This window comes from Salvia hispanica, chromosome 6 (genome assembly GCF_023119035.1).
Source record: "Salvia hispanica cultivar TCC Black 2014 chromosome 6, UniMelb_Shisp_WGS_1.0, whole genome shotgun sequence".
Lineage (NCBI taxonomy): Eukaryota > Viridiplantae > Streptophyta > Magnoliopsida > Lamiales > Lamiaceae > Salvia > Salvia hispanica.
The window spans coordinates 19305616-19372704 of record NC_062970.1 but is presented as its reverse complement, the minus strand read 5'-3'; the positions used below and the strand labels follow the sequence as shown (position 1 = coordinate 19372704).

Genomic DNA, 67089 nt, shown 5'->3' with positions numbered 1-67089 from the left:
CGGGTGAGAGATGAATAACAATTTTGATTGATTTTTGAAGATTTGAATTGTATAAGAGTAATTGAAGATTTGCATAATTGTATAAGAGTAATTGAAGATTTGCATAATTGTATAAGAGTAATTGGAAACGTTCGAGAGGGTATTGAAGATAATTTAAACATTTTAGAACCGAAATGACAAAAATACCCCTTGTTGACATAACTGCATGCTATTGACATTGTGCAAAATTGTGAATGAGTAGGTCAGTGATTGCATCTCAATTCTCAATTAGCCTAAAAATCTCAACCTACAGACCTATATATATGTATATATATATATATATATATATATAATTTTATATTACTATCAAGATGTCTTCATCTTGTGAAGCTCGTGTTGATAAGGGAAAAAGAAAATCCAAGACTAAGAGGCCAAGCCGGAAATCCGTGATTGATGAAATTTTCCAAATGAACGTGACTACGTAGGGTTAATATTTACTATTTACTAATTATATTAAATTATTGCTCAAATTTTTTATATTTATACTACAAACATTGCTTGCTTTGTAGATTCGAGGAAGAACAAGATATGGCTAATCTATAGCTCTTTCCCGCTCCCAATCCCAAGACGGACGTGGATATGGTGGTGGTGAGACTTATGTTGGTGATGGTAAATGCTCCGGCGACTATTATGAACAATCAATTCCAACCCGATGAATCTTGATGATGATGAAGAGGAGGAGGATAAGGAGGAGGAGGAAGATGAACAATAACAAGAAATGATGCCGCCACCACCACCAGGGGTCATTGTGGTGGTCGTGGTCGAGAACAACCTCCTAAATCCACTGAAAGGACTTTAACCTCAATCATCATGACCAAACATTTCACGAAGGTACGAGATCCTAAAGACCCACCGCTTTTAATGTCTATGCAACTATTGCGACAATGTGTACATATTACAAAGGGAGGGGGATACATATACTGCACATGGAGAAAGCCCCATCGGTCAGAGTTTGGTATCACTCCAACCCAAACTCTACTCAACTTTTGACCGGAGGGAGTGGGACGGTTCATCCCAAACATCGGTTCGTGTAGCTCTTCTCTTTTAAAATATGATCACCAAAATGGTCTTAATGTGGTGTCTAGGTTTCTGGATGAAACATTTTCCTTTAAATGCTTTTGATAATTATGAGTTTGAATTGAGTATGCGACAAGTTTATAATATTCGCAAAAAATGAGTCGAACTCGTGACTCGGCCGTTGTTCGACAATCCTTAGAAAAAAGGTGCAATAAGGTACCTATATTATTAACTTGGGACATAAAGTTTCAATTTTCTCATGATGTGGACTGATTGTTTTGCAAAAATTCATATATGGGCATCACTGTGCACTTGTTGATAGTTAGAGTATGAACTAATATTTGATTGCATTCAGTGGAATTTCCTACACCACACACTGCAAAGCAATTGCCTAATTGAACATTCAAGTTTTTAATGAATTTCAATTGATCAGTTGGTTTTGATAATGCAAGTGCTAACATTGCAAGTATAGATGAACTAATATTGATGGATAATATTTTATGTGATGTATTGCTCATATTTTAATTTATGTGTTCAAGATTCCATCGAGTTGTGGCAAAAATGTTGACCCTTTTGGGGCCGCGTTGTTAATTCATAAAATCCCTTTTGGGAAAGTTTGGAAGAAATATTTTCTGCTTATTAAGCCCAATTTTTTGGATGTTTATTCTTTGGAACTGGGCTCGTTTGTTGGGTTTGATTTTAAACCCAAATTGATCTTATGTGAATTTTTTAGAATTTTTCCCACTCTCCCCATTTGCGTACCGCTTTTGGAAACAAAGCATGGATTTGTTTGTTTTTCCCAATTTTCAAAAATGCTACTTTGATTATCTTGTGTTTTTATCCTCTTGTATGGGGGTTTTTGGAACATTGCAAGTATATTTTTTGCTTAAGACGGTTTGAAAAATCAAAACATGGATTTTAAAGGCTATTTTATTTTATATGATCGAAAAATGGCTAAAGTATTTAAAAGTATCGAATGTGTTTTTGATTCAAAATCTTGGATAAAAGTTGAAGTTATATGGTGTTCATAAAGTTTTGGACATGTTTTATGGTTGTTTGGGAATTTTGGGTTTTTTCGAACTTGAATTGATTTAAAGGGACAAAAAACCTTTTAACCCAAATATTTGATTGTTGAAGAAATGTAAGGTTAGATGTCCCGTTTTCCCCGGGGAATATGAAATGGGATAACACCCTCCTTTGGGCACCTCCTCATCTTCACTTTGATTTTTGGGGGGGAACTATAGCAACAACATGATTGATCTAGCGTAGTATCACAATTGAAATCTATCTCTCAACCAATGGGTAGATAGTAGTGAGTTGGACTATACTTGGAATCCCCTCTATTTTAAAAATGCGGGCCCCCTTCAACAAATCTATGTCCTTGATTGGTGGTAAAACGATAAAGTTTAAAAACTTTTTCCGGGAATGGCCAAGGGGATTTTTCCGTCCCCCCCTTACCCTCGCCCTTGAGCATGCTTTTAGTGTCGGCGGGGTGTCCTGGAAAAACCAAAAAGGGAAAAACCTCTCAAAAAACATGGGAAACCCTTTTGTTACTTGATGATTGGGCAAAACGAAAGGGACACAAGACCCCTTTAACTTCCGTGTGAAAATGATGGTGAAGATTTTTCCACCGTGAAGATCGGGCAGATGGCCAAAAAAATCATGGGGGCGGCGATGAGCACGGGCCCACCAAGAAGGTAAACGAGGTAAAGAACTATGAGGGGTTTTATTTCCTTTATAAATTGTGGATATGGGAAAACAAATTTGAAAAGGTGGCTTTGAAAGTTTAAGTTGGCTCCCCTTTCAATTTTTCTTTTTTTTTCCCCTTTCATGTATCTATTTGTTTATGTTTAGATGGTAAAATTGTAAATTATATCACTTTGTAATTGTTTTTAAATTATATCACATTGTAATCTTGTGAATTTTGTCACTTGTAATTTGTATATGTAAAATTTTAAATTTGATATCATTTTTACCTTTTTTGCTTAATTAAATTTAAACTATCCTTTCCTTATTCAAATTTTTTTTATACTATATATTTTAAACTACATGGCAAAAAAAAAAATTTAAAAAAATAGGAAACCCAACCTAAACCCAAACCATAAAACCTCTAAAATTTTTGACTAATATTGTAGTAAAATGTTTAGTAACTAATAAATTTTAAATTATGTGGGTATAAAGCAATAATTGCTCTTAATATTATATAGCACATATTGTAATCCATGTTAACAATCATAATATTAATTACTACTATTATTAGATCATATCAAACCTTATAGTTGGAAAATATATTACTTTTTAAAAATATTATGTATAATGTTATATTTGATACTGACATTTATTTTTTATTTATATTAGTATAAGGGATGTGTTATATTGCTAATCCATATTTAAATTGCTAACTAAAACTAAATAATATGTATTAGAATTTAGATCTTTAAATCAAATGCCAAGATTATAAGTGGAATATCAATACATTATTACAAAAACCATCAACAATGTTATTAATGATTAATATCAAATTAGTTATAACTAACTTTTAAAAAATATCACAACATTTTAAATGCATATAACTATCTCAATTTAAATTATTTTTGCACACAATATATGTCAAATTAAAGATAATTTTATAAGGATTCTAACAAGATCTCACTGCATATGTTCTCATATCAAAATTTGAAAAAAAAAATCTTCAATTTTTGTATTTTTTACATCCGATTTTATATCAATGTAGCTATCATAGTATGTCAACATAATCAATTCAAAATTGTGTTTACATATTCAAGACATCATATTGATATGCATAATATTGATATTCTAATCCAAAACCATAGAGGTCCCATTTATGGGAGGCATGCATTTTAAGAAATGTTAAGAAAAGTGGATGTAATAAAGTTAGTGGAATAGAGGTCCCACTTGTATATATTAGTTCTAAATAAAATGTGAGTGGAATTAGTTAGTGGAAGGTGGGATCCTATTATCATTTATGATAAAAGTAAATCGAACTCCTATTCGAGACGGACAAAAATGAAAAAACGAGACTTTTATTCGTGACAGAGATAATAGGATTATATGCTATACATTAATATACTAATGGGACTCCTATCAGCAATTGATAATATCTCTAATAGTATATTATATGCTATACATTAATATACTAATGCAATGAGAAATTTCATGTTTTTTTCAAAAAAATTATTCTATTTGAAGATTTTAATCTATAATTATTATAATAAAATTTAAGTTGGAAACTAATTATCATACGGTGTTTAAAATAATTATGTAAACGCTACTATAATATTCAAAACAATAATTAGTAGTATAATGATGTATGAAACTATATTAAAATACACTCTATATTTTTAATATAATCGAAGGTATTATAATATAAATAATTTTATAGACTATATGATAGTATTAAAACTTATAAATTATTGATTTCAACTTTAGTAGAATTGATTATAGAATATAATATGATAATATATAGTATTACAACTTATAAATTATTATTGACTTCAACTTTAGTATCATATTACATTAAACATTTTTTTCAAAAAAATAAAATTTTAATCATAAATTATAAAACCAGATAAAATAATTTTGAAAAATTAATCTAGAAAAGAAATGATACAATCTGGTTAGAGAAGTTAAATTAAAGAAAATAACAACAATTGAAAAGAAAGGGTAATAGTGTAAGGTTATTAGAGCATTAAATGAGATATTTGAATTATTAATATCTATTACCTAAATTTACTAAAATGCCGTTTATGGCCACCATGATGTGGTTGCGTAGTATTACCCTTCGGAAATTGCTTTCTTGTTGCTTTAGCTGCTCGCTTAACTTCTTCCCCCTCTATTCCTCTTTTCTCCATTTCCTTTACTCTTCTCTTTTCGACCTCTCTTTTTGTAAACTTAAAAATCAAACCTCCATTTGCATAGATTTAGAGGTATTGATGCCTTCTTCTCTTCTCAGCTTCTCACAAATTTTCCTCCTCCTTCCGTTGTGTGCTGTCTTCATACAGTTTTCTGCAAAAGGCATAATATATATAAATGGAGTAGATTTGTTATATAATTTGAGTAATATATGGAGTATCTAATACTATTATGCGATATCATAAATCATAAATACAAAACATAGAGAAAGACATAAACTTAAAAAACAATGAATCACATAAATTGTGATAAATGGAAGTGATCAAATGCTAACTCATCATTTAATTGCTACTACAATTAATTTAAGACCATATGATTTTAGAAAACTTGTGGTCTATAATTTCATGTGTAATTTTTGTTTTTATTAATTAAATCGAAAATAAAAAAAAACTACCAAATTAGGGTTTTGGATGAAAATGTTAATATAATGTTTGAAAATATTAACACAAGCTTGATAATGTCAACACAATGCTTTGAGAATGATAATACATTGCTTACATTAACATTCTACATGTATTATATTGACATATTTTATATACTATGTTGACATTTGTTGTTGTACGAAAAAATTGAAAATTTTTGAATTTTTTTTTAAAATTTTAACATCGGAACTTATGCAAGTGAGATCTCGATAGAATCTTTACGAAATTATCTTTAATTTGACATATGTTTGAAAAAATAATTTAAATCAAGAAAGTTATATGCGTTTTAAAGTTATGAGATATTTTTCAAAAGTTAGTTCACTAATTTGTTGTAAATTGACCTTAATACACTTATTAACGTTTTTGTTGATCTTAATGACATTCGAGAGCGATGATCTAGGCCCTTAGAGCATCCGCTGCGGTGAGAAGGACGGTGCTCGTCCGTCCGTCGCTGAGCTCGTCCGTCCGTGCGTGGCACCTACGTGGCACGCTGATTGGCAATGCATAGCGTTGGCAAATTCATTTTTTAAAAAAAAATTCGAAATTTATTTAAAAAAATGTTTTTAAATAAAAAAATATGTTTCCACTTTCCAAAAAATTATATCCGTTTTCTACCCACTTTTAATTTATTTTTCAAATTTTTTCCCCCAAAATTCACATTTTCATTTATAAATACCTCACTTCAACACAAAAAAATCACATTCTCATCTATTCTATCATCATTCATCTACATTCTCTCATCTTTTTCCTCATACTCTCTCATCTAAATTCCCACCACACTAAGCAATGTCCGACTCCGGCGATCACCCTCCGAATCGCGGTTGGAACCACGATTGTTCGACTCCGAGGCCGGATATAGTCCGGAAACCCAATTTACGGCCCCTCCTCAAACCCAAGGTTCGCAAGCTCCGGTGGCTACCGTCCTTACCCGTGCATGACCTAACGCCTCGGGTTCGGGTGGGCACCCGAACTCGGATCAGAGGGAGCAGCCTCTACTACTACTCTACTTGTCCTACCCTACTCTTCCTGTTCGTGGCACCCGCACCCATACACTTCGGGTGAGATGATGGCGATGTTCAAGCATACTTGGCGTCTCCGAAGATCCGGACGTCGGCACGAACCAAACCGAGGATACATATTGGTGGCGCATCACTCGTCTCTACAATGAAACTTGGAAGCGGGAACCATCTATCGCAATGATAGTATGGTTCGCAATTGCGTCTCGATGCAAGGCATCGGGAAGTTCCGGGGGATTTACCTCCGGGAAGAGCGGTCGGCGGGGAGCGGCATGAACGAGCTCGACATCATCATTGCCGCCTTGGCGGCATACCAACGGGAGGAGTTCAAACCGTTCAAGTACCTCGATTGTTGCGGAGGGGCGCCTACATCCGAAGTATAGGGCGGCATAGTAGCATCCTCCTCCAGCTCCTCCGACAAACGGTCCAGGTCGGTGGCCTATCCGATGGCGCCTCCGATGATATGGCTACCCGCTTGCCGGAGCTACCTTGGTAGCCCGACCGGCCCGGTTCCCGCCCGCAAGGAAGGAAGAAGGGCGGCAACCGCCCGCCCCTCGCCTCGACTCCATCCGCCCCCGCTCCCTTTGTGCCTCCTCCACCCCCGAACAACACGTTGTGGGCCATCTTGAGTCAACTCTATATGGACGATACATCTCGGATGACTCAGATCAACTTGCAACATATGAGCAAATGATCCGGGGTCTCAAGAGCATGGGGTTAGAGGACTAGTCTTCCACGTGTGTAAAATTTTTAATTTGTAGGATTTTAATTATGTATTTTTTTATTTTTTAGGATTTTAATTATGTAATTTTTATTTTTTAATGTATTTTTATAATGTAGAAATGTTTTTAATAATTGGAGTATTTAAATTGAATAATAGAATGGTGGGACCCTTGAGCTTGTCCTTAGCTAAGAGCACGGATGTAGGTGTTGTGCTCTTAGCTACGGATAAGGAGTAAAAGTGGGTCCGGACCCACCTTCGTGCTCTTAACTAAGAGCACGAATGGGGATACTCTTAATTTGAATATCTAATGGCTATTATTTAATTGTACTTAGCAATTAAGTATTGAGTTAGTAATATAACACTCCCGAACATAGAACTCTAAAGCATATATACAAAAAATAGTAGAGAAGACATTTATAGACAAAAGCTAGGAAATTACTCTAGGAAATGCCATTATAAATTTATCTAAACTTGACAGTACAGAGAAATTACTCTAGGAAATGCCATTATACATGTATTTATAGATGATCAATTCTTCTCATGGAATCAATCTATCCTTGAACATAGAACTCTAAAGCATATATACAAAAATAGTAGAGAAGACATTTATAGACAAAAGCCATTCTAGGAAATTACTCTAGGAAATGCCATTATAAATTTATCTAAACTTGACAGTACAGAGAAATTACTCTAGGAAATGCCATTATAAATTTATCGCGGAACTCTTCCTCCGATTCTCGTTGTACACCTCTCGAATGAGAATGGAATCACTCCTTTGCAACACTGGACATTAGTCAAACACGATGTGGGCTCTCTGAATAATTTGATTCTTGATATGCCAGAACATCCCAACCAAAAATAAATAAAAAAATTTTCCTAAAAACTAATCGGAGTTAAACAATTGATAAGGAAAGTTACCTCGCTATTCGATGAAACGCAGAAATTTAGCGGACGAATTTGAATAGGGACGCGGTAAAGAACGAAGAGGAAGAGAGAAAGAGATGGATGCGTGAAAAGAAACAGAGAGGGAGAGAGAAAAAGAGAGACGACTCGGAAGGGATGCAAATTTAAAATTAAGTATATTTTTATTCCATAATTTTTATGATTTATGTATTATACTCCTAGTTGTTTTAGCAAGCAATATATTTAATTTTAATATTTTTACTCATATGTTAAAATTTAAGATCTGTAGCCGATAATCATCACCACAATAATGACTATCCACATGGAAAAGATTGATGCCCATAGCTAGTGAAAATAATTTTGAAGCTTGTTTTCTTATTAGCAATTTTTGGGCACAGTATAGTTGAAGTTGAATTTCTAGGTACACACACATTATGTACTATAATATTGGATATTTTTATGTACACTTTGTTATTTTTAAGTGTGCTATAATTAAACAGATTTCACTTGAAAACTATGAGTGATGTCAATGACACTTACAAAGTCTAAGCCTTTATCGCATTATGCTTATTCTTATCATAGTGGTGTTCATGAGCTTGAGGTCCTTCGATCAAAACTCTATGGATAAATGCTGCATGCAGATTAGGTGTAGCTCTATAGCTCGAGATGTTAGTAGACCGGTTGTGGCGTCGTTCACTTTAAGGTAACACGGTCGTTCGAACAAAGAAAAAGAATAATTTCACAACCTAGATAGGCTTAGACTACCTATCGTGAAATGTTGCAATGCCAGTTCAATTATTTCTAAGCCTTACTGAAATAAGATGACGTTGGTGTGGTATAGCACGAATTGGATCTAACGAGACATGTCTTTATGCTTTATCTTGAAAGACGAGGTCTCTAAATTATTGTTTCTTAATCAATGTACGTTAGCATTGAGCATATGGTATTGATTATGCACTACTTTGACTTACCAAATGGGACGAGTTTTCGCAACCCAATAAGCCGGTATATTGGGTAGTGGTAATCAATATCTAGCGGTGCTAGGATTGCTATTATGTTGAATCATGCGCGAGTGAGTCTCGTTTGATAACATCCTCAAGAGGAGCTTGAAATAAGGTTTTATTATTCGAACCTAGCTAGTTGGAGTTTGATTACTCTATGAATAATCAATAAGAATTTCTTCTCGAGTCCACTCTTGTAATTAATAAGATATTAATTAATTAAGTCCATAGCAGACAATAATTAATTAATGGATGTTTCTATCTTAAGCGGAAAATAAATATCAAGCAATGGAAACCCGGATTACTTATAATTTCGATTTGGATGGGGAGTGCAATATTATCGTAGTGGTTCTTCGTAATATTCCAATTATAATCTTATATTAAATTGGGGATCAATTTAATTACTAAAAAGCTAATTGGAGGAGCCCATATCCAAAATCTTCCATAGATCCTCTGGCCCAATATGTGACTTAATATAAATAAGAGAATAAAGGAGCATGAAAAGACACTTATTTTCTTCCAAATATTTTCGTCCCTCTCTCTCTGGAAGAACGATTTTTCCTCTCCTCCGTGGGGAAGGTTTTCCGTCTTCTTTATTTAAGTCCTAGTATCTCGATGAGATCAGCCCACCCGATATCGTTCGATCCAGAACCAAACGAAGATCCATGGTTTAGTACTCAAGATCTTCACGTAAAAAGAGCTAGCTATCTTCGATTCTTTGGAGAATCATCAAGGTACAATAGCTAATCCGTAGAAAAGCATGTTTTAGGTTTTAATTAATTTAAAGCATGATTTATTTGAGTTATGAGCATGATACATGTGATAATTGGCGAATAGAATCTGTCTAAATAATATGATAAATAGATCGGGATTATTATGTAATCGATTTATGTGAACGCTTCGCTGCCAACCCCTTCACGAGATCCCTCCATTGGGACTTTGCCCGCTTTTTTACCAAAAAAAAAAAATTTTAAACGTATAAAGAAAAAAACTATAAATCACTATTTAATGTTTCACTACACAATATACATCACATTTTCGATGCAGTCCTGATAAATGTGAATTAGAGGAAGTATAATTTTACCCATATAGAACTCCTTGTGTCTTTAACGTTTTCTTCAAATTGACGTTGGAAAAAAATTCAAAAAGAGAAGCAAGTTATTGGAATAAATAGAGTGAATTATGCAAATGGTCCTGAATTATGCGTTTTCATCAGACGATCTGAACTTTAAAAATATCATGAGTAGTCTCTAACTAAGGTATAATCACATTTATGTTACCTTTCACTATCCATCACAATTTTACACAAAAATGCCCCCAAGGCATTGAGCGCATTTTTGGACTTTCATATCTAGGTAGATATGGTATTTTCTCTATTCTCTTGAGTATTGGATATGATATTTTCTTATAGTTTGAGTACTGAAATGATATTTTCATTTCACTTTGTTCAGATCCTCTTTCTCTTTCTTTCTATAAAAATTTAGAAAGTAAAAAATTAAAATAAAAAATACCATTACAAAATTCCTAAATAAATTAATTATAAAATTTTATTATTTTAAAATTTTTTGTAGCTAAATTTAATTTTGATTGTGGTTCAATTATTTTTTAATATTACAAATTAAAAGTTAAAAAATTTAATTTTTATTATAAAAAAAATAATCAAATCACAATAAATATTAAATTTAGTTACAAATTATTTTGATGTTAAATTTGCAATTTTAATATTTATAATAATATATTTAAAAATTTTGTAGTATTTTCTATTTAATTTTTGTTTTATAATAGTTAAGAGAAAGAGAAAGAGGATTTAACATAAAGTGATTGAAAAAGCAAAGTGAAAAATATCATTGTAGGTATTCAAACTATAAGAAAAAAATCATAACTAATCCGAGAGATAGAGAAATATATATTCGACCTAAATATGGATGTCCAAAAATGTCCTTCATGCCTTGGTGAGCATTTTGTGCAAAATTGCGATGAATAGTGAAAAGTACGTAAATGTGATTACACTCGGAACGTCCATGATATTTTTAAAATTCATGTACCGTTTACGTGCAAAAGCATAATTTAGGGATCATTTGCGTAGTTCACTGAAAAATAAAATTATAGTACTTGTCAGTATTAAGAAGATACAAACCAAGATGCAATAACTTTATTGTACAAAGAATAGCGGATGTTGTATTGGAGATCTGCAGAGATAAATGTACAACATATTGGTAAATAAAACCAAAAAAATAGTGGGGATTCGAAAATATAAATAAAATAAAATCTAAGGGATTCGAAAATATAAATAAAATAAAATCTAAAACACTGTTACGGTATAAATAGATAAGGAGAAAAGAACCGTTGTCAATTTACTAAACAAAAATAACTAGAAATTAGGAATATGGGTGATATGGAAAGTAGTCGCCCACAAGTCGCGTAAATAAGGTTTGCAGCTGTTCATCTCTCAATTAAATGAATATCAAAAAGTTGCACTTTACGATATTCGAACACCTAGTCAATTGAATGTATGGCTAATGATGTACTCCATGTATTCCATAAAAATAGATTAATTGAGAATGACACGGGTTTCCATTTAAGCATAAATCATAAATCGATTTGAGAGAGACTAATCTGCTGGTTAAATTGCTAAAAACAAAGATCATGATTACGTCTAGTAGATTCAAAGTGATAACCTAATCTGCTAGTTAAATTGCTAAAAAAGAGATCGTAATTACGTATAGAAGATTCAAAGTAATAACCTAATCTGCAATGTATGAATCCAGTTGGAGCAGGAAATCAACAATTACACATAATGAATTTTACCATTGAGTACTCGAAGGAAAGGGTATCAGCATCAAAGCCTTGTTCGAAGTAGTTCTAGTAGAAATGGTCGGAGCATCAACGTGAGTACTGGCGTGAAGCGGCAAATTCAACTTAGAGATATTGAAGTCGGATTGGAGCCGTTCCCCATACTCTGAGTAAGCTGTCAAAATGGATATCGGATATTGGATACCCAATATCCAAACCCGAAAAATCGGGTAATTGGATACCCGATATCCGATTTTCGGTATCGGGATCGGATTCGGGTATAAGATTTAAGGATTATCGGGTATACCCGAATTACCCGATTTTTAAATTTTTATATATTTTTTTTAATTTTATAATTTATTTATTCAATTAAATGACATATGAATCGAGTTCAGCGGTTCCAATTCTCAAACCCAAGCTGACTAAAATTATTTACGCATTGCCCCTCTCACTTTCCCTCTACTCTCGGCGTTCTCTCTGTCCACTGCCGTTTCCACGACTTGCCGCCCATTGCGATTATGGTGCCTCCCCTCTCCCTCTCGGCTGATTTGTGAATGCAGGCGATTGAGATCCTTATTTCTTAGAAGAATTTCTTTTTGGCTCCATAGTCCATTCCACATGATTTAGGCGGTGTGTATGATGAGCTTTGTGAGAGTCAGCGGGAGAAAACTTCTTCAATGCACATTCCTAATACCTCAATCTATGCCTCGATTATCCTTTTGAAGCGCAAAATATTATGCTCTCTAATGCATCGGAGAACACCAACTCTCATCCAATAATCAAACTAAACTTGAAGCAGATGAATCTCTCAAACAATAAGCAATCCTAGTACATTAAAATCGGATGGATACGAGTCGGGTATCGGTATCCAATTAGAATTTCGGATCGGGTATCGTACGTGATTTTGGGTTTTCGGTTCGGTATCAGAAATTTTCGTTCGGGTATCGCGGATACCGATTGTAACCTACTCGAGCATCATGAGGAAATTGAAGTTGAAGCCTTTTGTAAATAAGTTATGGTGTGTGGCGTGAAATGGAAACTTCAATTCACTAACTCGAGGTGCGCGGTCGATGATTGGAGGTGGCTTGGTGGCGGAGGTGACGGTGAATCGGAGTTCGGTAGAAGAAGATATGTCGTTTTACAAGAGTACACATTGTAGAGAAAAAAAGCGCGACTACGTGTTTTTAAACGATAACTTGCGACGGGAGATTTGAGTATGTCGCAAGTTAAAAACGCGCGGTAGCGTGTTTTTGAGCAAAAAAGTGCTAAATCAGGAAAATGCGTCAGGCCTATTTTCAAGCCCTAACTATTTAAATAGCTAGGGCATTACTCCAAAGAGTTTGGACAGCTGGAGGTGCAATTTGGAAAAGATTTGAAGTCTTGAGCCATTTTTCGAGGAGAATTGAAGATCAAGAGCTCCAATCCACCTTGAGTGGACCCCAAATGGTAGATTTTATGGTTTTTATCATGTTATCTTTCCAAATGGTAGGCTACAAATTTTGGATTGTTCATAGTAAGTTAGGGATATTTTGAAACATGGATTCCTAAGTTATATTGAATGTTTTGATGCATTTGGCTCTATTTATGTTCCTAGGTAACAAAATATGGTTTAACTCGGGATAGGAAGCAAACATTAATAGAAAATTATATATTAAACCTGTAGGAATTGATCTAGAATTTTGGTATTGAATGTGCTTAGATGTCTATCTCGAGCCTACTGTGCGTCTTGTAGGGGTGAGGGGCATGTGTGTCGAGCTCCATGTTGTACAATAGTTTGTCTATCTTGTTGTTATTGTGTTGGATTCATTAATAATTTGTCCAACAAATAAGTTATATAAAACTGACAATATATAGTTTGATTTAAACAATAAGCAAACAACATTGTAACAACATTTTATTTTCATTGAAATTATGTCATTTCTTAACACTCAAAATATTATTTGTGATTTAGACAACAATAAAACAACAGTGCAATACAGTACTGTATGATTTTAGTCTAGAATATTCATCATGTTTGAGTTGCACCTATATCTTTCTTTATCCCATTGACAGCAAGAAACTTGTTCATGATCTCCATTGGCCTACACATAGCTCGTAAAGGCACCAACTTAGGCATAGGTAGCCCATCCCCTTCCCCCAAATCCACCTCCACCAAACCCACTCTCTCCCACTCAAAGCATTGCACCATCGCCGCCAGTGCCCGCCCCACCCCGGGGCACAACCTCCGCATCGTTCCAAATGGCATCAGCCTCTGCGCTTCGACTTCCGCCCCCTTGAAGCTAGTGGCGTCCTCCCACAAGTAGGTAGCCCGGGCGTTCACGAATACGAGTGCCACTTGGGATGTCGTATCCCCCGACTCTGCAGTCGGAGGACGATAAGAGCCGGAAGGTCTCTAAGATAATGTTGTGGAGGTAGGGCAAGTTGGATAGGTCTTCTTCAACTACTAATCGGTCGTGTCCGATTTTTGTTTCAAGTTCTTCTCTGACCTTTTTAAGGATGTGGGGAAGGTTGAGAAGAAGAGACATTGCCCATTCTATAGTGATAGCGGATGTATCTGTCCCACCAAATAGTTGGCTGTAATACAATAAATAACTTTAAAATTAAAATTGCATTGTTTGATACACAGGCAGACGAATAATATGAGATTTCATACAAGAAATTTGTACATTATTTTGATTTCATATACTGCCTATAACCTATATAATTGTAACAAAATGTAAATCTAAATATAGATCTAATCCAAATGAGATTTTTTAATGGTTAGATCATAGTTTGAGTTTGTATAAATATTTGATGTTTGGATTTGATTACTATCCCCATCCTTATAAAACTATCCAAAGATTATATCTATGAACTACATATTTAAAAGAATCTTGCAAACATTTTGAAACCCTCAAGTATTACTATTTAGAAATTATAAAAAAAATACATGAGAATTTAGTAAAATACATGAAAATATAAACTAAAATAACTTTTATATAATCGAGCCTAACGCAATCTATTTGTAACACGATGCCCCGGTCAGTTTTGAATTAGTAATCTTCACTTTGAAATATTACTCGAAATAAATATTCTACAACTTGCCTATTCACTTTTATATTAAATCCATTTGAACGAACCAGTACATCGTTTAGATAAAATTGATATTTTAATGAGAATATCTAATGCCAAGGGACAAGTCATAGATCGAGACGTTTAGCAAAATATCTGTACTCGTACATTTTTTTATTGTATCACAGAAATTTGATTCTTAGAATTTTCGCGTTAGATCTTATACTTCTTCATGATAGATTAAATGCACATTACTTGCTGTAGGATTTTAAGTTATAAGTTAAAGTATTTAATTGGAGAGAGAAAAGGTGGATGTAAAGTATTAAAGTAGAAAGATAAAGAAATATGGATATTTTAATAGGAGTGAGAAAAAGTGGTTGAGTGTATTAATTGAGAGAGAAAGTTACTAAAAAGGAAATGTATCAAACTTAGTTGGAAGACAATAAAGAAACGTGTATCTTAAGTGGGACGGAGGGAGTATAATTTATTACAACTGAGAGCATCTACACGGTTGAGGTAAATAAAGAAATAATGTTATATAATTATGGGTCAAGTTAATCTTATAGACTAACCCAAATCAGATCAAATCTCCACCTTTAGATTTTAAAATGAGTGGATGAGATTAAATCTTACAAATCTCGATAAATAGTAGACAAAATATCAACAAAAGGTAATATCTCATTATGTTATCATTTGAAAATTTTCGTGAATGTTTTTATATCAGCATAGTGTATTACGAATATTAACAATATGACATAAGAATATCAACACTAGTACGATAAAATATCAGCCATGTTTTATTGAGATTTTCACATGGTTTTATTGAGATTTTACGTGGTTTTATTGAGACTTTTATGGGTTTTATTGAACTTTGATATATTTGTTGATAAAAAATCCGGTTATCAGCATTTACAAAATAAAAAAAATATGAAATTTCATCATCCCAGCGTCGTCGGAACATATGCAAGCGAGATCTCGTTGGAATCATTATAAAATTATCTTTAATTTGATATATTTTTTGCGAAAAAATAATTTAAATCGAGAGTTGCTAAATTTAAAGTTTTAAGATGATTTTAATGAGAGAATTGACATTAATACCCTCTAATTTTATTTATTAATTTTCTTAATTTAAAATATAATCAATATGACATTATTTGAACCACTAGATCTTCTAATCAATATGACATTATTTCAACCACTAAGATTTTATCTTAGTTTGTGATTGCTAATTAGTTAGAATTGATCACTCCCCATATAACTATTATATTTATTATTTTAGTAAAAATTATTATTCAACTAGAAGATGAGTATTTGAGAAAGTATTATACTCCATAAGTCCAAGATAAGTGACTTGTATTCGTTTTGGGTTCACGTATAAGTATTTATTTTTAGAAAAGTCATCTTTCTCTTTTTATTCTTTACCTACTTTATTTTCTCTTCTCTCTCTACTTTTTCCTCTCTCATACTTTCTCTCTCATTTAACTTATTTAAATACCATTCCTTAAATCCGTCCAAAGAGTAGGTCCTTTATCTTGAACGGAGGAGTACCTTTTTCTATTTTGAAGCGGCATTTTTATCTCTCCATCATCGAGAGGTAAAATATTATAACTATCATATTTACCTTCTTTTCATGAAAAATCATTCCCCAAAGGAAAAGGATTTTAAGTTAATACTTCTCGTCCATAGAAATAGACCATATTTTTTTTAAATCCAATACAAATAATTATATCTATTTATGGTAACCGTTTTCTTTTCTTTTACTTTATTATTCAGGGGCTATTATCCACTACACAATTTCAACTACTCCCTTCTTTTTACTTTACTCAAATGATTTTTCTATGGGATGGAGGAGTATATTTTATGCTTTTTAATGTGTTTTTACTATTATTTTATTTTTAAAAGTTATTTACTTTTTATATCGCCATTTTCCTTTGGAATGGAATGTGTTATTTTTTGAGGATATATTCCCCCTTTATGAGATGGAATAGATGATATCCTCTTTTATTTACCTTTTTTTGTTGAAATGCTTAAGATAAGTCTATTTTTATAAACGGATCAAATTGACAAAAATAGTCTATTACTATTTTCCTTCTTTTAGTTGAATCATTTTTTCATTTTGGGAAATTTCCTTATAGTTGAGTCATTTCCATTTATAGTAACTTTTTCCTCTTTCTTACTTTATTCACTTTTACTTTATTTTCTCTACTTTATTCATTTTTTACTTTATTCTTTCTACCTTTTTTCTTTCTTACTTTTCTATCTATTTATTTAACAACCTCACTTCTTTTTAAACTCCGTCAAAAAATTTGCCTCAACTATGAGGGAATGGAGGAGTAACCTATAACAAAGAAAGTACGTAGAGTTTAGTGAATTATAAATAATAAAATAAAAAAATAAAGTACATTATAAAAAGAAATCGATAATAAAATAGACTAAAATATAGATAAAAATAAAATGTTAAAAATGACGATAACAAAAGGAGAAAAAAGAGAGATAGTTAATTATTACCAAAAATTAAATGGCTACTTGAAACGTCTTTGTTTCTCAAAATAAATTATAGATTAGACTAGTATATTAGTTCAATCTTCCTGTACTATATTTGTTTATAGATAATTAGAATTTTGAAGTATTTTACATTGTAAATGAATTTCTTTATTTTAACTATTTAATTAAAATATTTTAACACATTACATAATAACCCTTTGCAATCATTTAAGTAAAAGATTTTTTACAAATTGATAGTTGCATAGTTATTGAACGAACTTTATTCTCATCCCACAAATTACCAATATTACCTTTTAGGATTAAAAATGCGAACAAGTTGGGAAGAAATCCTCTTGGAAATATAGTCTGCCCATTTGACTATTTGAATGCTCCAATCTTGATCTTTAATAAAGTAATGGATACATGTGTTTTTTACATTAATCCATAATCATACATTAGCAGTGGCGATCTTTATACAGCTTATTCACAAATAAATGATATTTTTCATTATTCATAGATTGTATGAATAAAGATTTTAAATGCCTTTAATGATATATTCTTTGAAATATAGTAAGGGGCTATTTGGTAAAACTAATTTGATAAATTATAAATTCAATCTAACAAAATCAATATAATTAAATATAAAATTTAAAAATATTATGTACATATAATTAATTATACAATTATGTACAATTATTTTTATGTCATTATTAACTAGGCCGGCAATTATTGAATTCTAAACTTTACTATATGATTTGGTCTTTATTCTATTATTAATTAACCTAACAACTATTGATTACATGAACTTTACAAATAATTTGGGCGCCGACTGTTTCCACAAATTTCAGCATTCCAATATCTTGTCATCGTCATTTCGTAAACATTACTAAATGTCTAAATCATATGCCTTATTTATGTCCTAAAGCTATCTTTTCATTTCCTAAAAATAGAAATTATTTCTATTTAGTCAGTATATTTAAAATAGAAACATTCCATTTGAATTTTTTTCTTTATAAAGTGATCATTTTGCAATAACACATTTTTTTCTTTTAATTTTTTTATTTTTATCAATTTTGTATTAAAACACTTTCCGCTTTCAAAGTTTCTATTTTTCAGAAAATTGAGGGACTATATTATAATACTATTGTATCTTTAGTTATTTTTTGGCAAGATCTTTTTTTCAAATTTATTATATATGTATTTTTTTATTTTGAACTTAAGTTATACTTCATTTTATTATAGAGAAATAAAATTTTTACCAATAATATTTGTATTTTAGTTTGAATCTTTTAATTAAGAAGTTTAAATGTGCAATTGATTTATTGTTAAGTGCTACTACTATTTTGCATTCTCCTAACAAATCTATACATATATAAAAGGCGAGTTTTGACCTTTAATGTAAATATTTAAGAATTATAGGCATGAATTGAATATTTATAAACTTTATAAAAGATTTTGAATAAATCTAAATATTTGGTTAATTTGGATAATTAAATACTATTAATACATTTATTACCCAAAATTTGTAACGATCACTCAATCTTCAAATTAGCCAATGACTACAATTTCACCCATGTACAATTGAAATCAATGGCTAAATTTTTAAACCGGCTAATCTCACTAAATTTAATCAAGGATTGGTATAAAAAAATAAAATCTCAATAAATAATTTTCACAAATAAATTTGGTAAATGAAAGTTCCAAAATTATTTGACGACAGGGAATTTTAAAAAGTTCACAAAAATGTCATTTTAGAACATCAAATGAATAATCAACTTATCTCTAATAATTAGAAGAAGAAAAGAACTTTTCTCTAATAATTAGAAAAGCTTAACGTTTTTCTCCATCAATGAATTGGAGACAATATAATTATCATTGGAATTAAATCTAATTAAATCGAATAATAATTGAAATGTAATCCAAATGGATCCAAACTCTATCAGTTTTTCGTGACATAAATTTGTGAGACAATTTAATGTTGATTTAATTAATTATAAATTAAATTGTGCTCACTAATACTCAATAGAGAAGGAGTGTGAAAGGAGAAAAATACCAAAAGCTACCAAATCTTCTATAAATATCAATTCTATTAATCAATAGTGTCATGACCGTAGTGGAAAAAAGAGTGTTGCCCGCGATGATTCTCATGTGTCAAACGTGTAGCATTCCATACAACATGGCTATCGACAACCGAGTATACTACACATCGTCCTAAACTTCTAGCGTTGTTGATGATAGTGCTACGAAGTGGTAAAGGAGACGGGGGGAATAGTCTGAGATGGTGAAAGTCGAAGAGCGAGCGGATGTGATGGTAAATAAAGAGGCAAAAAATCAACGAAAAGCTTCAAGGGAGGCGTGTGAAACAAAATAGAGAGAGGTGCTCAAGTCTCAACTCTTCTCAAGATTAGGTTTATAGATATAATAGAAATAGGAGATATATAAATTACACCTTTGTTTATTGTAAAAATATCCGTAATTGTATAATAAATACTAATTTTAGGGCTTTTCATTGCATCCATATTATGCGTATGGTATAGATTTTCTAGGGTTTTTCCTATTATCCGCTCGATTTTCTCATCTCAACTAATTTTATTTAGGCCCAATAATAATAATTCATCATATTCACGTAATTTTGTAATATTTTAGAAGCCTTGCTAATTACATACATTTTGTTTATTAGTTATTATTTTTAGTTCGTTCCTTTGTAGTAGTAAGGCGATTTATTGATGCGCCAAAAACAAGTAAATTATTACTAATAAAAAAAAAAATACTTTGAACTTAGTAATAATATTAATACCATCAAATTATGATTAATACACATTTAACTCATACTAAGACAAGATTATCAATACCAAAGGATAAGCCTCTATACACATGTGCTCACCATCTCCGTTCAATATGTTACTGCGAGCATGGTGATTTTATTATAATAATAAAAATTTCTCAAAATGTAAATTTTTTTAATTAGTAACGATGAAGTTTTTAGTTTCACAAAATTTTCCGTATAATTTTAAAATAGCTAATAAATCTATTCAAATGCTTAACGGTTTCTATTTAGTGAAATTATTGGCCAAATTCAATTGAATGGTCTTTGATTTCATATTGTAGAAACTAAGATAGTAATGGAACGATTAGATTTAAATTAGGATAATTAAGTACTATTAATGCATTTATTACCGAAATTTGTGCAAAGTAGATCTTGAGATTGATACGTTACTTGTAGAACAATGAGCGAAATTGTTGTCATTTCAATTGTTTCATTAAGATGTAAAGCTGCGATTTGACCGATTACAATTTTGTAATTAATCTATTCCATTGAAATCAATGGCTAAATTTTTAAACCGGCTAATTTCACTAAATAATGACTTAATTCGTTTTAATTGTTATTATTAGCTGGATCTTGTGTGATCAAATACTAACTAATTTAGAGTAATAACTAAACTAATATCAATTTTGTATATTAAAAATATCAACACAAAGGTATAAATTTTTTTATCAATGTTCTTGTGTTGATAAAGTTATATCCTTGTGTTGATATTTAAATTTACATGTTGTATTGATATAATTATGTCTTTGTGTTGAAAATTTTAATACAGAATTGAGATTATTAGTTATTCTTGTAAATTAGTTATGCTATCGTAACTCAAAATGCATTTTCATTTCTATGATGTACGGTAAAATTTGAGAGGTTTTAAAAAATTTCATTATATTTTTATGGCAATATCATTGTCATCCGAAAATTTTTGATTGTATCTTAAATATTTTATATCAATTTCATATTAATAGGGTTTTAGCGTTAAAGAGTATATGTTGTCAAGAACGACATTTTTCTTTTTTATAGTGATCTATACATGTTGTAACTAAAAGTTATTTTCATGTTGATTTAATTTCAAGCTTATTTAATTTTATACTATAATTATTCAACATATATTTAAACCTACGTGATATTGTTGTTATTTATTTTATTAAATTTATTCACAATGTCAAATTAACAAATGAATTTATTTTAAGTCGCGCATAGCACGGGGGTAAATACTAGTTAAATATATAATCCTCAACATATATATAAGTAAAGAAAGTCATTACTACTAAGCTAAAAAAATTTGAATTGCAAAACGGGTTAACATATTTAACCTAACTCATAAAATCAATTAAGCAAATATTTTTCAGAAGAGATATAAGTAAATAATTAAAAACAAAATCATATGTTTCATACCTTATATAAGCACCATCTGTAACCCCACTTTTATTTAATGGGGTTTAGCACGTTTGTTTTATTTTAAATAATTGGTTTAATTATATCAAATTAAAAATTATTAACATTTTTAATTATACATTTTTTTAAAGATCAAAACTTGATATATTTGTTTTCTCTATAAATTTAAATAAATAAATGGGCTGACAAATCAAGCTTAGATTTTCTGAAAATTGTTTAAAATATCACCCTACACTCATAAACTTTTATTAATATCGCTGAAAGAAATTTTGAACTTTTTAATTTTTTTTCTTTAAAATACCCTCCAACCCTTAAAAGGCATTTTAGTCTATTGTGATTAGATTAACTGCCACAATTTCATTTCTGAATTTATAGAGGAATAAAATAAAATTTGTGTAATATAAATCATTCCTAATATAAGGACAATTTATTTTTTGAAATTTATTTAAAAAATTCAAAATATATTTAAATAAAATATTTATTTGAATTTCCCTTTCTTCATAAGTAGAGCTTATGGGCTGGAGAGTAATTTGGACTAAAAAAGTTTAAAAAGTACAAAAGTTGTTTAGTGATATTAAATCAAAGTTTTATATGTTGGTGATTTTTTTAAAGTTTTATTACTACTTTGATACCAATCCAATGTTTATTTATGCATAATGTAATTCACTTTTTATATAATGCAAAAGTTTTTCTAGTGATATCAAAGTTTAGAGATGTGTAACAATATTTCTAGAATGAGTACGAAAAGGAGAATATGACAAAGTATTAAGGACAAAATATAGTTAGTTGATGGCTATATCTTAAATTTAACAATTTCCCATGATTGCAGTTGATGGCTTGTAGATGTTCTTTAATTTATCTTGCTTAATTTGATTTTGAATTTACAAATGCCCAAGAAAATTTTTTTTACTTGTAAACATGAATTATATTTGAGATTTTTATTCCTTGTACGTTACCCCTTGGTTGCTTATAACTAACCAAAAAATTGACTCTATATCACCCTATAACACAATGTATTTAGGGCCTTATAATAACTTAAAAATCACGAAAAAAGATTATGAAGGAGAATCACACTTTAACTTGTGAATCAGTAATTATAATGATGACAAGATATTCTCATGCAGAAATATGTGTGAACAATCAGAGTCCAAATAATTAATATTGTAAATTCTAAATAAAATCAGTTGTTGTTGGTCTATATATAATAAGATCAAAAAGAGTGATCTGCATCTTTATAAAGTCTAGAAAATCTTAAATTCAATTAGAGTAACATTTGGGAAAACAAGTATAATAATGGCTGGGCTAGGATAAGCTTGTTGCAGGTGGCTTTCAAGGCCGAGGAGCGTGTTTCATCATCTCATGGCGAAGAACCCTAAACACTTTGCCAAAGTTCTACCTAACAAAGTCCAGGATTGTGAACTTCATCAAGGAGATTTTTGGAGCTTGTGGCTCTGTTATTCAATGGATATACTTGGTACGTATGTTTTCTTAAGGATTTTGATATAAATAGAATGTTATCCTAATAACTGAATTTAAAAATCTTGTACATGTAGGGGGGAAAAGAGAAAAGAGCAAAACAAGTTATAGAGGTAGATGAGGCGAAAAGCTAATCACATTCAAAATGATTGAAGGAGATGATCTTGACTATCAAAAACATGATTGTAACCTATCACGTTGAGACCAAAGGGGGTGTCGACTTCATAACATGGACCATAGATTGCAGATAATCCACACTCAACCGCGTTTGAACTCCGTTGAGTTCACTAAAAACCAGGCTCTTTTTTTTCAAAACTCACCTTATTTTGGGTTTTTAAAAATCCTTTAAGTTGACAATATCATGATTAATTTAGTATATATTTATCCTTATAAATAAAGTGAAATCAGCATCTATATAAAAGGTTTGCGATGCTAAAATAAAATGTGTATGTTCCAAATAAGCGGGGGATTGGTGAACAAAATATGGTTTGCGAGGGTGTAACATTGTTGTGTTCTATTTTTTTAATTTTCATCTCTGTTTTGTTTGTGTTTCCATTCTGAATTTGAGTGATATGATCATCTGTGAATTGATTTAGAACTTAATTGAATTATGTTTTCGTAAAAGGGTTTTTTTAGTTTCGTATGTTTCCATCTCATTTGCATTACCTCGGCAATCAACTTATCATCAACATATAATAATAAGGTAAGATAGTTCTTGTCAAACCTCTTGCAGTAATAACGATGGTCATGGCATCTTTTATAGACAATCTCCATCATGAATCCCTCAACCTTCTTGTACCCTTTTTTTTGGAGTTTTCTTTAGACAATCATCCTCAAAATCACCAAGAAGGAATGTTGTGTTTAAATCCATCTAATGTAATCATACTCAATACTAAACGAATATTAATTAGTTTCACAACAGGGAGTGAACACATCTTTATAATTAATATCGTGTAGTTGCTCAAATCCCTTGACAACCAACCTAGCTTTGTAACATTTGCTACCTACTTCACCCTTGATAGGGTAGTGAATTCAAATTCGGAGATTGACCTTAAATTGGGATGCGTGTAAAGAAACGAAGAGGGAGAGAGAAAGAGATGGGATGCGTGAAAAGAAACGGAGAGGGAGAGAGTGTGTGACATATATACAACACGGATGGGATAGGATGCGATATGATGCGATGACTTTCCTCAAAATTGAAATTAAATCTATTTGTATTCGAGTTAATCAAATTTTATCAAATTAAAATTAGTTTCTTTTTTTAATCAAATTTTAACTTAGTTGGGACGGAGGAATAGTATTTTTGCCTTAACTAGTTCTAACATAATATCCAAAATAATTACAAATTTTAATTTGAATTTTCGAATTTTGAGAACTTTTGGATATTTTGGATTCTTCGGTCAATTCAAATAAAGTTAGGGTGTCTCGGTGGCGTCCCTTCCACTCGCCCCTCCCACTAGCCCTTCCCACTAGCCTTCCCATGCCACGTCATGCTAGCGCCTTCACATTCTTGCGCCATCATAGCCCTTCCCTTTGCACTAGCCTCACTGGATTTCCCGCAATAAAATTAATAAATTCACAATTAAAATTAAAATTTACGGAATTAAAATTTCGACACGAGTCGTATTCATAGAGTTTTTTTTAAAAAAAAAAAAAATATCGGTGGGACGTCCGAGTGGGACGTCCTACCCACGCCACGGTAGCGCCCGTCGGTAGTGACGTCGACGGAGTGCGAGGCCATCGCGAGGCACACGGGACGGGCATGGGCGCCTTCCCGCCACTATGGCACCCGTCGGAGTCACCCGCCCCGACGGGCGAACGGGAGGGCGCCGTTGGAGACACCCTTAAAAACAAGATTTGGATACACATGATACCCCAAACTCAATGCCACTATCGCGTAGTAGTTGGATTGATGTTGGTGCACAACGGTCCTCATCTGGATTAAACTCTCTAAATTTAAATTGCCAGCAAATATGGTTTCCACTGATGGATGGCAAATTCCCTTTCATCAAACAACGTCAGACTCAGCTTTAACACATCGATATTGTTTCAGAAGTTGTTGTATTTGTCTTCCTTCGTTGTTTCCCTTTCTTTGAACACAACTCCAGGAATCTCAGCATCCATAGCGATGAACACGGATACTAATCAACAATACCACGGATAGTACGAAACTCTTTATCCAGATTCTCATCATACACCTCTCGAATGATGATAGAATCGAACAAACATTTTCTCAAACACGACGCACACTCTTTGAATAGTTGGACTCTTGATCTGCAAGAGCATCCCAACCAAAAAAATCAAAGATTGAACAGTTTGGACTGTTGGAGGTGCGATTTGGTAGAAGATTTGAAGTCTTGAGCCATTTTTCAATGAGAATTGATGATTAAGAGCTCCAATCCACCTTGAGTTGACCGCAAATCATAGATGTTATGGTTTTTATCATGTTATCTTTCCAAATGGTAGGCTACAACTTTTGGGTTGTTCTTAGTAAGTTAGGGATATTTGAAAACATGGATTCCTAAGTTATATTGAATGTTTTGATGCATTTGGCTCTATTTATGTATTTGTTGTCATTTGGGAGGAGTTAGCCTAGGTAGCAGAAATACGGTAGTGGTCCTAACTTCGACAGCTCTCTTTAACTCGGGGTAGGAAACAAAAATAAATAGAAAATCCTATATTAAACCTGTAGGAGTTGGTTTAGGATGGATCTTTGATATCGAATGTGCTTAAAAGCCTATCCGAGCCTACTATCGTCTTGTAGGGGTGAGGGGCAGGTGAGTCGAGCTTGGTGTTGTGCGATTGTTTGTCTATTCTGGTTGTTATTGTGTTGGATTCAATTTTCATCAAAAATATATCATTTCATACCACTCAGAATATCATTTATGATTTAAACAACACTACAATACATTATCATTTTAGTTAGCACATTCATCAGGTTGGAGTTGCACTTATATCTTTGTTCCCTCCACAACAACAAACTTGTTCATGATCTCCATCGGCCTACACATAGCTCGCAAAGGCTCCAACTTAGGCATAGTTAGCCCATCTCCTTCCCCCAAATCCACCTCCTCCACACCCACTCTCTCCCACTCAAAACATTGCACCATCGCCGCCAACGCCAACCCCACGAGCCGTTGGGCCAGCCCCACCCAGGGCACGCCCTCCGCCCCGTCCCAAATGGCATCAGCTTATGCGCTTCGACTTCCACCCCTTGAACCTCGGGCTTGAAGCTAGTGGCATCCTCCCACAAGTCAGGTCACTGTGTATCGCCCATGCGTTGACGAATACAAGAGTGCCACTTAGAATGTCGTATCCCCCGACTTGCAGTCGGAGGACGACCTGTGGGGGAGACAATGGCCCCGCCGGGAGAGCCGGAAGGTCTCCAAGATAATGTTGTGGAGGTAAGGCAGGTTGGATAGGTCTTCTTCAACTACCAATCGGTGGTGTCCGATTTTGGTTTCAAGTTCTTCTCTAGCTTTTTGAGGATGTGAGGATGGTTGAGAAGTAGAGACATTGCCCATTCTATAGTGAAGCGGATGTATCCGTCCCACCAAAAAGTAGGCTCTGTTACAATAAATAAATTAAAATTGTAGTATTGTTTAATACACAAAGAAAATTTCTATATTAGTATTATTTTGATTTCATATACTCCCTTATAAAACTATCCAATGGTTATATCTATGAACTGCGTATATATAAAAAAAATCTTAGAAACAATTAGAAACCCTCCAGTTATTACTATTTTAGAAATTATAAAAAATACATGAGAATTCAAAAAATTACTCCTTCCATTTTATGTTAATAGAGTCATTTTTCTATTTTGAAAAATTCAATTGAGTCGTTTCATTTTTACTTTATATCTTCCTTCATCTTTCTTATTTTATTCTTTTATTTTTTTCACCATTCATTTAACATACTATTCTTAAACTCTATATTAAAAAAATGCTTCTATTTGTTTAACAAATAATGGAGGAGGGAGTACTACATGAAAACATGAAAATGTAAACTAAAATATTTTCTATTTATTCGCGCCTAACCCAATCTATTTGTAGCACCGGCCCCCAATCAGTTTTGAGTTAGAATTTTTTAATTTATAATATTACACGAAATAAATATTCTACTTAGTTGCCTATTCACCTTTTTATTAATCTATTTGGACCAGTACATCGTTTAGATGACATTGATATTTTAATGAGAATATTTAAAGCTAAGAGACAAGTCATGGATCGAGACCTTTGGCACCACAGACGCAAAATATCTGTAGTCGTACTATTTTTTATTGTATTACGTACGAAGTTTGATTCGAATTTTCAATTTTTCACGTTAGATCTCATATTATTTATTACTACAATTTACAACTCTTACATTAATGCATGATGAAATGGGTTGGGTCTGAAAAAGGAGAAAAATTCCATAGTCTATGTATACCACATGACAATGTGATGTGGTATGGCTCACCAATATTATTTTGCCAAATGAATATACAAGACCTTTACTTCTAGTTGGAAACATGAAAATTTTGGAATGAAAATGCATTCTCATTTATTATGGAAACTATCCCAAATAATATGCATTCTCATTTATTATGGAAACTATCCAAATAATATGCATTTTCATTTTACCGTGTATACTAAAATGAATGGTATTATAATGTTGCACAACCAATTTATTAGTTTAGATTGATTCTCTTTTATATTGAGATATATACATAAATTCAATTTATTTACTTAATAGAATTATTTTTCATTTTTTTGATGTATACATGATTTAAAATTTGTTAACATTGTACACGATAGATTTACTATTTTAATGTTCTTTTTATTTTATCACTACACATTAATTATATAATGATTATGTGTTATGTTAAAATATTACTACTAATTAAGATAATAATAATAATAAGATGATCTGATGGATTTTATACAATTAACAAAATATGTAGTAGTATAAAATTCAATATGAATTTCAAGAAATTAAAATACTACTATATTACTGTATTCAATTAAGGATTATAATCATACTTTATGCAATTAAAATGAGATTATATTTTTTAACACCAACTATAAAATTAAGAACATAAAACTTTAATAGACATAATTATGTAGTCTATTATAACTACTTAACTATAAAATACAATTATAAAATAATGAATATGAAACTTAAAAAATGATATAATCTAATAACTATAAAAATAGTAAAAAACAAACGTATTTACTTGACTAAAAGTAAAAAAGATGGAGCTTGCGCATATACATTGTGTGTGTATGGTTGTATATATGGAAATTGTAAAAATTCCCTTAAAACATTATATTATGTCATTATTATTATTTGGCCATGTATGCCATATTTTTCCATTTGGCAAAATAATATTGGTGGGGCCTACCACATCACATTGCCATATGGTATGTCTAGACTAGGCAATTTTTTCTCCTGAAAAGGATATATAAGCACATCTTTTTATTTTAATTATTTTATAGATATTTCATGAAAAAAAATAAAGAAAGAAAACAGAGTTGACCAAGAAGTGTTACCATGAGAAGTCCTTTGATAGTGAGATCGGATCGTTGCAGCTCCAACAAATGTCCGATCATACTATTCCTCTTCTCGCGGCGGTGCTCATCCACCAGCTCCTGAAACAACTCATCCATCTCCTCCGCCAGCGCCGCCACTTTCTTGGTGAAACCACCGTAGTCAATCCACTGCAGAAACGGCAAGAAATCCTGCGGATTCGAAGCCTGCGCCATCTCGAAAACCTCGTTGATTATCCGCCGCAACCTCCGCCCCTCCTCGCTCTCCTCATCCAGCCTCTTCGCCGCCAGCATTGTCATCATGTTGTTAAACGTCAGCTTCGACAGCATCGGCCTCAGCTCCACCTCCGAAAACCCTCGACTCTCTTTCTCGCTGCAAAAAACTTCTCTTTTACTTGCAATTACTTTAAGGACATAAGCGCAATTACTTGCACTGGAAAATTTTCAAAAATAACAATAATTTAAAGTATTCCTAAATTAAGGAAAATTTAACTTAGTTTTTTTTTTTTGTTTTTTCTCTGATTTTAATTGGAATACCAACAATAAGGACGTTTTTGAAGGGCTGGTGTTATACAGAAACGCAAATTAAGCGTCCTTAATTGAATTAAAAATGACCTTAATGATTTTTTTTGTTGGAGTGTATGTTTCTCGACGAGGCTCAGCAGCATCGATTTCACCTCATCATGCCGGATTTCGGAAAACGCGGTGAGCCGGCCGCCGGAGAGGATCTCCTGGGCGGCGATGCGGCGGAGGCTGCGCCAGAGCTCGCCGTAGGGGGCGCCGGACATGGTGCTGTGGTTGTAGCCGATGTACTTGTCGATAATGATGATCGGGCGGTTGGCCAAAGCGACGTCGTTTTTGGTGAAGCATTCGTCGACGAGGGACGGGGAGGATACGACGACGGCGCGGTGGAAGCCGAGCTTGAGGGAGAAGATGGGGCCGGTGGATTGGGAGAGGCGGTGGAAAGTGCGGTGGAGGGGTTGTTTGAGGAGGTGGAGGTGGCCGATGATTGGGAGAGCCACGCCGGGGCTCGGCGGGAGGCGGTGGCGGTGGCGGGGGCGTTTGTAGATGACAAAGATTGATAGTAGAATAGTGAGAGTTATGGAGAAGATAAGAGGTAATTCCATTTTCTGATTGGACTGTATTTGGAGTTGCATTCATTCATGTATATATGCTACTTATTGTTTTAACTACTCCTTACTTTGATTTTTTTTTTTTTTTTTTTTTTTGTATGACGTTTTCCCCTTGTTTATTCTTAGTCAAATTGAAGGACAAATATATACTTGCAATATGTAAATAGCCAGAAACATATCCTTCCCCTATTTTATTAGTGTTAGAGAGTAGAGACATTTTTCCGAGAACAAGTAATAAGAAGAATAAATTATATAAACAGTGAAAGAATAAAGCAGAAAAAATAATATATTTACTTCCGATCCATAGTAATAGAATCATTTTAGGCATTTTGATATGTTCCATAGTAATATAGTCATTTCCTTTTTAGTAAAAGTCAACCAGTTTTCCACACCTTCTTTACTTTTTTTACTTTTTTTCTCTTTATCTCTCTACTTTTTTCATTTTCCACTTTATTCACCCTTTTACTTGACTCACCTAACACAATTTTTTTCTTAATCTTCGTGTCGAAAAAACGCCTCCATTACTATGGAACGGAGGTAGCAAGTAATTGAATAAACTAAGAGATATTAGTATATTTAATTATGTTGAAAAAAATGAGTAAAACTCTAATGGGAAGATAGAGCGAAGAGAAAAAATAGTTTAATTTGAATCTTATTTTGTTCTATATCATTCCCTATATTTCACTAACTCATTTTATTCCCATTTTATTATGAAGTACTAATATACTCCATGTAACCAAAGAAAACAAGACGTTGGTGATAACACGAGTTTTAATACGAAATTGGCAAAACTTAAGAAAAATAAAAAGAAAAAGTATAATTTATTATGAGTTTACCTCATAAGAAAAAAAACTTACCAAATATATATACAAAGGGACTAATTTTTGGGACGAACGAAAATGAAATGAGAGACTGCTTTATGGGATGGGTAGAGTATAAAGGTAAAATCCACAATTCACTAACTTTTTCAACTCACTTTCTATTAAATTTCTTAAAATCAATGTCCGATCAAAGTGGGACACATATTGGGTGATGTTAGGATCGTCGGCTTTACATTAGTTTCATATTGTCTGAGCTTGAGCTAAGCCCGCACGAATTTGCTTTTGGATCACTCCACCTCAAAGTAATTGAGTTGAACAACATTTTATATAGCTTCCAACTTTTTCTCACTCATCCGATATGAGTTTGTAACACAACAAACCTCTCTCAAACCGAGACCACATGGCAATACATCGACACATTTAGACATTATAGGCCTTACTCTAACTTGAGTCATCTTGGACGAAACACTAACTTGAGTCATCTTGAGCCGCAAAATAATTGGAGTTGGATAACACTTATAGTATATAGTTTTCAACTTCGTTCATATATATGGGTTTGTATTTCAACAAACCTCTCCTGAAACCGAAAATTCATCGGGAACACAGTTGACACATCGAGACATTACGGGCTAAACTCTAACTTGAGTCATCCTGGGCCTAACCCAAGCCACTGCGGTTCTAATATCACTGGTTAAAAAATCATCAACTGCATATTAGTTCGATATTGTATACTTTAGATAGAGTCAAGCCTATATAGATTTATTTTTGGATTACTTTTAAAATGCCTCTAACTAATTGGAAATGGATAATATTTACTTAGCTTCTAACTTCCCCCATTTATTAGATATGGGATGGGCTTGTAATGCAAAATAATTGACTAATTAAGAAGAATTTTGATTCTGGATTCCAAACAAGATAAGGATGAAAAGCTTCATGGTGGATTGGTGGTTATGAAATGTAAGGAAAAATATGAGCACTTTACAATTATTAAGCTTAGCTTAGCTTTTCCCCATAATTTATTAAAGCACTTAATCAATTAAACCGATTAATTAAAACAATACTTTTATGTAATCAATGACAAAACAATACTTTTACGTAAAAAATTGCTAGTGGAGTAATATTTGTATGATTATTAGTTAATTCATTCAAATGCATGGACAGAGATCTAATAATACATGAAAATTCAACATATTTATTACGGTGGAAGAACGAGTGATAATTTCGTCTTAGTATAAACAATAAATTTAGTTTGATTAGTTTAAAGATAAGATAATACTCTAGTTAAATGATTGTGGTCTTGCCTTAATAACAACTGTAAATTTTGAACCAAAGTATTTCCTAATAGAGGCGTTTCTTTACGGCATGCGATTTAAGAAAAAGTTAAGTTAAATGAGTTAAGTAAAGGAAGAGAGAATAAAGTAAGAAATAGTAAAGTAAATAAGAAAGAAATGTATTGACTTTTATTAGAAAAGAAAATGACTCGTCTATTGTGAAATATACCGAATAGAAAAATAACTCCACAACTATGGAACGGAGGAAATAGTATATAATTGATAAATAGATTAGGATCAAATACAAATGATGCAAGATTGAATCGGAACAAGACACGTGCTCTAGTTTTGCTATCAATACAAGTTTCAACGGGCGAAACTTGAATCAATATAGTATAGTTACACCGGTCTAGTTACTCTCTTCGTTCACATGATTTAAAGTCTTATTTTGACTTGTGTGAATTTTAAAAATGTGAAGGAAAGTGAGTTGCAAAAGTTGATGGAATATGAGTCATACTTTATGTATTAGTTTTATAATAGAACGTGAGTGTAATGAATTAGTGGAAAGTGAGGTTTATTTGCCAAAAAAAATGTGGACATTATTTTGTGGACGAACCAAAATAGAAATGTTGACATTATTTTATGGACGAATGAATTAGTGATTTTACTTCAATCATTTACGCCAAACTCAAAAGAATATTCTCTATCTACTAAACTTTTTTACTCAAAAAATTTTAAAAAATAATTTGAACTTTTATGAGTATATTTTACTCATAAATTTAAAATGAACTTAACTTTAAAATATCATTAGAATTAATTTACCAGTTCATTTTAAATTTTAATGTACCATTTGAACTGGTCATTAACACCGCTACAAGGCATGCATACGTACTAGGCTCGTATGAGAAGACTAATCATGGTAGAAAAATCGGCGGACAAAATCATGCGCGGACTTTTCAAATGGATCAATGTTTAAATATAAAGTTGAGACCAATATTTGTAATTACTTGCAATGGGGTGCGTTATATTTCTTGTAAGTCATATATACTGTTCTATATTTAGCATTCGTATTTGATTTTAATTTTAGAAGAACGCCACCAATCAGGAGTTGAAAAATTGGGTTTACAATATGATTTACGTGCTAGTGGTATTTTTTTGGATGGATATGACTCTAATTTCTGTTTTCCCTTTTCTTCTAATGTCGGTAAATCGCAATTTCAATAATATGTAGCTCATCACATGCGTCACAACTTGCACAACAAAAGTCGATTAATTTTTCTCTAGAGTTTATCACATGCGTCACACGGTGTAGTGGCAATACACATGATCACCATATCATTTTTTAAGTGAGAACTCTCAAACGGCGAAAGTCGTACTTGTAGACTAAAATTAAAACTTTATATGCAAGTTACACATTTTTAGAGAATCTACGAGACTATGGTCTTTTTAAAACATAGCTTTAAATTCAAACCATATACTGTATTTTATTCTTAACTTAATAGTTTAATGGCGCTATTAGGTTTTGTGGCAGTAAAAGTAGCTTTTGGATTCTCTTCCTTGTTTCATTAATATAAATTGTAACGTACTTTACCATCATTTTTATTGTTCTATAATTTCTTGTTAAACTATTATTGGAATTGTTGAAATATTTTAAAAAACACGTATTGGGCAACATATGTTTCTTGAATCAACAAGAATCATATTACATCCAGGAGAAACTCACGGGCTTGTTATTAAATTATCAAAAAAGAAAATATACCTCAAAATTTAACCATGGGCTTTGGCTATAAACTTGCATATAGATGTTCTTGGTTATGTTTATTTGATTGATCCAAAGTTGTTGGAAAAAATTCCATCAATTGTTTGCTCCATTATTACTAAAAGAGTTTGTGATTTGTTACAACCGCGACTAGTGGAGGATTAAAGAAGCGGAGAAAAAAAGAAAAAATAAAGAAATAATATACTCAAACAACTATCGAAATAAGAAACGACATATTATAGTCAGAGTATTATTCAAAAAGTACTAATAATTGAGTAATCTATGTCAATGAAACATAAGATTAAACGGAAATATTGTCTTAAGCGAAAGCAAGTTACGGGGAATAATGATGTCATATACGAAGAAACAACGCTTTCCTCAAAATAATAATGAGTAGACTTTAGAGGCTCCACTCAACACCCACCACGTCTGTCGCTGCTCTACCTGCGCATTTTTAAAACAAATGTAAGGTTGAGTACTTGATATACTCGGTGGACACATGCCGAAATAATATTTCATAAAAACATATTTGTGAAGCCAACATTGATCTACCTCAAGGTTTTACCTTAAAAAGGCTCGAGTACACTAAAATATTTCATTTTCATCAAAGTCGGTCCATTTTCTGTTATGATAATCATGTCATGACATGTGTTTGATTTAAATAGTATCAGTGAACTTTCTTGAACTATTGGACAAGTTAAAAAAAAGATGATCTCATTGAGGAGAAATGTTAAAAAGAATTCATAAAAGATGGTGAATCTTTCCTTAATACATATAGCTAATAAGGTAAATCTTATGATATGTACGTTTTCTCTAGTCTTCCTGGACGTGTAAATGGCTCTCAATCAAACACAAATATATAAAATAAACACAACGAGATTCAACAACCCTTTATGTGTATATGACTCAAATGAGTTGTTGGGCCATAGCCCCAATAAACGGTAGTAAAAAAGATCCTTAATCTGGGCCCCAACATAGCTAATGTTCATGTCAAAGGATCAAGATCCAAATCCAAGGCCCGGCCCCAGAACCAGCACACGGCCTTGGTGAGGCAGGCTTGTGATTATAGCCCATATCACGACGAAGCCCCTTATAAACTTGAGCAGTGAATGTTCATTAATCAATCTATCATAAGAATTAATTAATCTATTTTCAATCATACAATTTTATATTCATTTAATGGGAAGCAGTTTAAGGAAAGTTCATATATCACGATCGTGTACACAGAACATAAATCAATCATATATATATATATATATATATATATATTAATTTCATAAAATAAAATTTTTTATCACTATACAATCGTAATCAATCATATACTCTATATTAATTTCATAAAATAAAAAATTTCATCACTCATACAATCGTCAAACGATCTTATCTAAAGATAATTCAAACGAAACATTCTTCATAAATTAAAATTTTTAAAAGCATGACATTGAAAATTTGTGACACAACCCATAATATGTTAAACTACATTTTACCTAATAATCCGATAAGATGAGTCATAAGGTTTTGTCTGAATTATATAATACTCTATCTTTCACACATAAGTATGCACTTTTTCCTTTTTAATCATCTCATAAGAGTATGCACTCTCTAATTTTGTAAATTCTCTTCTTTCTATTGAAGTCGGACCTAAACTCTATTAATAATATTTTAATTACTCCCTCCATCCCATAGAAATAGGTCATTAAGTAAGAGAGAATTAGAAAAAGTATTCGAAATTGTATAGTGGATAGTGGAGCCTAGAGATGTCAAACGGGCCGAGCCGACCCAGCCCAGGCCCGGCCCACCAATGAAATGAAGCGGGCTTGGGCTGAGCTTAGTATGTTAAACGGGCTCCAATTGGGCCTTTTTACAAACCCAGGACCGCCCCAGGCCCACTCAAAGCCCGGCCCAGGTTCAGGCCCAGCAGCATCTGAATATTATACTATATATTCTTAATTCTTTGAATATATTTGTTTTTTTCATATCAATATAAATATTCTTTATTTATTTATTATTAAATAAATTAACTAATCAATCTAAATCAAAATTTATAGTATCAAATTTGATTTCCATGGTTATATAGATTAATTGTTAACTACTTTTTCCTTTTAAAAATAGTATATCTTAGAATTAATTACCACTTGATTTGCATAATTGTAGAGATTAGTTCCGATTATATGTATGTAATATATGGAGTATGAATATGTATTATGCCTTATTATCTTACGTGTACATGCATATGGGTAAAAAATTAGATATTATCTCTACATATTCATATCCTTTCTATTAATTTATTACAAGATTGCATGTTATTGTATATTTGTATATTTTAAAGATAATCATAGATTTTACTAATAATATTATGCAAAAACAATCAATTAATTCAGTTACATAACCTAAAAGTATAACAAATTTAATTTCCAATTACAACATAATGGTAGATAAATGCTTAGTTGATTTGCATATTTATAGTAGTAGTTATAATTGATTTACTACTATTTAAAATAGTTCCATAATAATAGTCTATAATGTGTAACTCCTATTTTTGTGGGAATAGTGGGATTATAGGGTAAAACTAATTTATGCGTGTAATGTAATTAGTTGATTGATTCCATAATTATATTACCCCATAACATATCTAGTTCCATAATTGTTTTTTATTACAAATAGAAATAAGAGAAATATCAAGTCAACTTTTCCCCTACATCACGTCGCTGCTTCCTCCCTCGTGATTTCATAGTTCTACAGAATGGAGTATAAATTCTACTAGTTTTAATCCACGTGCGATACACGACGGAATATTTTATCTCAAATAAGAAATAATATAACTAAATAATATTTAAAAATAAAAAAATAATAATTGTACTACTATATAATAACAATTCAACAAATATATGCTCCTCAATTCATTTTATACATAAACACATAAAATTAAACATATTTGAAATGGAGTAAAAACAAACACAATTATTTGGACAACGATGAAGAGACTATATCAATTGTTGACACTTTTGAAAAACAATCCTTCCTATTTCTATACTAAAAATAATGTAAATCACACTTTTAACTAAATAATAAATTGATAACTCATAATATTGAAAATGTCAAAATTATGACCATAAAAAAATTCAAATGATAAACTACACAAAAAAACATTATATTAATTGGTTGAATTAACACTATTATATTAATGAATAATGATAACTCTTTTGAACGTTTATAACGTTTATCTTTATTTATTGCACTTTTAAACATGGTTTGTTGGAACATGAAACATATATACTCGATCTACTATTTTTTATACTACTTTATAATTTTAAATACTGCAAAATTTCTTTTTGTAAAAATATAGTTCTTAATAGTATAATATACTATTTTACTCAGCATGATCACCTATAGATAAGATAATTATATTTTAATATAAAATCAGTTGTATCCTAGACTAATTAAGTGTCAAATCCTAATTTCAACAATAATATTATTAGTAAAATATTATTTTCTGTGACACCACTTAATATAATTATAGCGTCAGTGACAATATAAATATACAAATGTAATAAATTGTGTTAAGAAGAAGATAAATATTATACATGTTTCGAGTTAAGGATGTTACAATTCTTCCATCTCTAAGAATTGTAAAAAATATTAGGATAAAATTCTCGAACCATATACACGCGTAGGGCTGGGGAAAAATATCAAAAAAATGATATATCGCTCGTATCGTATTGAAAAATATCAAAAAATTATCGAATTTTCGATATATCATAATTTTCGATACGATACGATATCGTATCGTAAGTTTTCGATACGATAACGATATGAATTTCCTTATATCGCGATATATCGTTTTATATCGAAAATACGATATATATCGAAAATTTTCGATATATCGATATTTTATTTTCGATATATATCGATATTTAACGATATATCGAATTTCGATACGATATATCGAAATATCGATACGATAACGATATGAAATTTTTTTATATCGAAAGTTCGATATATCGAAATTCGATATATCGAAACTTTCGATACGATAACGATATGAAATTCTTTCATATCGATATTTTCGATACGATACACGATACAACGTTTTCGATACGATATATCGTATCGACCCACCCCTATACACGCGGTACTCTAACTATTGTAATCACAGAAAAAAAACAACAATAAATGAAATGGAAATTACAATGAAAATTATAAAATAAACCGAACTATAAGTTTGGTCGAGAAAAAACCTCTTTCCGCAAGACAAGCCGTAATAAGGTAAGAAGTGACACTCATACCATCCTGTCATGGAAAATACATTCTAAGGATATTATATTGGTTTTGTCTCCACGTTTAATGAATTCATAGACACACGACATCATACTCGAATGAGTGACGAAGTATTGCTAGGTTGTAGATTATCAAGGAAGATGAATTCCATGCTTTCAACAAATAAAATAAGACAATGAAGAAGTGATTATAATCTTGCACATACTACATATTTATAGTGTAGATGAACAAATAAGAGAGGATGACCGTTACTTTTATGCAATTGATTATGATATTGTAATTGATTAGTGGTTAATTTTTTGAATTAATCATTTGACCATCATATTAATGTTTATTGACTAACAGTGTAATCAACTTTATAATTTCGTATGTTCTATCAATATAATAATATTGTAATTGATTAGTTTGTTCATTTGAATGTAACCGTTTCAATTCATATGAATGTAACGGTTTCAATATTGGAGTCATTTATATTTCAGCCGTTATTCCATATTTTATTAGCGGCTATTTAAATATTTAATTTCACACCCTATATTTACAAATATTTAAATTTATACTCAAAATTCACAAATATTCAAAAACGGCCCAAAACTCGCCTTTTATATATGTATAGATTTATCCATTCAATTATTTAGCAAACTAGGCCCGGCCCAGTCCACTTACCAGCTGGGCCCGGGCTTGGGCTGGGCTCATTCTATATACCAAAACCCAGGCCCGGTCCGACATGGGCCTGGGCCGGGCTAGGCTTAAATATCTCTGGGCCACACCGGGCCTGGGCTGGGCTGGGCCGGCCCGGCCCAGTTGACATCTCTAATGGGGCCCATAAATTAGGGGTGTCGAAACGGGTAGCGGGTATTGGGAAACCCTCAGCCCGACCCGCTACCCGACGACAATGGGAAACTTGGCGGGATCGGGTAGTTTGTTTTAAATTTTTGCGGGTATGGGTATACCCGAACCCGATAATACCCATTATTTATAGGGGTTTCAAATATTTTATTTTAGTTAATTAGTTTCAAATCTATATATACTCCCCGATGATACACTTTATTTCCAATTATTTATCCGCTGCCAAATGAAGGATTGCAAGATTGGTGAAAGTGAAACTTTTATTAGTTTAGTGTCTTTATATTAAAGATTTAAAATATATAGACTTTTAGTTGAAGTAATATATATTTAGACTTTTGATGAAAGTGAATTATTTTATTTATAGGGGTTTCAAATATTTTATTTTAGTTAATTAGTTTCAAATCCATATATACTCCCCGATGATATACTTTATTTCCGATTGTTTATCCGCTGCCAAATGAAGGATTGCAAGATTGGTGAAAGTGAAACTTTTATTAGTTTAGTGACTTTATATTAAAGATTTAAAATATATAGACTTTTAGTTGAAGTTATATATATTTAGACTTTTGATGAAAGTGAATTATTTTTTATTTTATATTAGACTTTTGAATGGTGATTTAATTTAGGCATGCTTGATGTTTCTATCATATTTGCTTATTTGAAATTTGAATTTCCATTATATTTCATACATAATCATATTATATTTAAGAGATGAGAAATCACCATATTTTTGCGTAATTAATAGTTGGAAATTATGCAAATACAATAAAGTAAAAAAAATACAAATCTAAAATCGTAGTGTAGCAACTAGCAACAATCCAAAAATTCATTCTAGAATTTCAAACATGTACATAAAATTATTGTATTAGATGACTAGCATTGATGATAAGCGAAAACTAAAAGCATAATACCGTTGAATAATATAATACACAATTCAAATTATGTGTGCGGGTTTGGGTACCCGCAACTGCGGGTTTGGGATACCCGATGCGGGTATGGGGTTACCCGTTTAACTATACGGGTCGGGATTGGGTAGTATAATATTGAAGTTTTCGGGTACGGGTACCCATAAAATCGGGTTTGGGTATCCGCGGGTACCCGTTTCGACACCCCTACCATAAATGATAAAGAAAAAGAGAAGGAGAAAAAAGTTGTGATAAACATATATGGACTATTTGTATGGAGACGGAAAAAGGAAACACGGTCTATTTTCTATGGGACGGAGGAAGTAAATTTTTTCTTTTTTACCTCATTTTTATTTACCAATCGTATATTAAACTCAAACCCAACCAAAAATACATATTTTTGTGAGATAAAAGGGAGTATGAAGCAAAACATAAATTAAAAACTATGTCGACCAGATATAATAACTAAGGAGAAACAAAATAAATCATGATTTGTGATTCTGAAATTCAAATAATGAATGAAAAACAATGTGTCCCATTCCAAACTACAAAAACAACTCACTCTTAAACAGTAATAACTCTTCGACCCACATCACTAACTCTACATTTTGCCTCAAAAGGTATATTCTTAGGCATACTTGCTCCTTTCCCTTCACTCAAATCCACCAACCTTTCATCAACCCTCTCCCATTCAAAGCATTGTATCAAACTCCCCAACGCCAAACCCACGACCCGGTGGGCCAGCCCGCTACCCGGGCACGCCCTCCGGCCCATCCCAAACGCCAGCAAGTTCGGGGCCCCGATTCCCCCGCCTTCGAACCGCTCTGGCTTGAACTTCTCCGGGTCATCCCAAACGGATGGGTCCCGATGGATGGCCCATGCGTTGACCATCACGATCGCGCCACGTGGCACGTCGTACCCCGCGATCTTGCAGTCTGATGATGCCTCGTGGGGTACGAGCAACGGTGCGGCCGGAAACAACCGCAATGTTTCGGATATAATGTTTTGGAGATAAGGGAGGTTATGTAAATCCGACTCTTGGAGGAGACGATCATTTCCGATTACTCTATCGATCTCTTCTCTTGCCTTCTTCATCTTGTCCGGGTGGTTTAGTAGCGCAGACATTGCCCACTCTACCGTTACGGATGATGTGTCTGTCCCCACAAGCAGCATCATCTGTCATTTCCACATTAAGAGTTCATTACCTAAATTAAGAACTACTATAACAAAATCCTGATTGTTAAACCAATCTTTGTTTTCGGTAACAAAATATGACGTGATCTTTGAATTTTTTTGATTGGGACGCAATTGTAATTTGCACCAAATCCAAAAGGTTAAGATAGTATTCATATCATGACCAAAAGATGGATGATATAACAAAAAATTTTAACCCAAAAAGCAATTGCAGATCTAAAAATTGAATATCGTATAAGGTCAAATTAAAAGAGAAATAATATTATTGGACTCCGTTAGGTTCCTAACTATCTTAAATTGCTAATTGTTATCTATGTCAACAACATATGTTATAGATACCAACGAAAGTATTTATATGTTTGTGTTGACATTTATTCTACATGTCAACACGAAAACATTTGTATGTCAACAAAATTTAATTGACACACAAAATTTATTTGACATACAAATTTAATTTGTATAGCATAGGCTGTTGATATAGTTAGCAATTAGCAAGTAGTTAGCAACTTATCACATCCCTGATAAACTAACTACTACTCCGGATTTTTTTTATAAAAATAGATTATAATTTAAATGGCTATAACAAGTGTTATATTTTGAAAATGACATAGTAATTTTGTCTATACCACCCAAAATTTAATAAATTTGATACTAGTAATTTAAATATGATAAACAGAGTATTGTCATTTTGTATACTTACCACAATAATACATTTGATGATTTCTTCTGTATAATATTCTGGATCCGAATCCTGCATAGCAAGGAGGTGACTAATCATGGTGTTTCCATCGCCATGTCGTCTCTGCTCATCAACCAACGCTTGAAGAGAGGCATCCATCCTAGCAGAAATCCTAGCCAGATTCCTCTCCACCCCTTTATAATCAAACCATCTCAAAACCGGAAAAAAATCCGCCAAGTTCGACACACCGCCGTAGCCAAAAACCTCCTTGATAAGCCCCCTGAACTCCTCCGCCTCCTCGCCGTCCTCGTCCACCCCGAAATACCTCTTTCCGGCCACCATCCGCATGATGTTATTGAATGCCATCTCAGACAGAGCCTCCCTGATCTCAACGCGCCCCTCCCCCGACTTCCTGCTCAGCTTCTCCAGCATGAGCCTGACTTCGTTGCCTCTGATCGATTGGAACGCGTTGAGGCGCGCGGAGGAGAAGATCTCGGTGGCCGTGAGGCGGCGGAGGTTGCGCCAGTAGTCACCGTAGGGGGCGCCGACGAGGGAGGTGTAGTTGTAGCCGATGTATTTGCCGATGATGAAGCGGGGGCGGTTGGCGAGGGTGATGTCGTTTGTTGTGAAGCATTCCTCGGCCGCGGCCGGGGAGGAGACGACCACCATGAGACGGGTGCCGAGGCGGAGGGAGAAGACGGGGCCGAGTTTTCGGGAGAGGGTTAGGAAGGTGCGGTGGAGGGGGAATTTGAGGAGGGGGAGATGGCCTAGTAGGGGAAGTGTGGGGAATGGAGTTGGTGGGAGTTTTTTTCTTGAATTGTAGAGTTTTAGAGAAATGAGGAGAAATGGGAGGGAGATGAGAATGTAGAGCAAGGTTGGTTCCATGATTGATATGTCACTTATCTTGTTATTGTGATTTCAAATGTTGTATTTATACTACATTGATGCTATGGAGTTTGTGTAATGTTTGGTCACGCAATTGCGCCGCCAAGGGGTGGAAACATCGTCAAGGTAAGGGAATTTTCAACGTTTTGAATTTTCGTGATGAGATCGTTGGCGTTGAATCGTGAATGGCATGCGACATTGGAAACTTGGTGTGACGTCCAAGGAACCTCTCTTCTCAATATGAAAGAAATTAATTTTATGAAATCAATTAAGGAAATAATGATTATACAATAAAAGTATCAAATTTCTAGAGTATTTTCAACCGTGTACGTCAAGTTTAAATTTATTTTTGTGTAAAATATCATACTACCTTTATTCCATTCAAGATGTACGCATTTTTGAATGGCGCGAGATTTTAAATGGAGCAATTGTATTTGATAAAGTAGAGTGGAAAATGTGATTAAATATTTTAATGAGGAGAGAGGAGAGAATGATTTGTTTCTAAATTTGTTTCTAAATATAGAAAGTTGACATTATGAGTTGGACAAACTAAAAATATAAGGTGGACATCTTGATTGGGAAGGATGAAATTATCGAATACACCCTTCAGCTGCTATTAGGTTGTCTCCTATGGCGCCCATCAACATCGTCGCCCGTCGGGGACGGGCGACCCGACGGGCGCCATAGTGTGCGGGAATTTCGCCGACGCAACGTTATCTCCGACTGCCCCTGCGAAGATATCGCCCCTCCCGTCGACGGGCGAGTTGGACGAAGCGCCAATGTGCGACAGGTCGCCCGTCCCAACCTCCTGACGTCCGACATTTTTGTTTTTTTTTTTAAATTTTATTTACTATGTTTTTTTTTTTAAATTATGTAATTTTTTTTAAATTATGTAATTTAATGTAATTTTCAGATTTCCCGTTCGTATTCGTGTCGAATTTTATTTCCGTGAATTTACATTTTATTTTCGTGAATTTAAATTTTAATTGTGAATTAATTTAATTGTGGGAAGGGCGAGTGGGAGGGGCGAGTGGGAAGGGCTAGTGCAATGGGAAGGGCTAGTGATGTGGCAGTGGAATGCGGCCAGTGCAGCCGGGAGGGGCTAGTGCTGACGTGGCATGGGAGGGGCTAGTGCTGACGTGGCATGGGAAGGGCGCGTGGGAGGGGCGAATGGGAGGGGCGCCGCCGGAGACAACCTTAGAGCATCCACAATGGATGCCCGATCTCACGATCGTCCGAGATCGGGCGTCGTCGGGCATCCATTGCAGACGTCGGTCGTGCCCGACGACGACCGATCTTTCGGTCGCGAACAATCTCTCGCCCAATCCATCGGGCATGAGATCGGGCATCCATTGCAGCCCGACGCCCGAGCCGGATCTCGAAAAAAAAAATTATAAAAAAATCAATTTCTAATTATAAAAATTGATTTTTAATTCTAAAAAATCAATTTTTAACTTGAAATAAAAACTATAATTTCAGAATGATTCATACTAAAAGACGCATCCATGAATTAGTGAAAGAACTAAATGAACAAGTTTTGCATTGTTTGAGTAACCTTTTATAGATAGGTTTTCAACTCCAACTTTCATTGTGACTTCGATGTGGGATAAATTCTTGTTTTATAGATATGTTTTCAACTCCAACTTTCTTTATGATTTCGATGTGAGACAATTAATTTTACATTTAAAAGAGAGTTTTTTGTTGCTTTATATAAAAATTTATTTGATTTCAATACACAATCTATGTTTAGCATAATGTTAAATGTATCTTGGAAAATTATAGAGGTTGTGTGTTCAAGCCCCAAACTCAACATATTACTTTTATTTTAACCTTTTATTATACTTTTCTCATTTTATTCGATTAATGTAAGTGTTTTATTTAAATTTATTGTGTTCTATAATAGTGTATTTATATTTTGCTATTTTTTATTTGATTAAAATTAAATATAAAATTTATAAAAAAATTTTGAAAAATTAAGTAATGCATGCTTCTCATTTAATTTAGTATTTAATTTTTCCATTTATAATATGTGAAAATATAAAAAAAATAATGAATTAAAAATTAAATGAAAAGTGAATAATTGATAGGGCTCGCACTAGGGCGCAACCATTGCAGAAAGAAGGGGCGTGCTGATGTGGCAACCACTAGGGCGCCCACCAGGGCATCCATTGTGGATGCTCTTAGGAGTCACATTTCTTGGCGAAACGAGTTTTAAGAAATATTAAGAAAAATGAGTGGAAAAAGTTAGTGGAAAATGAGTTTCACTTATATACATTAGTTTTAAATGAAATGTGAGTAGAATCAGTTAGTGGAATGTGAGATCCTATTACCATTTATAGTAAAAATGAGCCGAGACTCCTATTCATAGACGAACTAAAATAAAAAAACAGGACTCATATTCGCGGACAGAGAGAGTATTGATTTACCCCCATCACTTATACAAAATTCAAACTTAAAAGAATATTCTCTCCATCCCCCATTAATTATCTACTTTAATTTGCCATTTTCGTATGCCCCCATTAATTGTTCACTTTCATTTTTTTTTACCATAAATGATAAGTAGGTCTCACATTGCACTTAATCATTTCACTTACATTTTATTACTCCCTCTGTCCCACCGTAAATGACACATTTCTAAAAATAGAATTATATCTCTCTTTACTTTTTCCATATCTCTTACTTTATTCTCTCCACTTTACTCACAAAACAACATTATATAAAATCATATGCCAAATTAGAAATACTCTACTTAAAATGGGACAGAGGGAGTGTAACATATAAAGTGCGACTCATATTCCATAAATATATTCAACTCACTTTTTTTTATATTTCACGAAGTTTAGTTTTTACCATTTCCGATCCTAAGAGATATGTTTTTTAAATTCATCATTGTTTGGTTTATTTCCGGTCCTAAGAGGTTTGTTTTTTAAATTCATCATTGTTTGGTTTTTACTATTTCCAGTCCTAAGAGGTTTGCTTTTTAAATCACATTGTTTGGTTTAAACTATTTCCGGTCCTAACAGGTTTGTTTTTCAAATTCATCATTGTTTGGTAATTGGTCCATTTGGTCCATTTTTTACGGAATTAATTTTAACAGTCAACGCCAATTAAATGACACTTAACTAGATTAGTATTTTGTAAATAATAATTCCAGTTTAACAGCCACCAGGCACTCGAAAACCGCCTTGCTCGTGTAGCTCTCCCTCTTCGGCTGCAGGCAGAATTCCTATTCCAGAAGCGGAATTGATATGAAGTAAAAATATTTTATCTTGTTCTTCATCTAAAAAAGTAACGTTCCTTCTGTCCTACAAGAATATACACTCTTTCCTTTTTAGTTCGATCCATAAAAATATGCACTTTTCTATTTTAGAAACTTTTTTCTCTTTAACGAGGTGGGACTCATCTTCCATAACAATACTAAAGAAAAATAATAATGCAAATCTACACGCACCATGCATATCGTCCAGATAGGATTATGGACATGAGTACATTCCAAACAATCCAAAGCAGAGTACAGTAATTTCATTTATTAACCACCTAAAAGCACATGGCCAAATGGATAAAAAGATAAGATCCCTCAATCCTATAGCGCAAGAACACGTCCAAGCAATGGGCGTGCTCTACACTTTGCTTCCAAAGGCACTTGTTTTGATATCGTCACCCCTACTTTCGCTTCTCTCATATCAATCAATCCTTCCTCAACTCTCTCCCAATAAAAGCACTGCACAAGGCACCCCAGTGTCAGCCCCACCATCCGCAGGGCCAACACATTCCCGGGGCACGACCGCCGCCCCATCCCGAACGGGAGCAGCTGCGGGGCCCTCGGCTCCGCAGCCTCAAACCGCTCAGGTCTGAACCTCTCGGGCTCGTCCCATACACGTGGGTCCCTGTGAATAGCCCACGCGTTCACCTGCACGATCGTGCCACGCGGGATGTCGTAGCCCGCAATCTTGCAGTCGGCTGCGGCCTCGTGTGGCAATAGCAGCGGCGCGGCTGGGTACAAACGGAACGTCTCGTTGATGATGTTTTGGAGGTACGGGAGCTTCGGCAAGTCTGACTCGTTGAGGAGACGATCGCTTCCAATCACTCTATCGATCTCTTCTCTTGCCTTCTTCATCTTGTCGGGGTGGTTTAGGAGAGCAGACATTGCCCACTCTATCGTTATTGATGATGTGTCTGTCCCAGCAAGAAGCATCACCTAAAAGGGAAATTGGTCAAGAAAAACCATGAATTGCGCGCATTTCTCACAATAAAGTTTCTAGCATAAATTTTGCATTGCCGGTCACTAATTTTAGAACATCGATGTTATCATCAGTCTCATCATCTTCCTCACAAGATGAAATGTTCTTCCTAGGTTTTTTAGCATTCCACCTAGGCCGGAAACTTTAGTGTGGAAAATTCACACGATTCGAAAAATTGATGATTTTTAAGACCATTTTTAAAGGTTATGGGAAATGTCAGATTTTTGTGAAAGTTCATGATTTTTCTTGCCACGTTGATTTGAAATAAAGAAGTTACCAGCATGGTTGACTTGATGACTGAATGAGTATAGTTTTGAGGCTCCGACTCCTGCAAAGAAAGCATGTGGTCAACCATGGTGTTTCCGCCATTGTTGCTTTTGTGTTCCTCAATCAATCTCTGCAGAAACGCATCGAGCTTTGTCATAATCCTACTCAGATTCTTCTCAACATCCATATAATCAATCCATCTCAGCAGCGGCAGGAAATCCCCCGGGTTCGCCACCCCTCCGTACTTGAAAACCTCCTTCAGAACCTCCCGGAACTCCCTCGCCTCCTCGTCGTCCTCCACCCCCTCCACCCCGAAATACCACTTCCCCGCCACCATCCTCATGATGTTGTTGAACGTCAGCGCCGACAGCAGTGGTCTGACAATAAATACACAACACACAAAATCTATAACTTATAAAAGGCGAGTTTTGGCCAGCATTTTAAATATTGAGTTTTGGGTTAAATTTTTAATATTTAGGAGATTGGGTGATGATTATAAAAGGGTTAATGGTGCTTTTTATTCAATTACGGACCTATTTTCTGTTTCTAAATATATCTATATCACACAAAATTTGAATTAAAATGCCTGAAAAATAACGGTTAAGGATGCTTTTTTATTCAATTATGGACCAATTTTTTGTTTCTAAATATATCATCCGCTTCAAAAAGTTATGTGCCACATAAAATACTTGTTCCACATCACCTAATCTCGACGATGGAAGAGCCTTGGCGCACGAGACTTTTGAGCATGAACTGGACCTCATCGGCTCGGATGGACTGGAACGCGTTGAGGCGGGCGGTGGAGAAGATCTCGACCGTGGTGAGGCGGCGGAGGTTGCGCCAGTAGTCGCCGTACGGGGCGAAGGTGACGGAGGTGTAGTTGTAGCCAACGTACTTGGCCGAGATGAACCGGGGCCGGTTGGCGAGAACGATGTCGTTTTTCGTGAAGCAGTCCTCGACGGTGGCCGGGGAGGAGACGACCACGATGAGCCGGTTGCCGAAGCGGAGGGAGAAGATGGGGCCGAGCTTTAAAGAGAGGTTGTGATAGGTGCGGTGGAGAGGGAACTTGAGGAGGTGGAGGTGCCCTACAAGAGGGAGTGTGAGGTTAGGGCTAGGTGGGATTTTTCCTTTTTGTTTGGTTAAATATTTGATAGCAATGAAAAGAAGCAAGAGGATAGATATCCAGCTTGTTTCCATGCTTGATATGATAGTGTAAATGTGGATTAAGAAATAGAGTAAAATGTGTGTGTGTGACTATTCCTATTTATACGTAATCAATTGATGAATTTTGTCCTAGTCGTGGTGTCACGTCATTGTCTTTTGAAACATCTGGAGCCACAGTGGATGCCCTAGTGGAAGCTCCAGTGAGAGAGCCCTAGTGGTTGCCACATCAGCATGCCCTATCTTTTGGTAGAGCTCTAGTGGATGCCCTATCTCTTATCCATTTCTCATTTCAATTTTAATAATTTTTTTTTTATATTTTAACACATTTTATAAATAAAAAAATTAAATACTAAATTAAATGAAAATCATACATTACTTAATTTTAAAAAAAGAATTTGTAAATTTCATATTTAATTTTAATCAAATAAAAAATAATAAAATATAAATATATTATTTATAGAACACAATAAATTTAAATAAAACACTTACATTAATCAAATAAAATGAGAAAAGTGTAATAAAAAAAAATATGTTGAGTTTGGGGCTTGAACACACAAACTCTATAATTTAACAAGATACATTTACCATTAGGCTAACCTAGATTATGTAATGAAATCAAACAAATTTTTACATAAAGCAAAAAAAAACTCTCTTTTAAGTGTAAAACTAATTGTCCCACATCGAAATCACAAAGAAATTTGGAGTTGAAAACCTATCTATAAAACTATCATTTGTCCCACATCGAAGTCACAATGAAAGTTAGAGTTGAAAACCTATCTATAAAAGGTTTACTCAAGTAATGCAAAACTTGCTCACTAATTCACGGTACGGATCGTTGTGAAATTATAATTTTTTTATTTCAAGTTAAAAAATAATTTTTTAATTTAAAAATTGGTTTTTTTAGAATTAAAAATCGGTTTTTATAATTAAAAATTAATTTTTTTATAATTTTTTTTTTTAGATCGGGCTCGGGCGCGCCTCTGCAATGGGCGCCCGATCGATCGGGCTCGGGATCGAGCGCGACCGAACTATCGGTCGCGCTCGGGCGCAACCGAGGGCTGCAATGGATGCCCGACCGCGCCCGAGCCCGATCTCGGCCGATCGGGCGCGCGATCGGGCATCCATTGTGAATGCTCTTACCCCCTTAACAATCTACTACTACTATCTCGGCCGATCGGGCGCGCGGTCGGGCATCCATTGTGGATGCTCTTACCCCCTTAACAATCTACTACTACTATCTCACTTGGACGAAATGTGATGATTTAAGCAATGACCTGTGCAATTGGATATAATTTGAGATTGAGTTATCTATATCATCCGTCTATCCGGATTCTTCAACAACAAGTGAGTGGCCATTGGCCATTGCATGTCAGACCAAGATTTTTTTATCTATAAATATATCCATATCTCCTTTTCCTTCTCTAACATAATTATGGAGTGATTGGTTTAGCCAGCAGGTGGAGCAGATCTTGCTGGCTGCTGCAGTGGAGTGGTTGGTTTTATTTTTTACAAAATCTCTTAGAGCATCTCCAGACTCCAATGGTACTTCGGCCAGAAATCGGCCAGCAGTTTCTCCCCTGCCACATCAGCAGCACTAAAAATCCACCTGCCACATCAGATTTAGGCCAGCCATAGGTCAGCCGCAATAAAAATAATTCAAAAAATACTACATTTACGGAATTAAAATCACAATACGGAATTAAATTTACGACATATATACGGAAAAAATTCGTTAATTTTATTTAAATAAAAAAAAAGTACATTAACTAAAAATAAAAAAATTACATAATAAAAAAAAATCCGGACTTCCACACACGAGCCAGGGAACGGAGGGTATAATTTTGGGTAATTAGATCCCTTCCCAAAATAATACCCACTTCTTTGACCAGATTTAAAAAAGGATTTTAAAAAAAGAAAGTGGGGAGAAAAGTAGAGAGAGGGAAAAGTAGAGGAAAAGAGAATAAAGTAGATGGAGAATAAAGTAAGAGAGATTTTTTTTTTAAAAAAAGAAATAGATCACTTTGTGGAAACCAAAAAAAAATATAAATTTATCTTAGGACGGGAGTTCTTTTCACAAAATCACTCAAAATGGTTGAAATTTCTCAATCATTAAATATCACCGTCCAAATAAAAAGTTAAACTTTGACTTTTTACACAAATTATATAATTAAAATATAAAAAAAGAAAGTGAATTCAAAAAAAATAGTAGATTCTACTTTTAATAATTAATTTTATAATAAAATTTATAGGGATGATAATGAAATATTCCTTTTGGGTTTTTAGTCCTGTAAAGATTTTTCATTTTTCTCTTTTATTTTATCTTTCTCCACTTTAACTATTTATTCTTTTTATTATTTTAGGATTTTGATCAATTTTGATTCCTTTGATCCTTGGATAAATTAAAAAAAAAATGCAGAAAGTTTAAAAGTGGGTTCCCGTCCCTCCTAATAAAAAAGTGTTAAAAGTGGGTCCCAAATCTAAAAACCTATATTTATTTGACCCTTAAAAGTGATCCCAACATCCACTACAATATTTATTTATTACACATTCAAACTTTTTCTTAAAACATTGCTCAACTCAAAATTAAAAAGGGGAGGAGGGAGTATCTTTTTAAAAACAAGTATATAAAAGTCAACTACACTACAACATGGGAGGGGGGGGAATAAAAAAAGTAATTAAATTTTTTGGGTTTTTTTAATAAAGGAAATGTCCTTTTGGACTCCAAATTGAATACCCCAAACTTAGGGGGAAAAATATCATTTTTATAAAAGACAAAAAAGTAAATTTTAAAGTGAGGTAGGGGAGTATAGGTTTATTAAAAAGTAGAAAAATGATGACAATTGGGCGAGGAATAGGAAATATGCCATATTTAAGCATAAGTATTTATATTTAAGTTTATAATAATATAATACCATCACGTTATGTCGATGCCCCTATGTAATTATTTAACTATTAATTTCAAATTTTTTTACTTATAAATTGATTTATTAGAAATTATGATTATAAATAAAAAAAAAAAGGGAATATAGAATCTAGCTGAATAGAATATACAGTTTTTAAAATTTTCTTTTAAAACAAGTGATTATAGATAGTAATAAGATCAGAAAAAATTATTTAGTTATTAATTATAAAACAAGAAAGTAAAAAATAAAGAATTAAAACTTGAAGAGAACAAAATAAATAAATAAAAGAAAATAAAATTTTTCTATTTTCAAAGAAAATTTATAAAAGACAATCTAAAGTAGCATGCTTTTAGCTCAAAAGTTTTTTAAAGAAATTCAGTCCCATATGTTTAACTAGGTTTTTTGGGGGGTCCCACAATCTTGTTATTTCACTTTTTTTGTTTTCCCACTTTTGTTATTCTTTTTTATTTTTTAGTTGGTCTTTTTGTTTTCCTTTTTCCAATAGGGAAACCCCGGGGCCCGGCACGGCCCTATTTGGGGCCCAGAGGAGTGCTTGGGAAAGGGGGCAGCCACGTTTTGGCCCGGGGGTCTCCGCGACCGGTAGAAAAGGGCAAAGGCCCCCGGGCCAAATTTTATTATTATTATTTAATTCGGGACAATGCCTTCAACGAAGGTCGCCCATTGGCCAAAAAAAGGGAGGGAAGGGAAGGCAAAAGGGGACCGCCATCCCCCCGGCGCAGCCGACGCAACATCCGGTGAATGCATCGTTCGAGGTTGTTGCTCAACACCACGACCAAGTTCGGTGAGGCCCAAGAAAGGGTTTGAAAAAATGTAGAGCAAATGATCGAAAACCACACAAGGGAAATGGTTTCCCCTTTTGGGGCTTCCTTAAAAGGATATCTAAAGGGGCGAAATATAAACAAACAAGCTCCCTTTCTTTAAATTTGTCAAATGTCATTTAATTGTTTTTTGTTAAAAAAAAATATTCGTAAAAAATGGATCAAATTTGTTTCGTTTTTTTTTGTTAATTAAAATTTAAAAGATAATATTTTTGGGCCCCCTTGGGTTTTTTAATATTAATAGGGGGTAACTCTACATTATTTAAAAATTTATCCTCAATGAAAAAATGGTTTTAAGGGAAAAATAATATGAGCATGATAGAGAAAAAATTGAATACCGTTTTTAAAATTTGGCCCCCTTCATCAAAGAGCTACTAACAAAAAAAAAAAAAAGATACTGAAATTTATTTGTGAATGATTGAAAATGAAAAAATATGTGACCATGAATCATGTACAAGGGGAAATATTTAAAATTACTAATGATGTCTATTAGTTACATGTGAAATCCTACGAGTTACGTTCACACGATGAGGACCAAATGAAATTGTTTGAAGAAAAAAATACTTTATTCTTATGTTCTTCATCTAAAAATAATAATGCAAATCGTCCGGATAGAAAATTCCCCAGAAAAAGGGGAGAGGATTATGGAGCTAGAGACAATTTTCGAATAGAAACAAATATTCAACTCTGTCATCCATTTATTTGTTAACCACCAAAGAGCACATAGACAAAGGACAAAATGATCACTCCTATAGCGCAAGAACGCGTCCAACAATGGGCTTTCTACTTTTATTTCCCAAAGGGTTGTTTTGATATCGACACCCCTATTTTCCCCTTCCCCATATCAACCAATCCCTCATCAATTTTCCCCCCAAAAAAAGCACTGCAAAAGGGCATCCCAGCGTCACCCCCCCGATCCGCTGGGCCAACACATTCCGGGCACGACCGCCCCCCCATCCCGAACGGAGCAGCTGCGGGCCCTGGATCCGCAGCCTCAAACCGCTCGGGTTTGAAGCTCTTGGGTCGTCCCAGACGGGGGTCCCTGTGAATAGCCCATGCGTTCACCTGCGGATCGTGCCACGCGGGATGTCGTAGGGGGATTTTGCAGTCAGCTGCGGCCTCGTGTGGCACAGCAGCGGCGCGGCTGGGAAAACGGAACGTCTCATTGATGATGTTTTGGAGGTACGGGAGCTTCGGCAAGTCTGACTCGGTGAGGAGACGGTCGCTTCCGATTACCTTCGATCTCTTTTCTCGCCTTCTCTGTTTTGTCGGGGTTGTTTAGGGGAAAAACATTTCCCACTCTATCGTTACTGATGATGTGTCCGTCCCAGCAGAAGCATCACCTAAAAGGGGAAAATTTGGGCAAAAAATACTCATAAATTATGCGGATTTTCCACAACAAAGTTTCCAGCATAAATTTTGCATATGTAGCTTGCCGGCTTTTTTCGAATTTTATATCATCATCAGTCTCATCTTCCTCACAAGATAGAATATAGCTCTGATTATTAAAGTAGGTTTTGGCATTCTACCTAGGTAAAATTTATGTTGGGAAAATTTACTATGGAAAATCCGCACAATTTAAAAAACTGGTGATTTATAAGACCATTTTTTGAGATTATGTGAAATATCAGATTTTTGTGAAAGTTTTCTTGCCACGTTGATTTAAAGTAAAAAGTTACCATATATTGACTTGATGACTCCATAGTATAGTTTTGAGGCTCCGACTCCTGCAAAGAAAGCATGTGGTCAATCATGGTGTTTCCGCCATTCTTGCTTCTATGCTCCTCAATCAATCTCTGCAGAAATGCATCCAGCTTTGTCATAATCCTACTCAAATTCTTCTCAAAATCCATGTAATCAATCCATCTCAACAGCGGCAAGAAATCCCCGGGTTACGCAACCCCTCCGTACTTGAAAACCTCCTTCAGAAGCTCCCGGAACTCCCTCGCCTCCTCGTCATCCTCCGCCCCCTCCACCCCGAAATACCGCTTCCCCGCCACCATCCTCTGATGTTGTTGAACGTCAGCACCGACAGCAGCTGTCTGACATTAATACACAATACACGAAATCTATAACTATATAAAAGGCGCGTTTTATCCATCATTTTAAATATTCATGAGTTTTGAGTTAAATTTTTAATATTTAGGAGTTTTGGGGGTGATTATAAAAGAGTTAAGGACGCCTTTTTTATTCAATTTTGGATCTATTTTTGTTTCTAAATATATCACACAATTTTAAAATAAAAAGTCTGAAAATAACGGTCAAGACGCTTTTTTATTTAACTATAGACCTATTTTTTATTTCTAAATATATCATCTACGACTTCAAAAAGTTGTGTGCCACATAAAAGTTACATGTTCCATGTCACCTGATCTCAACGACGCAGGAGCCTCGGCGCGCAAGGCTCTGGAGCATGAGGCGGACCTCATCGGCTCGGATGGACTGGAACACGTTGAGGCGGGCGGTGGAGAAGATCTCGACCGTGGTGAGGCGGCGGAGGTTGCGCCAATAGTCGCCGTAGGCGAGGACGACGGAGCTGAAGTTGTAGCCAATGTACTTGCCCGAGATGAACTGGGGCCGGTTGGCGAGAACGATGTCATTTTTCGTGAAACACTCCTCAACAGTGGCCGGGGAGAGACCACCACCATGAGCCGGTTGCCGAAGCGGAGGGAGAAGATGGGGCCGAGCTTTAAAGAGGTTGTGATAGGTGCGGTGGAGAGGGAACTTGAGGAGGTGGAGGTGCCCTACAAGAGGGAGTGTGAGGTTAGGGCTAGGTGGGATTTTTCCTTTTTGTTTGGTGAAATATTTGATAGCAATGATAAGAAGCAAGATGATGTATATCCAGCTTGTTTCCATGCTTGATATATGATAGTGTAAATGTGGATGAAGATATATATGTGTGTGTGTGACTTACCCTATTTATACGTGAAATCAAGTAGTGGCTGTAACGCATCAATTGATGAAGTTTGTCTTAATCGTGGTGCTATGTCATTGTCTTTGAAACATTTGGATCTAGGTAGCAAAAGCTTGATTGAACAAGTACTCTCCCTTTTTAATATAATGTATTTCTTTCAGAGTTGTTCCATTTAGAATAAAATATTTCCTAAAATATAAATACTATTATCTCTATTTTATTTTTCTTCTCACTTTATTCTCTTTATATTAGTTAACAAAATAATATTATTTTAAAAATTTTATTTTTAAAAAACAAACGTTTATATTTAATAATACTGAGTACGTCAATAAGCTATTGTCTATCGTGGACGAAATGTGATGATGTAAGCAGTGACGTTTGCAATTGGATATAATTTGAGTGTGAGTTATCTTTCTATATCATCAGTCTATCCTACTCTTCGGGATAAACACGAGTGTTCAACAACAAGTGAGTGGCCATTGGCCATTGCATGTCAGACCAAGTTTTTTAATCTATAAATATATTCATATCTCCTTGTCCTTCTCTTACATTATTATGGAGTGATTAGTTTTACTTTTACAAAATCTCTTGCATAATTTATGGAGTAATTGGTTACTACCACATTTGAGTCCATTTAATAGGAGTCCACATTTCTGCATGAATTTTGAGAAATGTAATAAAAAAGTGAGATGAAAAGTTAGTGGAGTAAGAGTCCCACTTTTATTTATTAATTTTATAATAAATATGAGTGGAATAAGTTAGTGGAAAACTTAGTTTATAGTAAAAATAAAAATGGACTTTTATTGTGGTGGGACTAAAATGACAAAAGTGGACTCTTATTATATAACGGAAGTAGTACTTTTTACAAATCAATCAAATGTCGGTTGAAATTCTCAATCAATTAAATACTCATCGCGTGCAATATTAAACGTTACACTTTGACTCGACACAAATTTTATACTCCCCGTCCATAAAATATAGACCCATTTGTGGACGGATAAATTTGATAAAGTAAGAGTGAATGAGAAAAAGCAGATAAAGTAAGAGATATATGGAGAAAAAATAGGTAAAGTATGAGAGAGGTGAGAAAAAGTGGGTAAGGTATGAGAGAGAGAGAGTTTCTATATATAGAAATGAGACTATTTTTTGTAGAAAACTAAAATGGAAATGAGATATTTTCTAGCGAAATGGAGTAAAATGTAGTAGAAAGTGATTGTAAGAGCATCCTCAATGGATGCCCGATGCGCGTCCGATCGGCGAGCTCGAGAGTGGTCGGGCATCCATTCTGCGTCGGTCACCCGAAGCGCCGAGAGTTCGGTCGCGACCGATCGCTCGCCGCGATCGATTGGGCGTGAGATCGGCGCCCATTGCGAGCGCGCCCGAGCACGAGCCCGATTTTTTTGGTTTTTTTTCGGTTTTTTTTTTTAATTATTTAACCCTAATTTAAACCACTATAAATACTCCATTTTCTTCACTTTTCACCAAACCTTTCACTTTATCTTCTATATTCTCTCAATATCCACACTTTCAACAATGGATCTGAGCCAATACCCAAGCCCGAATAATGTCGACGACGATATGCCGATGTTTGGAGGAGGCGGCGGCGGCGCCCGTGGCCCGGCCACGAAGACTACCGGTTGAGACTCCGGATCCGTAGAATCCACTTTCGTCTCGACTCGAGTTCGATCCGTTCTTCGGCATTGAGGAGTATCCGGGTTGAGGATATGGAGCCTAGTTGTGGGCAACCTCCTCCTTGTGCGGGCCGCCGAAGAAAGGGAGGAAGAAGATGGCACGGAAAGAAAGGCGCCATCGGTCCCGGTCCCTCCCACACGACAGCAAACGAGGAGAGTCACGCAACGAGGCGTCGGCTACGAGTTGGATGAGTACACGAAGGTGGCTCATTGTTGGGTCGATGTATCGGAGGATTCGATATCCTCCAACAACCGGACTTCGGCCGGGATGTGGGATCGCATTGAGGAACGCTACAACGAGGTGAAACCGTGGGCGTTCAAGCGGACAAGGTTCAGCTGCGCAAGTGTTGGGATCGGATCAGGTCCACATCAACAACTTCGCTATATGCTACAGAACAGGACGAAGGGCTACGGTGAGAGCATAGAGGATGTCGGGCGTTAAGCTGCTAAAATGTTTGGCTGATCATGAAGGACCAGGGGAAGTTCACGGAGGGATACCGTTGGATCCTCGGCTCCAGCGGACGAAGAACACCGCCGGATTACACGAGCACGGCCCATCTCCGTGGATCGAACGCGAGCCGGAAGGGAGTTCGCACGCCTCGTCTACTTTAGACGCCCATTGGTACCAAGGTTCAAAGCTAGGCCAAAGGAAGGCGAGCGGGCGCGTCTGGATCGCGCCCGCGGCTGCGCCTCCTCCATCCGTTCGAGCTCATGGACGGGCGATCGGGAGTTCGGAGGTTATCGCGAGGTGGTTGAGTATAGGTTTATACTTGACGCCCAAAACAGCTCTTCGTCAAGAAACCGATTCGGAAGCCCGACGAGGACTAAGAATATGATCAAGAATTTGGCGCAGAGGTTGAATTTAGATGACTAGTTTGGTTTTTTCTTTTTTTAGTATTTTAGTTTTAATGTAGTTTTTTTTATCTAAGTATGATGTAGTTCCACTTTTCAATTAAGTAATGTATATTTTTTTTTTTTTTTTTTTTTTTGTGCACTTGTGGTGTTTAAAATAATATATTTTGGTATTTTATAAAATACAAAAAAAACAAAAATTAAAAAATGATGATTTAAAATTGAAATGAAAAGTGGATAAGAGATAGGGCATGCACTAGGCTCCACTTTGCAGAAAGATAGGGCATGCTGAAGTGGCAACCTCTAGGGCTCTCACTAGGGCTTCCACTAGGGCATCCATTGTGGATGCTCTAAAAAATAGTAGAATGTGGATCTTACCTTTAATACTCCCTCAATCTGCCATTAGGAGTCTCATTCCTTGGCAACACGGATTTTAAGAAATGTTAAGAAAAGTGGGTGGAAAAAGTTAGGTGGAATATGTGTCTCACTTGTATATATTAGTTTTAAAAATGAAATGTGAGTGGAACGAGTTAGGTGGAATGGTGGGACGCTATTACCATTTATGGTAAAAGTGAACCGGGACTCATATTGTGCGGACGGACTAAAATGGAAAAATGGGACTCCTATTCATGCGGATGGAGGGAGTAGTTATTAGTTTTATAAAAAAATGTAAAGGGAATTAGTTAATGAAATACTCCCTCTGTCCCACTTTAGCAGTCCCGTTGACTTTTCTGCACTTGTTTTATAAAAATCATAAATAGTTAAAATGAAAAAATGGTAAAGTAAGAGAGAGAATAATACAGAGAAGTCTTAATATGGGACGAAGGAAGTATTTATTACTATCATTTTTATGAAACGAGTGTCATATTACCAAAATAAGCAAAAGTAAGTGTGACTTTATATTTAAGTGGTCATATAATATCCATCACGTTCAGGTCGATGTCCCTATGTAATTATTAACTAGGGGTGTGCATTCGGGTTTCGCTTCGATTTTTCGAAACCCGAAAAATTGAATTTAGGCTAAAATTGAAACCGAACCGAACCGAAAAACTGAAAACCGAAAAATTGAAAACCGAAAAAACCGAAATTTAAAAAAAAACCGAAAAACCGAAAAAAATAGTAGGAGTATATATTAATATATATATATATATATATATATATATAGAGTCCCATTATCCACAAATCCACTCTTAAAGACTGAACCACCGAACCCTACCAAATTAGGGCTTTTAGATCTAGTTTTTTATGGATAAGATACAGAAAATTTATAAATTATTTTCACCTTCATCATGAGCCTATTTTAATTCATCCGAAGGTAAATAAGTGATGCTAACATGTTACGAAGATTTAACTTCATTCCAGAATATATTACTTCATTCTAGTAGGTTTTTACTTCATTCTAGTAGGTTTTTACTTCATTCTAGTAGGTTTTTACTTCATTCCAATACGTAAATGTGGTTTTTCGCTGTCGTGTGCCGTCCTTTCTCTCTACAATATCTATCACCAACGCCATAGACGCTAATATTGTTTAATAAACACATGAAATAATGTAAAATAAATTATTGAAATGAATGAAGTGCATAACGCTTTGAAGTACATAATGAAGTAATAAACCTATATAATGAAGTAAAATGGGCTTGTAATGTAATTTTTCTAAAAAATTTTCACAGAAAGAGCACATCTCATCAAAAAAACTAGATCTTAATGGCTCAAATTTGGTCTCTAGGTTCGGTCTTTAAAATCGGTTCGACATTGATCACAACTCTATATATATATAGAGAGAGAGAGAGAGATGTGATCAATGTTTAACTAATTTTAAAGAAATAACTAGAGAATAAATCTCAGCCACACAATATGTCAATCCAAAGGCTAAAAATAAAGGAAACAAATCTTTCCTATTTAATTAACAAAAATAGAATAAGGGCATTATTGGAAACCAAATTTTATGGTAGAACCACACAATCTCACGCAAAAGTGCTCACACAAAATCAAACTCGGCGATGCCCTCTTCTGCTCCGCCACCGCTCGCAGCACCGGCAGACCTCCATGCCCGCGCCCTTGCCTTCTCTTGCTCCTCTTCCGCCTCCTACAACTTCTTATCCCTCACATCCATCACCGCCAGCCACTAAGAGGTCTCCGACGCCGTCGACGTGGCGCTGCGTTGCAACAACAATATAACCCCCTCTTCCTCGACTAATTTCAATGCTTCAACAAGATATAGCAAGACAGATGCTGATTTGTTGCAATCTTCATCGTTTATGCTCACGCTCAGCAATCTCCATTGTCAATTGCGAAATCTTCACCGCAAGAGCTGATTTCTTCATCTCACTTGTTGATTTCACGATCTACTATATCTGTATATCATTGCAAAAGATGGTTTCACCATTGTCAATTGTTGACTTCATGATTTCCTAATTCAATATTTCATCACAAGAGTTGATTTCACCATCTCATGAATTGAATTATGTGATGATCGAAGATGTTGTACTTTAAGAAAAAATTAGTTCACTTTATTTCACTAAAATATCAAACATCATATTTACTTCACTACAAACAATATTTACTTCACTATAAACATCATAGCATCACTATATGATCAATATGCTTCACTGAAATGAAAAAAATAGTACTACACTATAAGGCATGCAGAATATACTTCACTATGTGCACAATATACATCACTATATACTTAATATACGTCACTGAAATGATAAAACAATGCACTATAAAAAATATTCTTCACTCAAATATCAAACATCATATTTACTTCACTATATGCACTATATACATCACTATACTTTCATTATACTTCACTGGAATGAAAATCGGTACACTATAAACAATATTATTCACCGAAATATCAAGCATCACATTTACTTCACTATAAACAACATGTTAAGTGAGTTTATTTTGTTGCGAGCTTGTTTTTAGTTCACTTAACATAAATGGAGTTCACTTTGCCATACTTGTTTTAATTCACTACTATAGTTGTTCACTTCATACCAAAACTTATTAGATCACAATTTTAAGTTGTGAACTATATTTTGTTTTGATAATTAACAAGTATTCATATGTGAACTAAATAGATTAGACATAAAGTGAAGTATATTGTGCATATAGTGAAGTATATTGAAGTATAAGTGAAGTATATTGTGCATGTCTTATAATTATACTGTTTTTAATTTTTTGGTAGTATATTGTGCATATAGTGAAGTAAATTGAACTTATGCCCTATAGTTTACTATTTTCCTCTGATGAAATTATATTGTGCATATAGTGAACTATTATATATTTATAGTGAAGTATATCTTTGATGGAGTATATATATGATGAAGTAATAGTCTAACATAATATTGAATTTTGTTAGAAACGGATGAGTTTTATATTGAACTAAATGACACATATTATGAACCATATCAGTTTCATACAAATGGTGATGAGCAGCTTGTAGTTTACAATCATTTTTCCATACATTATTCATGTTATTTGCTACATTCTTGATAATGTTTTGATGTTGTCGCCCAGCTTATTCAATGAATCATGGTTTGCTTCCAACAACATTAATGCGCTGCAATTCTTTGCTCTTAGCCTTTGGAGTATTCCCGCTTCTTTGCTTCTTTTAGGAAATATATTTCCAATCTTGTTCCCGCTCACCATAGAAACAATCATCATATACTTATCTAAGATGTATACACTTCCATGAAATCGAAAACACAAAATACTATAAGACATATATCGTATACTTCACTCTAAGCATAAGCCAGTTCCTTTGCAAAGGTAAAACACTTCACTACTTAACATTTATTAGTTCACTTTAAGCTTTCTAATACACTCTAACCCTTTGGAGCCTTCACTCTAGCCATGTTTTACTTCAACAGGACGAAAAAATAAATCCTTTAAAAGCATGCATCACAAACACTTAAACTCTAATTTTGAAATACTTCACTCTATGCATTTTAGTTCGAGATGAAACAATAGAGCAATATAACGGATCACAAACACTTCATCTAACCATGAAATACTTAACTCTAGCACGTTTTTCTTCGAAATGAACAAATAGTGCACTATAAGCAAAGGGAAAACAAACACTTCCTCTAAGCAGAAAAACTTCACCCGACGTTTCTTCAATAAAAAAAAAGATCACTATAAGCATGCATCACAAACACTTTACTCTAACCATGAAATACTTCATACTATGCACATTTTAGTTCACGAGATTAAAAAATAGAGCACATAAGCATGCATCACAAACACTCACTCTAACCATGAAATACTTAACTCTAAGACGTTTTACTTCACCGAAATGAACAAATAGTGCACTATAAGCAAGGAACACAAACACTTCACTTAAGCATGGAATACTTCACTCTAAGCACGTTTTACTTCACGAGATGAAAAAAGATCACTATAAGCATGATCACATGTTAGAGTTGTATACTAGAAATCACCTTTCGAGTGATTGAATCGTTAAAACTCTTATTTTATTTCAAATGAAAAAACAGATTATTTTTGTCATAATGTTGTTATGTTTTACATTTAATGGATGTTTATTGCATATTTAAATGTATAAGTAACTTAACAAAGTCTAAGTTTTTGTTTTAGTAGACCGGTTGTGGGCGTCGTTCACTTTAAGGTAACACCTTGTTCTAAACAAAGAAAAGAATAATTTCACAACCTAGATGGCTTAGACTACCTATCGTGAGGTTGAAATGTCATGATTATTTTAAGCCTTACTGAAATAAGATGACATTGGTGTGGTATAGACGAATGGATCAATGGGACGTCTTTATGCTATCTCCAAAAGACGAGTCTCGTAAATTATTTCTCAATCAATGACGTTAGCATTGAGCATATGGTATTGATTATGCACTACTTGACTTACCAAATGGTGCGGGTTTTCGAACCCCAATAAGCCTGGTATATTGGGTAGGATTAATATCTAGCGGTGCAAAGATTGCTATTATTTTAATCGTGCGCGAGGTGAGTCTCGTTTGATAACATCCTCAAAGAAGCTTGAAATAAGGTTTTATTATTCAACCTAGCTAGTTGGAGTTTAATTCTATGAATAATAAATAAGATTTTCTTAGTCCTCTTTTGGGAATAAATAAGATATTAATTAATTAAGTCCATAGCGACAATGATTAATTAATGGATGTTTATCTTAAGCGGAAATAAATATAAAGTTTTGGGAAAACCCCAAAGTACTGTAATTTGGGGTTGAGGGAGGCGATTACTTCGTAGGGCTGCCGTAATATTCCAATTTTAAGCTTATATTAAATTGAGTTTAATTTAATTAGTAAAAGCTAATTGGGGGAGCCCATATCCAGCCTTCCATAGATCTCGTCTTGGGCCCAATATGTGACTTATTATAAAAAGGAGAATAAATGAGACAAAAAATACACTTGTTTTACTCTCAAATTTTCCCCGCTCCTAGTAAAGAATTTTTCTCCTCGTGGGAAGGATTTCCCTTCTTATTTAAGTCCTAGTGCTCGTGAGATCGCCCACCCGATATCGTCACGGTTCGGACCGAAGATCCGTGGTTTTGTACTAAAGATCTTCACGTGGAGAAGGCGTACCATCTTCGATTCTTTGGAGAATCATCAAGGTATAATGGGAACCTTGAAAAGCATGTTTTAGGTTTCAATTAATTTAAAGTATGTTATTATTTGAGTTATGAGCATGTACATGTGATAATTACGCGAATAGAATTTGTCTAAATAATCCGCTAAATAGATCGAATTATCCGTAATTGATTTATGTATGCGGACTACCTTCATCATCTAAACACTTCACTCTAACCATAAATACTCATACTATGCACATTTTAGTTCACTAAGATGAAAAAATAGAGCACTATAAGCACGGATCACAAACACTTCACTCTAAGCATGTTTTACTTCACGAAATGAAAAATAGTGCACTATAAGCAAGGATTACAAACACTTCACTCTAAGCATGTAATACTTCACTTAAGACGTTTTACTTCACTCAAATGAAAAAATATATCACTATAAGCAGCCCACCATCCGTCACCTCCGCGGCTCCGCCTTTCAGCCATCCACACCGCCTCCGGGAAGGTACAAATTCAGACTTATGTTTAGGAATTAATTAAAGTGTAATATGTCCAGATTTATAAGTTTTCGATGTTGGCTATGTGTTATTTTTACTTTGATTGTTGAAATTGTGTGTTGTAATTTTGATATGTTGAAATTGAGTTTAATTTTCTCCAATTTACTGAAATTCATATGCACATATGGTCAAATTGAGAATTTTTCCTCTACTATTATTTGCATTTTCTATAATTTATAATTTATTATTATAATCTTCTTAATGTTTGTTCTTGCAGATGTTGAATAAAGGGAGTACTTGAAGTTTGAGCAAGAAGAAGTTATGAAGTCTTTAGATTCTTGAAAAACACGAGTGAAATCTCCATTAGTTAATCATGTTGCCTACATATTTATATATTTATGAAACTTTATTTTGATTGATAGTTGTAGCCTAAATATTTGTTTTTTTGTTGTTTGAGATGTTAAACTTGCTATGGTTTTGTGAATATTTTTTTTAATTTCTTTTTTTTGGTTTTTTTGAAATTTTATAGAATTTCGGTTTTTTTGGTCTAATTGGTTTTTGGTTTTTGGGGTTTTAAATTTTATAAAATTTTCGTTTTTTATTAATTCTTTTTATAGTTCGGTTTTCGGTTTTTGGGTTTTTGGGTTTTTTCAATTTTTGGTTTTGGGTTCGGTTTTGATTTTAAAGGGAAAACGGTTTTTTGCCCGGTTTGGGGAAAAAACCGAAGAAACCCGAATGCCCCCCCCCATCACATTTACTTCACGGATAAAAAACATTTCTATCGCATCAAAACACTTTCCCTAAACCCAAATTTTTTACGCACATTTTACCGAGAGAAAAAAAAGGCACCATAAGCACGGGAAAAAACCTTCACTCTAAAGCGTTTTTCCCCGAAATGAAAAAAAAAAATGCCATAAGAAAAACTTCATTTTAAACCCCAAATATTATATACCAAAATACTTCCCAAAAATGTAAAAACACTATAAGGCATGCATCAAATACTTATTAACCATAATTTGCCCTATAAAGGTAAAATATTTCACCGTAAACATTCACTATATGCACAAATATTACTAGTTCACCATAAAAAAATATACTACTAGATCACCTCACATACTTCACTATAAAAAAAATTAACATATAATCATATAAGCACTTCGTAATCATGTTATCACAATATAGGTAAAATAGGCACATACTTCACTATAAACAAAATATAAATACTATAAAAAAAGAATGGGTCTTAATTACAAAAAATATACTTGTTTCTCCGTTAAACAAAATATAAATCACTATAAATAACTATGCATTTAGAATCAATTTTCTCCGAAATATCGAAAATTTAAAAATTTAAAAAAAAAAAATAGGAATGACTCATGATCAAGCCTTGGAGATTCTGAGACCCATTGCATTTTCTTCTAACGTTTAAAACCTACAAAAATGGAATCAATCCGTTGAAAAATAATAAAAAATGAATTCAAAATTGGTGGGACAACTTATTTAAAAAAAAAATCGATTTGAACCTTATTCGATGACAATAAAGGTGGATGTTGGGGAAAAAACAATGAGCGCAGACGCGGAGTGAATGGGCTTTTTGTGAAAATTTTGAGGTTTGGGGGAAGGAAAAGAGGTGGAGGGCAAAAAGGAGATTTGGAAAGAGAGAGGAATTAATTTTAAACCCCCTTTTCTTTTTTAAATGACTATTTTCCCCCCACCTTCTTATAGTGAACCAACTTTATAGTGAAGTAAAATCGGATCAAATACATGACTAAAGGGCCTTTGATTTTTGCTTGTTGAGATTTGTTTCGTTATATCTTGGGATAAAAACAAATTTTTCCCTATATCACTACTTATATATATATATTTATAATTTATTTTATTTTATATATACTAATAGAATATAAATATATAAATAAAAAAAAATTAGAATATATATAATACTATGTATTATATAAAAATATATTAAAAGAATATATATTATATATATATAAATATACTAAAGTAATAGAAAAAATATATTTAATATTATATTTAAAATAAAATTATTTTTGTTTTTTGCGGAAACCCGAACAAACGAAAAATAAAAAACCGGGGGAATTTTTAAAATTTCGTTTTTCTTATATTCTTTTGGATTTTTTGCTCACCCCTTTTTATTAACTATTTAATTCGTTATTTATTACTTATAATTTGATTTATTAGAAGTTAATTTTAAATAATAAAAAAAAAAAACATAAAAAACTAAAATCTAGGTGAATATTATAGTTATTCAATTTTTTTAATATCAAGTGATTATAGATAGTACTAAGAACACATGAATAATACCCCTCCAGCCATTGAATGCTGTTTAGTGGAGTAAGATTGAAAAAAAAGATGTTTAGTGAGTAAATTATAAAAAATAAAATCTCCCCGTCCATAAATAAAGATCACTTTTTTTATTTTGGGGGTCACAAAAAAAGATCACTTCTTAAAAGGGTTTATTCCAAACTTTAAAATTTTTTTTTCTTCCCTTTTTTTCTACTTTTTTTCCTATCTTTTACTTTCCCCTTTTTTCCCCCTCTCTCTTTTTAAATTATCTTAAAACTGAAAAAACAAAAGTATCTAAATTCATTTAAAAAATTATTTTTGTAAAAAGGAGTAAAAAAAGGTAAATTAAGACTTAAAAGAGATAAAATTTAGTAAATAAATAAATAAAGAAAATGTTTCTATTTGCAAAAAGAAATTATTTATAATAAGACAACCAAAAGTAGCATGATTTTAGCTAAAAAAGTTTGAATGATATTCAGTCCCATATGCTTTAATCAGCGTTTGTTATGGTAATACAATCTTGTTCTTTCTCTTTTTCTTTTTCCCCACTTTTTTTTTTTACTTTTTTCCATCTTTTGTTGCGTCTTGTTTTTTTTCCATAAGAGATTCACAGTAGGGCCTAAAACCAACGCCGCGTGGGGCAGTGTTTGGGGCATAGTGCGTCGGGGGTCCCCGCCATGTTTGGGGCCCGGCTAAAACGCCGAAAAAAGGCGTGGCCCCCCGGGACCTAAAACTTTTTATATTTATTTAATTGGTCAGGAACAATGCCTTCAATTTGAATGTCGTCCCATTGGCCAAAAAAAGGGAAAAGGAAGGGGAATGAAACCGAGCCACCCCCGCAGGGTTGCGGCCCAAGTCAACATCCAAGTGCTGGTAAATGCATTTGTGAGGTTGTTGCTCGACCCACGAGGGTTTGAAAAAATGTACTAGCAAATGATCGAAAACCTTCACACAAATGGGAAAAATTTAGTTTTTGGGTTGGCGCCATTGCGGGGAGGCTCTAATGCTTCACTTAGAATGGGGGGGTGGAGTATAAAGAAAAAAGCTCCTAAATTCTTATCTATTGATCTTCCATCTTTGCGGTGTTTACACCACCCTTCTCCATTCAGTATCCATTATTCAACCACATCCAAATATGTATCTCACTGGTAAAGATTCAAACTGTAACCTTCAAGTCCCAAATTATATGTTGAAATAAACAGACGTAGTAATAAGCAATTAGCTTGTGTTTGGGGGCTGCTGCTGCTGCTCCAGCCCCCCCAAAGCCCCAAAAAAAAACTATCACATTACATTGTACACATTTCTGCTACTTTCCCTAATCAATCACCAAACTCATCTTCATAACACAAGTAAGAAAACAAAAACAAAAAAAAAAACGAAAAAAAAAAAAATCATCTCTCCATTCCTTTTCTTCAACGTCTCAATCCCTTCCTTCAGCGCAAGAAATCACCCCTTCCTTTTCCTCAAT

General features: G+C 33.8%; 3 protein-coding genes and 2 pseudogenes across 3 annotated transcripts; all 5 read right to left on the bottom strand.

Moving 5' to 3' along the window:
• Window positions 1–13856: 13856 nt before the first annotated feature.
• On the bottom strand, window positions 13857–14373 carry LOC125194868 (cytochrome P450 81Q32-like). Its single transcript, XM_048093082.1, has 2 exons — window positions 14335–14373; window positions 13857–14240 (listed from the first exon to the last, which is right to left on the bottom strand). Exons 1-2 carry the CDS (start codon window positions 14371–14373, stop codon window positions 13857–13859), a joined length of 423 nt encoding a protein of 140 aa, XP_047949039.1.
• Window positions 14374–25915: 11542 nt separating this feature from the next.
• Window positions 25916–29794, bottom strand: LOC125192755 (annotated as a pseudogene).
• A 10306-nt stretch (window positions 29795–40100) lies between these two features.
• Window positions 40101–42385, bottom strand: LOC125192286 (cytochrome P450 81Q32-like). The gene is made up of 2 exons (XM_048089821.1): window positions 41514–42385; window positions 40101–40795 (listed from the first exon to the last, which is right to left on the bottom strand). Exons 1-2 carry the CDS (start codon window positions 42375–42377, stop codon window positions 40184–40186), a joined length of 1476 nt encoding a protein of 491 aa, XP_047945778.1. The 5' UTR covers window positions 42378–42385; the 3' UTR covers window positions 40101–40183.
• Window positions 42386–45830: 3445 nt separating this feature from the next.
• Window positions 45831–48112, bottom strand: LOC125196081 (cytochrome P450 81Q32-like). Its single transcript, XM_048094443.1, has 3 exons — window positions 47589–48112; window positions 46896–47262; window positions 45831–46575 (listed from the first exon to the last, which is right to left on the bottom strand). The coding sequence occupies exons 1-3, from the start codon at window positions 48080–48082 to the stop codon at window positions 45961–45963; spliced, it is 1476 nt and encodes a 491-aa protein (XP_047950400.1). The 5' UTR covers window positions 48083–48112; the 3' UTR covers window positions 45831–45960.
• Window positions 48113–52580: 4468 nt separating this feature from the next.
• Window positions 52581–54711, bottom strand: LOC125194867 (annotated as a pseudogene).
• Between the last annotated feature and the right edge of the window lie 12378 nt (window positions 54712–67089).

What these genes read in the sequence shown, in the direction of transcription:
- LOC125194868 (XM_048093082.1), bottom strand. Translation starts at nt 14,373, where the DNA reads ATGTCTCTTCTTCTCAACCTTCCCCACATCCTTAAAAAG. An exon ending in TTCCCCACATCCTTAAAAAG is followed by an intron (nt 14,241 to 14,334) that starts GTCAGAGAAGAA and finishes ACATTATCTTAG; the next exon opens with AGACCTTCCGGCTCTTATCG.
- LOC125192286 (XM_048089821.1), bottom strand. Translation starts at nt 42,377, where the DNA reads ATGGAACCAACCTTGCTCTACATTCTCATCTCCCTCCCATTTCTCCTC. An exon ending in TCATCAAATGTATTATTGTG is followed by an intron (nt 40,796 to 41,513) that starts GTAAGTATACAA and finishes TGGAAATGACAG; the next exon opens with ATGATGCTGCTTGTGGGGAC.
- LOC125196081 (XM_048094443.1), bottom strand. Translation starts at nt 48,082, where the DNA reads ATGGAAACAAGCTGGATATCTATCCTCTTGCTTCTTTTCATTGCTATC. An exon ending in TCTTCCATCGTCGAGATTAG is followed by an intron (nt 47,263 to 47,588) that starts GTGATGTGGAAC and finishes ATTTATTGTCAG; the next exon opens with ACCACTGCTGTCGGCGCTGA. An exon ending in TCATCAAGTCAACCATGCTG is followed by an intron (nt 46,576 to 46,895) that starts GTAACTTCTTTA and finishes TTTCCCTTTTAG; the next exon opens with GTGATGCTTCTTGCTGGGAC.